At 36.5% G+C, this 72089-nt stretch overlaps 1 protein-coding gene across 5 annotated transcripts; it reads right to left on the minus strand.

The window, feature by feature from the left end:
- Positions 1 to 22412: 22412 nt before the first annotated feature.
- Positions 22413 to 47906, minus strand: LOC136235741 (uncharacterized). 5 transcript variants are annotated; one of them, XM_066025716.1, is made up of 27 exons: positions 47472 to 47906; positions 46678 to 46837; positions 46279 to 46362; positions 45796 to 45898; positions 45477 to 45639; positions 38184 to 38358; positions 37441 to 37569; positions 36729 to 37325; positions 36030 to 36656; positions 34378 to 34446; positions 32100 to 32213; positions 31746 to 31991; positions 30909 to 30956; positions 30641 to 30784; positions 29885 to 30058; positions 29724 to 29786; positions 28941 to 29051; positions 28743 to 28826; positions 28604 to 28651; positions 27864 to 27938; positions 27497 to 27592; positions 26416 to 26496; positions 26270 to 26341; positions 25695 to 25739; positions 25496 to 25579; positions 25293 to 25396; positions 22413 to 22840 (listed from the first exon to the last, which is right to left on the minus strand). In XM_066025716.1, exons 1-27 carry the CDS (start codon positions 47666 to 47668, stop codon positions 22762 to 22764), a joined length of 3972 nt encoding a protein of 1323 aa, XP_065881788.1. In that variant the 5' UTR covers positions 47669 to 47906; the 3' UTR covers positions 22413 to 22761. The 5 variants fall into 5 exon arrangements, with proteins under 5 accessions (XP_065881788.1, XP_065881787.1, XP_065881785.1 ...); XM_066025715.1 differs by having other exon boundaries at positions 29885 to 30049; positions 46279 to 46371; XM_066025713.1 differs by having other exon boundaries at positions 46279 to 46371.
- Positions 47907 to 72089: the final 24183 nt, after the last annotated feature.

Raw genomic sequence — 72089 nt, forward strand, 5'->3', positions numbered from 1 at the left:
TCATCTGTTATAGTCTTTATTCCCTGTATTCTTTACTTTTGACATATGATCAACACTATCAATACTTGTTTACCAAGAATCAAATCAATATAATGCAAATTGTTCTATGTTCATCATCTTGTTTACCACGATTGTAGCAGATGTAGAGGGCATGAAGAAACTATTTGTCATGCTATGAGGGACTGTGAGAGAAGTAAAGGTATTTGGAGTAAAATTCTCCCCAGTAATATGATTGATATGTTCTTCTCTTATTCTAATCTGGATTGGTTTGAGGATGGGGTCAGTGGGAAATTGCTTTCTAATCTTGACCATGGAGAAATCTTCTTTTCAATTGTCTGTCACCAAATCTGGGATTGGAGGAATAAGGAGATTTTTGAATCTGTTTCTATTAATATCCCTGACTTGGTGGACTTTTTTGCTAAAAAGGTCTACCAGGTTATTAATAGTTTTTTGGAAGATTCTTTTGATCGTTATGTTCAGAGGAAGTCTCTTCACTTTCTTTGCTGGAGAAGACCTCAAGAAGGGGTGATAAAGCTCAACACGGATGGATCTTGTCTTACTAATGGTAATATTGCTGCTGGTGGAGTCTTGAGAGATGATGGGGGTGCTTGGATTTCTGGGTTCTCGCATAATCTTGGCATAGGGTCCTCCTTCTTAGCCGAGTTGTGGGGTATTTATTCTGGTCTTGCACTGGCCAGCAGTATGGGGATTGTTAATCTGAGTGTTGAATCTGATAATCAGGAAGCTATCAGGTTAATTTCCAGCAATTTAGCTATTGGGATGAAAGGCAAAAATATTATTGAAGGGGTCAAGAGGCTCTGCCATTCCTTTGCTTCTATCACTTTCTGTCATATCTTTAGAGAGCAGAACAGGGTGGCGGATCGTCTAGCGGCTGCAGGTCATGAAGGAAGTTGGGGAGTCACTAATTATCCTGTTCCTCCGGCCTTTCTCTCCTCAATCCTTCTGGATGATGTGGTGGGAGTTAGCTTTTCCAGGCTAATCCCGGGTTAGATTTTGTTTTGTTTGTTTTTTATTTTTCTTAATTCCTACCAAAAAAGAAGAGATTCAGTTCATAAAAGGATAATTGTATTACATCGTTTACTTATTCTGTTTTTAATTCTTAATTCTAATTCACTGCGATGGGTCGAGAAATTAGAATTATCTATCTAAACACTCCTAAGTTATTTGATCTTAGATCGATAGATTGGATTAAATATATTCTATCTGATACAACTGCATGAAGATTGAGAAGTATTAACAGGTTTATAATTAATAAAATCTTTTGTGTATCCCGAGCTATGCACGACATCAAACCATAGAAATCTAGTTTAGATTTTATATTACTTATAACAAAACTATTTTACAACCTATTCATTTTCTATAATCAAAATAAAACGAATTAATAAATTAATAATTATTTAACAAGTCAATTGAGTTCTCTGTAAGGGTGGCAACGGTGCGGGGCGGGGACGGTATTGTATTTCCCATACCCTCCCCAATTGTTACGGTGACGGTTTCGGGGAATCCCCATTAAATGATTCGGGGATGTTTTTCATACCCATCCCCTCCCCATACGGATCCCCACGGGTAACGGGGATTCCCCATACCCAATAAAAATATTAATTATATAAAAAATTAATTACAAAATTTTAAAAAAAATTATACCAACAATTGCTGGTAAAATGTACCAACAATTGCTGGTACATTAACCAACAATTGCTGGTTAAATGTACCCAGCTCTAATATACCTAAATTAAGAGTGTGAAAACTGATGAATTGGGCATATATAGGTAAGCTAATTAACAGGACAAAACAATGGAGAAATGAAAAAATGATATCTATATACCTGCACAGGCTTAGCTCTAACATTTTCACACACTTTACATTGAACAGCAAAATCGTCCCATTAAACATCAAAACTAACATTTTCACAAACTTTACATTCAACAGCAAAAGAACTCAATCAATCAAAGCATAAACTTTGGATTTTTCACTCCAAAACTAACATTTTTCACAACCTTTACAAGTTAATAGAACTTATAATGTGCTTTACCTAAATATCGGCTCTGCTTTTGAACGGACGGAGCAAAGGCACGCAGCAGCGTCGCTGTTCCAGACGAAGTGGGGTGAGAAATTGCAGGCGCAGGATGCAGGATGCAGGTTCTAGGTGGAATGAACGGATTGAGCAGCGGAGAAGCAGGCTGCAGATGGAAAAGTCGTGAATCGCTGGTGAAGAGTAGATGTAGCGTAGGAGGCGGCTGTTTTTGTAAAAAGAAACGAGATAAGGAGAGTTGATGCTGTAGGGCAAGTTTTTAGGTTATAATTTACTTTAGAAAGTTCAATATTACCCCTATTGTTCTTTTTTCATAACAGCCCCTCTACTAATTAATTTTGATACTTTCATTTATATAAAAATAATATTTAGAAATTAAAATTAATAATTTTATTCGGAGATCCCCGCGGGGATTTTTCGGGGATCCCCACGGGAATTTATACGGTAACGGGACGGGGATCCCCACGGGGCGGATATAGCAATTCCCATCCCCATCCCCGTTTAGCTTTCGGATAAAAAAAAATCCCCGTCCCCATCCCCATCCCCAATTTTTACGGTTATTCCCCATCACCGTCGGTTCGGATACCCGCGGTTTTCGGATAATCCCCTCCCCGTTGCCACCCCTAGTTCTCTGAGGGAAAGATATCTTTTATTACTACAAGTGAAACTGTGCACTTGCGGAATTCGCCTAACAAGTTTTTGGCGCCGTTGTCGGGGAATGCCAAATTGACTTACTTAAACTATTATTTTATTTTATTCTGAATTTTGATTTATAGACTCATATAATATTCTTTCCATTTTACAGGTACTAAAAGTTCAGTGTTTATGCGTCAAACACGAAGTGCTAAGTAGACACCTGAGCCTTATCAACCTGAGATTGAAAAGAATCTAAAGAAAAAGAAAAGAGCAAGGAAAAATAAAAACATGAACAAGGAAAAGATGGCAGTACGGCAAAGATTATTGGACTATGCCAACCGGGACTCAATGGAGTAGCCGATGGAGTAGTACATCCACCAATTATTGTTGAACAATTTGAGATTAAACCATCTTTACTTCAGACTTTACAAAACAGTGTCTAATACTATGGACTACCCAAGGAAAACCCAAACACCCATCTGACAAGTTTTTTGGAAATCTGAACGTTGAGGCGGCCATGGAGGCCATGGCAACAACTACCGAAGCAACGATCTATCCAAGGAGCTGACAACGAGAAGTCCTTATACGTTTCCAGATTTGATGAGAAGAGCTAGAGGTTTTGTGAAATGGGATAGTCATCATTTGAATCGACTGCTGAAGGAGAGGTTGAGTTCTGTACATCAGCCGAATGAGGGAAAAAGCGACAGGGGTAAGGAGGAACATAAAAAATTCAAGGAGAATGTAGACCGCAATTATGTACCTTTAAATGCCCCTAGGAACGAGGTTTTGTATTGGGTGGAATCTAACAGACAACATATTAAGTATCCTCCAAAACTAAAATCTTCAGGCCGAAGTCACAATGGCCTACATTGTGAATTTCACAAGAGTGGGGGGCATGATACTGAAGATTGTAGGCAACTAGCCGTTGAGTTAAACAAAATGGCTGAGGCTGGTAAGTTGGATAGATTTTTAAAGAATGCCATCAAAGTTAAAGAGCCTAAGGACAAGCAACAAGGAGAGCGAGCCCTGAAAGGAGTCATCAATGTTATAGCCGGAGGACTTGGGAAAGATCGTTCGACTAAATGAAGGAGGGTGGAGAATAGCAAAGAAAGAATCTCCAATTCTGGAGCAAAGAAAGAATCTCCAATTCTAGAGCTGATTTTTCCTTGGTGATTGAGATCAATGTAGAGAAGTATAAGTTTTCTCGAGTATTTATCGATACTGGAAGTTCGGCAAACATCATCACTAGGAAGTCTTATGAGGCACTAAACCTTGATCAAGATCGGTTAATTCCTACTTTATGACCATTAGTAGGAATTTCTAGTCATACTGTACCTTTGCTAGGCAGTGCTCATTTATAAGTATCTGTTGGTGATGGCCCAATAAAATGGAATCTCAAAGCTGAATTCTTAGTAATTGATTCGGTGCTTCCATACAATGTTATCATAGGGCGTCCGCTCTTGTCTGAATCTGCTAGGGCTCTGTCTATTCATCATCTGGCCTGGAAAATTCCAACTAAAGAAAGTATGGCAGTGGCGTAGGGTAACCAGGTGGTAGCCCATGAGACTTATTTGGCTTCAGTAACAATGAAGCCAACACAGGATCCTGTGGAAGAAGAGCATGAGCGAGGCAAACTAGTAGGTGAGTTGGAGATAGTATGGTTGGCCGAAGGAAAGTCTGTGCAAATTTCTTTGGCAATCCCATAGCAACTGAAGGCAGACAATTTCTACTTTGAAGATGAACAACCAGGCTTTTGCATGGTCTCCAGTTCATATAATCGGGGTATCACCTAATCTTATGATGCATTCATTGAATATTCAAAAAGGTGTTGCTCCTATCAAGCAAAAGTTGAGAAACCATGGCTTGGATAAACAGCAGACTATCAGGGCCGAGGTAAAAAAAAAAGTTATTGGATTGCCAGCACATTGAGGAGGTGGTCTATGCAAAGTGGATTGCCAATGTTGTCCTAGTAAAGAAGGCCAATGGCAAGTGGAGGATATGTGTAGATTTCACAGATGTAACCAGTCATGTCCGAAGGATTCTTATCCTTTGCCTTGCATAGATTAATTGATTGATTCTACTATAGGGTATGCCATTTACTCGTTGTTGGATGCAGCGGCAGGATATCACTAAATCCCTATGAATCCTGATGATATAGCTAATGTCTGACGGATGAAGGAACGTACAGATATAAGGTGATGCCTTTCAGTTTGAAGATTGCAGGGGCTACTTACCAGAGGCTGGTAAACAAAATTTTTGACGATGTCATAGGGGATAAGGTGGAAGTGTATGTTGATGATATGATCATGAAGAGTCGTTCGGTGGAGGAGAATGCTACAGACTTAGCCACAATTTTCGCTACTTTACAAGAGCATAACCTCAAGCTAAACCCATAGAAATGTACCTTTGGAGTCTCTTCGGGAAAGTTTTTAGGATTTATGATTTCTCAACGGGGGATCGAAACTAATCCTAACAAGATTCAAGCAATTATTGATATGGAGCCTCCTAAAAAATCAATGACGTGCAGAAATTGAATGGAAAGAGCAATGCTTTAGGAAGATTTATTTCTTGTTCAGCCAAACGTTGCATAGCATTTACAAAAGTCTGAAGAGTGCAAACAATTTTGACCGGACGGCTCAGTGTCAAACGTCCTTCGAATAGTTAAAGCAGTTCTTAGCCTCCCCCCATTTTTAAGTAGGCATGTGCCTGGTGAAACCTTATACTTATATATAAGTGTGGCTGAAGATTCAATTGGGGGTGGTTTTAGTTCGGGAAGAAGAAACATAACAATTTCATGTCTACTATGCTAGTCGTTTTTTGAGAGGTGCGGAAATTCGTTACCCGAAGTTGGAAAAGCTAGCATATGGTGTGGTCATTGCTGCACAAAAGCTACGACATTATTTCCAAAGTCATGCCATCGTGGTAAGAACTGATATGCCACTTAGGAAGATTATACAGAGTCTATTCACTTATCCAAATGAACTAATTTTGGCTTCATTTTACTCTAGACATATATATGCATATCATACTAAAATTTTATAAAATTTTCAGGTATATATTATGTATTACAAAATTTCTCTTCAAGTCCTATTTTAGTAATGATTTGTCTGCACTAGTTTCACTATATTATTCATAACTCGAAAGCTATAACTCGAAACAATCTGATTATTTTTCCTACTTAAACTAGACAAACATGAGTATAACATATATTTATGAGTTCTGTATAATATATAATAGAATTTATAATTTGACCATGTGTCAAAATGTATGCAACACAACACACATGAACTTATTTCCTAGTTATATCCTTACATACAAAGTCAATACTAACCAAACTTTCAAGAAAACTAGTTAAGACATAAATAAACATTTCTTATTTGTATCACATCTCTAAATTAAGTCTTTAAAGTCTTTAAAAATATGCAACAAAGACAGATTCATGTGTGGATTTCAGCTTAGAGCTAGTCTAATAGATTATACTTTATCTCTTAAAATACTTAACCAAATTGCATGCAACAAATATTGGGATTTAGCTAAGACAAACTCAAAACTTTCTCTTCTTCAACTCCATCAAAATAGCTTCGAAAGGCACGAAATAGTATATTTTGGAACATCTTGCGCCCCCCCCCCCCCAGTATCTCCATCTTGACGAGATGGACCTGTATATATATTTTTTTTAAGAGAAATCATTTTATTTTGTTTTGATATTTAGTTTCTTTGTTTCTTTGTATTATTTTTTTCTTTAATAATTCTTTTTATTTTATTATTATTATTATTAATTTATATATATATATATATTAAAAAAAATATAAATATATATATATATATATGACAATAAATTTTAGAAAATTAAGTGTACGCGGTTGTACTAAATCTTCGCTTCCGTCATTCTGATCACTGTCCTATCTTATTCAGACTGGTTAGAGCTCCTCATCCTAAAGGGGTGAGACCTTTTCGGTATTTGGTGGCATGGGAGTCTCACCCTGAGTTCAAAAAATTTGTTCAGGACAATTGGAAGCCTTATTCTAATGTGTTACAAGCGGTGGATGGTTTTAGAAGTAACGTGGTGGGCTGGAATAAGAACGTTTTTTGCCACATTATCATAAGGAAACATAAAATTCTGAGTAGGATTGCCGGGATTCATCGTGCCTTGGAGATCAGGTATGGACATAGTTTGAATTGTCTACTCAGGTCTCTTCAGAATGAGTTGGAAGCTGTGTTGCGGCAGGAAGAGTTGCTTTGGTTTCAAAAATCAAGGAAAGCTTGGATTAAAGACGGAGATCAAAATACTAGGTATTTCCATCTCTCTACGATTATCAGAAGGCAAAGAAATCGGATTGAAGCTATCAAAAATCCTAATGGAGAGTGGGTTTATGAGGATGAGGAGATTCGTCATTTGGCCCTGAATTTCTATAAAGAGTTATTTCAGGAGGATCAAGTGGATTTGGATAGAGCTCAGACTAGGGCTACTTTTCCTACGGTTAGTGAAGAGAAGATTCTTGAAGCCTTTCACCCGATTGATTATAAAGAGATTAGCCAGGCTATCTTTAGTATCGGGGCTACCAAAGTTCCAGGTATTGATGGGCTCCCGGCTGGTTTTTATCATAAACATTGGGGAACGGTTAAGGATGGGATCTGCAGTTTTGTCGAGGGGGTTTTTAGAGGTTCTGAGGATATTAGGCTGGTTAATAAAACTCTACTGGTTCTGATTCCTAAGGTGGAGAAGCCTTCTTCTTTCTTACAAATGAGGCCGATTAGTCTGTGCAATGTTCTCTATAAGGCTGTTACCAAAATTGTGGCTAATAGACTCTGTTGTATTCTCCCTGATATTATCAGCCAGAATCAAGGTAGTTTTGTGCCTAGTAGACAGATGATGGATAATGTCATTATTGCAAGGAAATGGTTCATTCGATGAAAGTTAAAAAGGGTAAGCGCGGCATTGTGGCTTTAAAACTTGATTTGGAGAAAGCCTATGATCGGCTTAACTGGAGTTTTCTTCTTGAGAGTCTGAAGAGAGCTGGGATTCCGGAGAATTAGAGGAGGTTAATTGAGGTTTATATTACTTCTCCGGTGTTTCAAGTTATGATAAATGGGGATATGTCCAAGGAATTTACTCCTACCCGGGATATTCGTCAGGGTGACCCTATGAGCCCTTTCTTGTTCATTATTGCTATGGAGAGTTTGATTCACCTTATACAGGAGGCTGTGGTAACTGGGAGTTTCATCCTGATTCCATTAACAAGTTTTGCCCCCCGATGACACATTTATTTTTTGCGGATGATGTGATGATGTTTGTCGATGGAAGTGAGGAGCAAATTGGGGTGATTATGGATATCCTCAATTGCTTTTGCTCTGCCTCTGGACAAAAACTTAATATCCAAAAATCACGGATGTTGTGTTCTAATAATATGGATCAGGGTGTCTGTAAACGGCTGAGTGAGTTGTCGGGCATTCCTCTTACCAAATCTTTGGGCAACTACCTAGGGATTCCTCTCCATAGTGATAGAGTATCTAAGGCATCTTTCATGGATGTTTTTGACAAAATTAATTGTAAGAGTACTAAATGGAAGGCAAAATCACTTTCTCTTGCAGGTCGACTTACTTTGCTTCAGTCAGTGAACTGTGCAGTGCCCAATCATATTATGCAAGCTTGTCGTCTTCCTGAACCAGTTCTCAACGGTTTAGATAAAATCAATCGGCGCTTCCTGTGAGGGGACACAGTGGAGGGAAGGAAAATTCATTTTGTTCCTTGGAAGGAGGTTTGCCAACCTAAAGGTATGGGTGGCCTTGGGATTAGACATGCTAGGGATAATAACAAAGTGTTGTAAATAAAACTCCTTTGGAGGATGTGGCAATCTTCGTTTGCTCTGTGGGTTCGGCTCTTGTGTAGGAAATATAGGAATGATAGGATTTTTGGGGGGCAAAAAGAAAAAGTTCAGGTCTGTTCCTTTTTATGGAAAGGGGTTAATGCAGTTTTTCTGAATTTTGTACTGGTATTGGTTGGTCGGTTGGAAATGGTAGATCGATTAGTTTTTGGAATGATGCTTGGCTTGGGAAGTGGCCTTTATTAGAGATTTGTACTTTTCCTCCGCCTCTTGAGGTCTGAAATTGGAGAATTATGGATGTTGTGATTGAGGAGGGAGAGTGGGATTGGTCTAAATTTGATCGTTTTTTCAGTCTCGAAACGCTCCTGAGAATCTGGGGAGTTAAAGTTAGCAGTATGGAGGAAGATGGCGATACTCGTTGTTGGTCGTTTACTAATAATGGTGCTTATTCTTATAAATCTACTTTTGAGGCCTTTAATCACAATTTGGATGTTCCTCCTTCAAACCTTTGGAAAGGTATTTGGTCCTTGAAGGTTGCTTATCGTATTAGGAGTTTTCTTTGGCTTTGTGCTAAGAATAGGCTTCTAACAAATGTTGAAAGGAAAAGACGACATTTGGTGGACTCTGATGCTTGTAGTAGATGTAAAGCTCATACGGAAACCAGTTGCCATATTCTTAGAGATTATACTGGAAGTAAGGTCGTGTGGAGGAAAGTTCTGCCTGAGCAGTGTCTTTCTGCTTCCTATTCAAAACAAGACTGGTTTAGGGAGGAGGGTGTTGAAGGTAAGTTGTTGGCTGAGCTCGAATATGGAGTAATTCTGTTTGCTATGGTCTGCCACCAAATTTGGCATTGGAGGAATATTGAGGTATTTGGAGAAGGAGCGGTTGTCATTCCTAATTTGCTGGCTTTCTTCTTCCGAAAAGTTAATTCAATAATTGAGAGTTTCAAGGTTGATAGTTTAGCAGGTTCTATCCAAAAGACGATTGTTCATTTAATAGGTTGGGATAGATAAGGTGAAGGGATGGTAAAATTGAACACTAATGGGTCGCGTAAAGAAGACGGAAGAATTGTTGTCGGTGGTGTATTGAGAGATGCAGGAGGTGCTTGGTTGTCAGGTTTTGCTCAGAATCTAGGTTTGGGCTCCTCTTTTATTGTAGAGCTCTGGGCTATCTTTTCTGGACTTAGGGTGGCAGAGGATCTAGGGATTAGGAGGCTGCTAGTGGAGTCAGACAATCTCGAAGTAGTCAAGATGATTTCTGATAAAAAGGGCTCTGTGTTTAGGGAGCCGGAATTTAGTTAAAGCAATTAGAAGGATTTGCTCCTCTTTCGATTCTATCAACTTTTGCCATGTTTTCAGGGAGCAGAATCGGGTGGCAGATCGGCTTGCTGCTGAGGGTCATAAGAGGGCTTTGGGCGTCTCTATTTTCTCTTCTCCTCCTGATTTCCTGTTATCTTTGCTTTCTAGAGATATTGTGGGAGTTAGCTTTCCTAAGCTAATCCCGGGTTAATTTGTTGTGGTGTTTGTTTTGTCTTTCTTTTCCCTACCAAAAAAAATATATACACAAAAATACTAGGCAAATTAAAACGAATTAAAGGATAGAAATATCGGGTTGCCTCTTAACAAGTGCTAAATTTAAAGTCGTTTAGCTCGACTTATCTTCCCTTTTTATGTGAATGTATGAAGTCGTATGAGAAATCCAAATTCTTTGATAAAAATCCTGTAAATGCACATTGGATTGTAAGATTGGGGATAATTTAACAAAATCCACGACATATATTTGAAAAAATTATGTACAAGTTTCGATTTCTCCCTTTTTGACTCGTGTGGCAAGTCGTATAACACATAAAATTCTTGAGTCGGGGTTATCTCGAAGTTCTATATCGTAGATTTTTTTACCAAAATTTTCAACTCTTCACTTTTGGTCGGACGATCACTATTCTCCACTAATATCAGTTCCAACGATTTATTGAGAAAATTATCACGTTGAGGCTCATCTAAGATAAATACTTTAATACGATCATCTGAATCAAACTCTCTAATTGATTTATCTGCAGTTAAATCAAGTAGTAGATTGTGTTTAATGCAAACATCTCTTATTAAAGTATAGGAACTATCATATTGATTTTCTTTTCAAGAAATAAAATCAATCATTAGTTCCTCAAGAGTTTTTTCTTCAGTGCCAGTATGTTGTGGTGAATTTGGACCATCATATTGATATTCGAACCATGAATTTTCAGGTTCGTCCTCCCGATTTAAGTAGAATGAGCTGAAAACTTTTTCTGTTGACGAATGTATTCCCCATGAAAAATCATTCATCGCCATCTCCCTGCAAAAGAATCATTAAAAATAAAAGGGTGAAGAAAAATATCAAAATATTTACAGAAAAACGTTTAAATTAATAGAAGTTCGACTAGATTAATATTACAACTCAACCATCCCCAGCAACGGTGCCAAAAACTTGATGCGCGTTTTACGTATACGTGCATGTGAAGGCAAGTGTACCTTAGTCGTGTATCAAGTAATAAAGTGAATGTAAAGTTTCGTTCCCACGAGGATGGTGATTATAAGTACTAATCTTTTTGCTTACTATCTATTATTTAAACAATCCAAATGTAGAGTTTGTTGGACAACCAAGTTAAGACTTAATTAAAAAGTGAGATGAAAATTATACAAAATTAGATGAGAGAATACTTATAATGAAAGAAACTAAGGTTTCTAGCTTCACTTAACCTCTTTGCTTGGTAATAACACTTAACCCCTTTTAAGTTATTTTATCCTTTTTAAGATGACGATTTTTCTCATTAACTAATAGATTCTTAAGATTGGCTCTAAAGTCTCGATTAATTACTTTCCCTTGGTCCAGTTTAAGTAATTAATCTAAAGAAGCATTAAGTTTTATTAATCTAAACCTTTTTAACCTACTTTACCTTGGTCCGGCTAAAGTGATTACTTAAGATTCAAGAAAAACCACTCAAGTAATTAGTTCTAAACTTTCGATTAATTACTTTCTCTAGGTCCGGCTCAAGTAATTAATCCAAAGAAGCATTAAGTTTTCTTAATTCCAAACCTTCGATTTATTACTTTCCCTTGGTCTGACTCAAGTAATAAATCTAAGATTTGTAATAAGATTCATGAAAAACCTTGAAAAACCAATAAGCCACACTAAATGGTCATTAGGTCCAACTTATGAATTTCGATTAATCAATTTAATCACGGTCAATATAAACGATTAATTATATTCAAGTAGGAAGTTGGCCAATCTCCTACAAGCATTAAGAATCATAAGTTAGTTCTCAAAAAGGATAAAGATAACTTAAATAGGTTAAACATAATTACCACATAATTAAGGTTAAGATCCGCTTTTAGCCTTAGAAAGATAGATAATGGAGTTCACAGTAATAAAAGAGATTGAAGTTTAGAAGAAACCGTAATGACGATTGCCGAATGAACTTCTTCGGTAACTTTAAACTTACTTTTATTGGATGAACTCTTGCACAAACAACAACTTGAGCATAATAACAAAACTTACAAAAGAAAATACAAATGATTCTTAAAGAGAAGAATCAACAAACTAACATAGAGGGGGGAAGAATTAAGCCTAAGCTTGGTGTGTCTTCAAATGGCACCCAATGTCTCCTTTTATAGTAAAATGGCATAGATAATTCCAAAGACCAAGTCTCCTTATAGTCTCCCACTCCCTAATCTTCTGAATTCAGCCTTTAAGAAAGGATGGTGGAAGACTTTGACAGTTTAGGAGTTGAAATGTGTAAAGGTGGGAAAGAAATCATAGGCTCCAACATGTTCATCAACTTTGGATAATTTTATGGGCCTGATAAACTTAGAATTTGGAGATGATTATTGTTAGTCACTTTTTCATCTTTCTCTTAGCTTTCCAACTCATTTTTAATCGCCTCAATCCGAGTCTGTATGAGGGAGATACGTTGAAAATACCAAAATGTGTCAAATCTGTCCTAGTGTGAACAATTGGACTTTTATCTTACAGCACCCATCCGTGACGAGGTGCACACTGGGTGTTAAAACTCCTTTCTTCTGGTCCCTTTTACTCTTGAGTTGTCGCCTTAAGCCCCGACTTGATTATTTGTGCCGAAAACCTTACGAAAATGCCTAGAAAACACACAAAGTGGCTTAGATACATAAAATGAAGAAAATATACAAAAACCATTATTAAAATTTATTAAAATGGTACAAAATAACTAGTAATTAAATACTATAAATTACGACGATAACAATCACCAAAGCATCAGCATGGGGGCCATTTATAGAACTCGCCTCCGCGAAGGGTGGGTTGAGGGTTGTTCTATTTGTGGTGGATGTTTTAGCCTTCTCAGTTGGCAGTTGATATCCAGGCCCACCTGCAATAACGTTAATAAATCCCTTTGATTTTGTCTTGGGCTCTGCCTTTTCTTTGTCATCACCTTGATTCTTATGCTGGACGAACCTGTCAAGCGATCCTTTTTCAATTAACCTCTCAATTTCTTTTTCCAACGCAAAACATGCTTCAGTTTCATGGCCTTGTCTTCTATGGAACCGACAATATGCTCTTGCATTTTTGCCTACTGGTACATGCTCCCCTCCTTTTAGTTCGGGATATGTAATATCTTGTTTAAATTTTCTCTTCTCCAGCCATAAGAGGATTTCGTGCTTGGGAGTGTTCAAAGGCATGTATATGGTCCTACTTAGGACTGTTATCGAGTCGAGACGAGCTTTGACCTGCTCAAGCTCAGGTCGCTATAAAATTAACGAGCTCGAGCCCGAGCCGAGCTTTGGCTTGCTCAACAAGCTCGAGCCGAGCTTCAAGCTTGTTTCGAGCCCAAAATCCTCTTTGGACTTGGTTCATTAAGAAAATTATTTAACCATGAATTGTTTGAGAGTAAATCGTTAATTATATTTGTGAAGCTTGCTTCACAAATAACTCTTTAATTTTGTACATAAACAAGCTCACAAGCAAAGTTCGTGAATAAATAAACAAGATGCTTACAAATAGTTTGTCTATTATTCATCTAATAGCAAATGAAATAATATTAAGTTTAGATATTTGTGAACTAACACAAAACTATACAGTTTTCTACAAAACTAAAATTTGTTCATAAATGTTCTAATCGAGCCTGCTCGCGAGCTTCCGAGCCGAGCTTTGGCCTGCTCAAGCTCGGCTCATTTACGAATGATAGGCGGCCGGAGCCTATGCTAGAATTCTAAGGATGTGTTATGCTATGTGGTCTCTCTGGCTAGCCTCGACTCCATTCGTTCCTTTTACTTAGGGGCAAGTGTACCCCGTCATATCAAGTAATAAATCTGGTTAAGTCCAGGTATCGAATCCGTGGGATTTATATCTACAAGTATTAAACTACTTGGTTCTATTCGTTATCTAGGCAGTGAATACTTTAGCTTTGGGTTGGGTGACAATTACAACTACTCCTAAGCTACAGGGAGACAGATTTGTATAATTCGAACTCTAAGGAAGTGATACGGGTGACGATAAGTTACAATATATAATAAACAATATTTCAGAACAGATACGAGTAACGAGTTACTCTTGCAAAGATGACTACGTGTAGACTGACCAACCCCGTGAAGTGCTTAGATTATGTGGTTCCTCCTAAAGGCGAGTATAATTCGAGAGATCAGAAATTAGGGTCCGTAAGTTCCGTGGCTTGTCAATTCCTACAGTTTTCGGGTTGTCAATCCCGGTAGGGCAGCTCCTATATGGTTCCTAATAGGTTTCAGAGTTCGTAATCAACCTACACAATAATCAGTTATAAGTATCAAAGCAAGTAATAAATATCAACACGTATAGAGAAACTGAAATTGCAAATTATATATTATAAATATGGAATGCGTAAATGTGGAATACAACCAACCTTGTACATATGAAGAGTGCAAGCTAATTAGCAAGTAGAAAGGGAAAAAGAATCGGCCCTTGGAACTAGCTAACCGGACTCAAAGTCGTCTCGTAGGACTTGGAGGTGGAACTCTCGAGCTTGGTGGATGAGGATGGAACGGAACTTCAACGGAGTAACGGAATGAATGTACAAGCTCTCAAGGTGGTAGAGTTTTAGTATACAAAATTTGAATGCCTAAATGAGTGCCAAGCACTCCTATTTATACACATCAAGCTCGGGGTCATAATCGTAATTACAAAAGTCTTTGGGATAATTCACATTTTCGAGTTGACTTTTCAGGCCACGCTCTGTATAGATCAGGGCACGCTCTGCGTGCAAGAGGTCTTCCTCATTCGTTGCAGATTTCATACCTTCGAAGACTAGATCCCCAAAGTGTTGACCGGGTCACGCCCCGCGTGTATGGAGTCCTGGAACTTATCAACTGATTTATCCTGCTTCACGCTCCGCGTAGTCAAGGTCACGCTCCGCGTGACTGAAGTTCTGGAACTTATCAATGGTTTCACACTACCTCAAGCTCCGCATAGACCAAGGTACGCTTCGCGTGGACTGAGTTGACCTCGGACGAAGATAAGGTTGATTGCTGTAATTCAGTGGGAACCATGTGATGATGTGGCACGCTCTGCGTAAGGCAAAGCACGCTTTGCGTGGACTGAAGTAGATTCGACCATTTTCCTTTGTCCTTCATGTCTCGTGTGTTTATCCCGAACCTGCAAAACATGACTACGAACACCGAGATTACTTGATGCTTTATTTCTCTAAAATTGATCAAAAAGTAATAAAAATTATCAAAAGTACAATTTTTACTATTATTTTATTATTTATTCAAAACACACTTATTTTTGTAATTAAACTTAATTATTAACTCAAAATAAATCGTAAATTACGCTAAAAAGATAGGGACAAAACGTCCCTATCAACGAACCGAGCTAGTAAATCGTGCTCAAGAGCAGCTCGTTTACAAATAGAGTTGAGTTGAGCCGAGCTTTTATCGAGCCGACCACCCTCATGAGCGACTCGTCTCATTTACAGCCATAGTCCTTCTTCTTTGATTCCTCCAACTTCTTTGGTCCGCCCCTTTATTGTCTTTCCTCCTGGGTTCGCCTCGCTCTTTTATTTTCTGGTGAATCTGTAGTTCTATTGATGTCATCTATCTCCATGAACTTTTTGCATCTCTCTATTAACTCTACGAGGCTCCGTGGCTTGTGCATAACTAGTTTTTCATGTAGCCATTTGCACCTAGTATTTTTTATTATTGCTTCAACTGCCGTATTGACATCAACATCAATGATTTTGATGCATAGTTTGTTAAATTTGTCTATGTATGCCCTCAGAGATTCACCTTCTTTGTGCTTGAGGTCATACAATGTTCGGCTGGACACAACGGGCCAGAATGCTGCCTGTGAATTTGGCACAAAATTCTCGACTCAACTGCTCCCTACTATCAATAGTTCATGCTGCAAGAGATTGGAACCAACCGTATGCTGACCCCCTCAAAGTGGTAGAGAACATTCTATAAAGGATTCCCTCATTAGCTCTATATATGTCCATTAGTTCTTTGTATTGTCTCGTATGCACCTCTGGGTTATCCTCCCTTTATACTGTGGTAGTTTAGGCGTCTTGAACCACCCATCCATCTGATAGCCTAGGATACGAACCGTGAAAGGCGAGTGCCTATTGACTTGATGGGCATATCATTCTGTGTTCTGATTCTGTCTTCGCGATTCTTTGTGGAACTGTGCTTCTACAGCTGTATTGAACCACCGTGGTGAGAGTGATCTCTCATTCCATCTCCTATTGTTATCACAGCGGGTGTCGGGTGAGTTTCTTGAATGGGAACGAAACCTTTCTCGGTGATGTTCAACGATCGTTCTGGACGTGGCGAGGACCGTCTTGGATTGCTATTATTTGTAGTACCAGGTGCGCCCCCTGTCACTGGACCTCCTACCATATCTGAGCTTGGGAGGCTATTTGTTGTATGAAGTTGTTCTTCCTGCCCGTGGGGTCGGTCCCACCATTCATATTTCCTCCAACAGATTGGTTTTGGAATATTCTTCTGGCTCGATCAAGAGATTCATTCCCCTGCAATATGCTTCGAGCTCTTTCGACAGACTCGTTCCCAAATTCTCGTCGAACAGATTCCACCATTTGTTCAAGAAAAGACTCTGGTGACCATTCATGCATCGGTTGGATCACGCCATCCTTCGCTAGGGAAATATTCCCCGTATAAGTTATGTTGTTGGTATTGTTGTTTCCAGCAGAATGCTCCCAGTAGATGGTGCTCCGGGGGTTCCCCCAGTGGCTGTTGGTATAGAATTTCCTCCGAAAGGAGGATTGAGCCCTTCTGAAGACATTTTATGTTCGTCGTGTTAATTCTATTAATCTTAGAATTCCACGCTCACCGCACCAATTAATATCTCGTTGATTTTCCTTCACCAGATTATGTCCCTGTGAGGCGCCGTTGAGATCGACTAGGGACGCTCCGATGCCAAAGTCCGTAATATTCTTGAGATAATAAATAGTAATCACAAATTAGGGTTAGAATAATGTGTACCTGAAACACCTTGTAGTGGGGGTATTTATACAGGATTCTGTAACAATCGTAACAATCCCCATTTATTGCCTTTGAATGTAGTTTAATGTTACATTCTTTATGCTCGGCTGTTTTTAGCTTATATGGAACTATTAGTATCATTAATGAGGAAGGTTCCCCTTGATAACGGCTTGAAGACCCTCCAAGCGGAGCCGCCCAGATAGGCATGTTTATGCCTATCTGGCGGATATGGATCTCCTTAATAAGGCGGGTCCTTATGGCTGGGCCTTCACGGTGTACGCCCTGGCTCTGACACTGCGGATCTCTTTTGTTTAGCGAAACACTTTTACTAGTATGATCCTTCCTCCTATGGGTTTTTACAGTTACGCCCCAAGGGCTTTGTCCAGATGTTATCAGGCTTCATCCATCGGAGCGTTCATGACACTGATGATGTCATCTTTTTATAATTTACCAACCGTTTTCATCAGACTAATAATTATTACCTAGATGCCTTGATTATCATAAGAATAAGAGAGGTCTTTAGACGCTTCGCGTTTCTTAATCCTCTATAAATTGAAGAAAAAGCCAAATTCTTCACTTCCTCTACTTCATGCTTTTGTGATTCTGCCATTGTTTAAACTTGTAAGTTCTTGTGTCCTTTCTCTTTTTCTTTAAATTCCTTCATTTTCTGCATTTAAGTGGCTCCTTAGTCATCTAAAAATATCCCCAACAAGGTTCATGCTAACAAACAACATGCCAATGCCGATGCTGATGATGTAGAGAAATTGCAAAGCCTTGCAAAGTTATGTTGGGGATTCATCATGGAAAATAAACGAAGCACAATGGAATGTTGCCGTTTAAAATTTTCTAGAATCTGTTTGGCCGTGTTAGATTACCACAGATCAAATCTTTAAAAACTTTTTCTAACAAAGATTAGAAACTTATGGGTTTAATCTCTTCTAGAGATGGCTGAAGAAATCCACAAGTAGTTTGAATTCTCCATAGTCACGTGCACTAGCGCTATAGGGATGAACCCAGTGCTAACCAAGCAAGAACGATTGACGAAAAGTGAGCAAGGGGGCTGCTCTAGTGATGGCCGGAAATCATAAAGGGGGGCTAGAGTTAATTGTGTTCTTTTCATTGAGCCTTAATATACTTTCCTAACTAGGTTTTAGTAATTTTAGTTATTGCAAATTGACCCCTAATTAACTCAATTTCATAAATAAATCCCAAGAGAATTTATTTAATTCAATCAATTGGCCAATTAGAATAACTAATAATTATAATTAAGGCCCCAAAGAACTTCTTTCTTTTAAAAAAAAATTACGCACAATGCGCTTACATTAAAAAGAAGAAAGAAAAATCATCACCCCACCCGAATGTGACCCCACCCGAATGTGATTCGAACCCATGACCCTCCTGTTCATAGGTAAGCTCTCAACCACTAGGCTAAGAGCTTCATTAATAAATTGACAAATTAATTACATTAGGGAATTTATTAATTAACTATAATCAATTTCTATTACTAACTTGATTAACTTGTTATTTAACAAATAATCAATTAGTCCATGTAGTTAATTAATTAACAATTAATTAACCCATTCTTTTCTGATTAAATACATAACATGTATTTATTGCTTAAGTTTCACTTTAATGCTTTAACCACTTAAAATGTTCAATCATGTTAAAATTCACTTATTTTGATAAGTCAAAATATTTAAGGGTAAATTTTAAAAAAAAAAAACCTTGTGGTTACGCTGAGATAAAGGAATGTGGATTTTTTGTTGTCAAAATGAGGATTGTACTCGTGGCCATTTGCAAAATCAAGGACTTTTGGATAAGTGTTTAGGTTGACTGGTGAGGAATTAAGTTCAGGTTCTATAGTTAGTATGGTGTTCGGTTTTATAGGCGGTATTTGGCTTCGGTTTTAAGGTTCAATACTAGTAAGGATTTGAGCAGGGAGAGGTTCGGCATTAGGGATGTTTGGGTTGTGTTTTGGTATTGAGGGAAGCAATAGTTGAGGTGGGAATTAGAATTAAGAGATGGAGAAATAGAAAAAAGGAGTGCAGTGCAGGAGATGTACTTGGATGGTAGGTGATGCATACTTACTGCCACTTTAAGAAGTTGTAGGGAAATTGTCATTTGAAGTTAATGTTGTCGGGAAGATATTCTCTCGAAAGTCGACAAATTTGCATGTATAAGTGTTGAGGTCAAGACAAAGATCACCCAAGTGGTTGGGGATGGTCCTAAGTACACACAGAATTTGGAGCGAAATGTGTACTTGTCTGTGTTATAAGGCTTAGGTAAGGATAGATTCCACATCCAAATATGTGAAGGGATTTATAGTTTGGGGTTGTGTTGTGGAGTTTGAAAAATGGAGATGTATTTTTCAATGTTTTAGTGTGAAGCATGTTATGAGTCATAGCATAATTCTACAATTTAATAAATGTATCAACTACATGTCGGATCTTGTGTTCAATAATTCTGTTCTAAGCATGAGTGTGTACACATGCCAATTTGTATAATGCCATGACTTCTCAAAAATGGTTGTAATTTTTTATATTGTCCTCCAAAATCAGAATAAAAGTTCTTGACATTTGCATTGTGTTGATTTTTAATCCATTGCATCAAATTCACTAAAAAGCAACATCATTCTTATTTTTTAAGCAAAATAACCAACCAAAATGCGAGAATTCATCCATTATCAATAAAAAAAAAAAAAATATGTCCCAAATGAGATAAAACAAAGGTAGAGCCTCTAACAACTGAATGCAAAGTTTCAAAAATAAAAGTACTTGAACGTTTAATTGAAGGTAACGGGGATCTAGTAGATTCCCCCAGAGGACAATAAGAACACATGTTAATTAGCAAGGTGGAAGAAAGTTTATGTTGTTTGATGATAGTGCTGACAGTGTGATTTTGACAGTGACTAAGACGAGCATGCCACCTTTCAAATGACACATTTTCCCCCAACAAAAGATCACTTCAAGGTGGCTGGAAGCATATACAAGTCATCTCTACTCAAGTAGCGCAACAGGATTTCCTCAGTAGCCTGATCCTTGACAAGAAAATGATTAGGTCAAAATTCAAAATAACAGTTATTAATTTTAGTGAATTTCTGAACTAATAAAAGGTATTTTGTTAGTTTTGAAATAAGTAGTGCATCACTAATTTTCAGATTTTGAATTTTAGCATTACCATAGTGAGAGATAGTCAAACCTTGTCTATTGCCGAATTGAACATTGTCATGTCCCTAATAAAGCTACAATTGTTATAGTTGGTTTGGATATGTTGTCATATGATGAGTGGCTCCAATATCAAGGACCAGGATTGGTGTGGTCCGGTAAATGGATCATATGGTTATTGCCATGCAAGATGAGCCTAAGAAAGGGGTCCGTGACTTCTTATCTGAGGATAAGGACCCCTAGTTGGTTGCTTACACATGCCAGTCCAGTGAGTCACACTACCACAGTGAAAGCATTGGCCACGCTTTTTCTGTGATTTCTGTGTTGTGTCATTTGTTTTATCACTGGCATTAGCCATATGAGTGATTATAGTCAATGTCTCAAGTGTACTTGCAATTAGAGTCTCATAGGCTACCATATGAGCACGAAGGTCATAGTAGTCAATGTTAGCACCCTTTTGTGTAATCAATGTCTAAATGGTATTATGGTAGTCCTCCCCAAGGTTTTTATCAATAGAGGTGGTAACAAATGTATCGAGAATGGATTACCCAATGCTGCTAGATCATCTATGATAGTTTTTATTTTTTGCATGTAAACAGCAACAGACAAGTCATGTTTTTCGGATCATATAGGCCAAGGCTTAATTGAAACTAATGATTACCTGAAACCAAGCCATATGTTCTTTCAAGTGCAATCTAGATGTCACGAGAGAATTTAAAGCAGGTAATGACTGGAAAAACCACTTCAGTTATCAAACTCAAAAGGAGAGCACGTACTGTATTTTCAGTATCACTCCAATTTGTGAAAGTATGATTGAGAATAAAGTCAACAGCAGTAGCAACATATGAAACTCGAGATAGATATTTTGGTGGAAGAATATATAGGCGTTGTGACTGTATAATTTCTTCCATACTTGTTTTCCAAGAGCGAAAGTTGTGTGGAGTGAGTTTGATATTGAAGGTGATGTTGGTGGGTGTAGTGAGGGGTAGTGATATTATTAATGGAGGGTTATTTTGAAAAAATGAGGTTGGTGTAATTTATATTGAATGGTGAATGAGGAGTGGAATTTGAGAGAGGTGTGGTTTGTGATATTTGGGCTACGGTTGAGAGTAGGCAGGAATTTGAGGATTGGTAATATGTGTATACTGAACCTGGGGGTGGAAGTATGGCTGAGACACACCCTAGCCGACCGTGTGAATATGGTTGTGAGATGGAGCTGATGTTGCCTGAGGTGGAAAGTTGAAGATTGGGGTTGCTTGATGTTCAGGATAGGAGTTCCCATTCTGGTTCGAGAAGATGTATGGACTGGTGACAAAAGACGGTGGTGGGTGTTGGGAGGTAAAAAGGGATTCAAACTACCATGGTTGAGATGACAATTACGGGTTAGAGGAGGCAGCAGTCTCTATCAGCATGGTGAACTCTGTTTCACCGTGTTCGGAGGATTCTACCATTGCCGAGTAGTTGAGATGAAGGTTGCGGGTTAGAGGATGCAACAGTCTTTATCAGCCTAGTGAACTCTATTTCACCATGTTCAGATTCTGCCATTGCTGGACCGGTCACTGGAAGGGAGGCTGGGACCACGACAGAGACGGTGGAGATAAAATTGATGTTGCAAACGACGAAAGGGAAACAGAGATTGGTTCAACGGAAGTAGGGTATGAAATCAATTGAATTAAAAGTTTAAACCCACTTGGCACTTAATTAACATTGGCAACCAAGTTTACACTTAACGTTAGCAAATTTGGTAAACTTGAAAAATAATTCATTAAACTCTCTTCTCAGTCACAAAACTTGTCATCTACACTTCACATATGCATCATTTTATCACTCATTAATAATGTATCACAAACACATAAATAGATGTGGAAAAAAATAAAATTTCAAATTTTAAAAATTATATTGTAGTTTATAAGAGTTTGACAAAAAAAAAATTCCAAATATTTTATCGAATTTAAAAATATTAATTTCCAATTCTATTACAAAATTAAAAAAAATGAAATATTTCTTTTAGAACTAACCGATATATAACTAGTACAAAATAAAGAACAAAATATATACATTTACTAATGTCTTCAATTCACAAGCTTGTCAACATTATGGTCAAATTAATCTTAATTGCCCATGTTAGAGATAAACTTACATCATTTTAGACGTTAGGAATAAAATAACTATCAACGTAGGGGTATTTTATTTTTGCACCTTATCCTAATCTTATTAAACTAACACTAAGTTGTATGTTGTAATCGACACTGCCAACCACTTGGTGTAAAGCTTATATTGAAAGATCAAAATTTGGAATTAATTACACTTCAAGAATTTAGAAAAAAAAAATGTAATGTAGTGTAGGGATTACAATTAATTATGGTACACATGGAGAAAAGCTGGGGCCTGGGGCTGGGGATTCTTCGGGGAGATATTCATCTGTCAGTATCAACTTCCTTCAACTGATGTCAATCCAATGCTTGTGTCATTTAAGAAAACATCCATTAATCTCTCTGTGCAAAACTTGGACTGGACACATCATCCATCCATCCATCCATCCAGGTCTTGGCAACCATCTATACAATTGGTCCATTCATGAGTTGATTTTTCAGGTCTTGAATTGATGATCAACTTGTTTGTAAAGATGCAACATGGGATTGCTGTGTTTGTGATTCATTCCCAACACCAAGTACTGCTAGTGTTGATCTGAAAAACATGCATTGCAATATAACAAAATTAAGACTACTGCCTTTTTGATACCAAACATAACAGAACGGTAGGAAATAAATACCCAACACATTATCAGAATAAGTTACTTGTAATACTCTTCCAAAAAAAAACTTACTTGTAATACTAAGGATAGGAAATACATATCCAACAGATTACTAAAACATCATAAGAATAAGTTACTTGTAACACTAAGGATACATATACTAATTCCAATAATTACTGATGCACACAAATAAAGGCATACTCAGTACCCTACTAGTTATAGCTCGTAAATACATCAGTTTATAAATAAAAAACCATTCCAGAGCTTAGGTCCTAATAATTAGTGCCATCACGGTTATCTGTTTCACCATTTACTGCCTGCCAGCATGAATCATCAATCTCAAAAGGGAAATACCTATGGCTTTACACTACTCGCCAGCGCCATAAGCCAAAGAAAGACGAAGCTAGTATGACGAATCAGCAATAGTTAAAGACTACAACAAAAGTTCTTGTGATGCTTCAGCGTTTTGCTTTTTATTTATGATCAATAATGCAATGTTCTTACCACACCTAGCAAAGGTAGGTGGGGACTTTGGGTTTGACCATCAATTCCTCCCTTAAATTTCTCTTAAAAAAATGCAATGTTCTTTATAGCCTACAAATAGGAACGTGAAAGCATATCATGAAGAAACATCAGCTACACAAATTGTGTCATATTTTGCTGAATTAAGTGAAAGTCAAGTAGCCTAGCTCTACCATTTTTAATCTCTTAAATTGCTTCTTGCCTCATAAGTTTGAAATTGCCTTCATCAATCCCTGAAAACCTGGTTAACCTAGTCCTGGAATTCCCTCTTATGCACTTTACACAATTAGCACTACAACTATCACTAATGTTAAGGCTTTAACTTTATTATGGCTTCATTTAATCCATGACAAATATGCTGGGAGATGATCATACTTGGCTAATGCACAGCAGACTATCTCCCAGCGGAGCATAATCTACAGCTGAACTGCCAACAACATCATTCCATCTATGTTCCGAACAAACTCTCAACTCAATGCATCCGATTAAAGGCCTCTGTAGAATAAATAAAACAAGCGCTTGCCATGTATCACCTAATGCTTGATAAGTGTTCTAGCTTATTCCAGTCCCATAACATAACTATAGCGAATTTTATATGCATCCACAGTTTAGATAAAAAAAAAATACATGTCTATTTTTTTTTTTCAAAAGCCAATTGCATGTGAACTTTAAAAACCTAAGCTGAAAAGGTGCAGGTAGGCCTGGCCACGATTTAGAACCGCTGGTTTCAATTCGTAAAGTTTGGAACTTGAACCAGACCATCAAATGTTTGTTCACGAACCTCCTATTACATTTTTTTACAGTACAGAACCTTAATTTAAAATTAATAGTTTTCTAATAAGATTATTTGTTTTCTCAGAGACTTTCTTTGTTGTTCAATTTTTTTATTACAAGTAAAATGGAAGCCATCTTTTTATAACATTAGATTTTTTGGGTTACTTTAAATTATAGAGTAATCTATTGTTATTTAAAAATTCCATTTACATAAAAATATTGTTAGGATCATAAATTCATAATTGAATTCACTTCTAGTTTAAAATAATCAATCAAATTTCATCTTAAAGTTAACTTTCAACTACTTATACTTTAAAGGGATAAGAGCCCAATTTGACCCAAACGTTTTTGGAGAAGTGCAGATTTTGCCCTAAGGTACAAAATGAATACAAATTTAACCCTGACGTTTCCAAGCAAGAACAATTTTAGCTCTACGTTACCGAAATTTCGAAAATGTTGGTTTGACTATTATTTAGTTGTCACATCGGGCCTTCCAAACGAGTTTTATCGATAAAATGAAGCAGTTTGTACATTTTGCTTGGTTATTTATAACTATATGAGTAACAATGTAAACATTTTAGACACTGGGATCAAAAAAAAAAAATTTGTGCTTAACTTCTATCTTAGACATAATTGTGTTTGGAAGGACTTTAAATAACATCTTTCATGCTAAAATAAACTTTTAGACTTTATGCTTTAAATATTTTTATTTATCTATTTTATTCTTTTAATAAACAATTCCGTTTCTGGTTCATAAAAACATATAAACCTGGAACTGAATTAAAACCAGCCAACGGCCACCCTGCAGGACGATCTATTATGCTTAGCAAAAAGATTGGGTAACTAGCTATTTTTGACAGCTAAAACAAAATTCTCATGGCAGATAGAGATAGTAAAGAAAGCAATTTGACATAATTCATACAATGGTTACTACTTCGTAGGAACTGCTTGGAGACAGAATACAACTCCAGAAGCAAGCAATAAAAAGAACAGCATAAATACATAAATATAGCAGATGTTTCTGGAACAAAAAGAGCTGGTAGATCAGCAACCTGAAAACTGTTTCTACCAGCTCCCTGAGAACTGTACCTAGTTAGTGAAGCTCTGATAGTTGGTTGGCTTGCATAAGTAGCTAAGGGGCCTCTGAGGTTAGCATGCTTGTTCATAGCACTTTCAAGTAGTGTAGGTGGTAACTGCAACCAATAACACAAACAGAAACATGTAATCTATAAATAAAGTCCAGAATGAATTCACAGCGGGGAAGTCTTCTAGGAACACAAACCATATTGTACCTGTAATAATACATGGAAAGAATGTGGTCTTGTTTGAGACACGCATTTTAAGAACCCAACCCACAACTTTGGCATTTTCCACACCTGAGTATCAACCAGAAACAAAAAGACAAGTGGTCTCATAAACAAGAAGACAAGAATAATATTCAATTTCTTAATAATTTTCAAAATAGAAATGTTCAATTTTAGGATTTAATACCTGTCTACTAACAAGTTTGGAAAGTATCTCCATAACAAAATCCACCTGGAGACAAAAAAAAATAAATAAATAAATAAACTATGAGTGTCACATTTATTCTTTGATGATTCTACCTAGTCTATGCAATTATGATTCTAATATATATAGACAAGAAATCGCAAAAAACTGCAAACATTGAGCTGCTACAGAGAGGGAGGTTCAGATTGTCCTAGTAAATGCAGTTACTTCACTTTTAATTAAAGGGAAGTATTAACGACTACCTGAAACTGAAACTTACAACTAAAAAGGAAGGGATTCTACAGATTGAGAAGGGACAGACCTTTAGAAACTTAAATATTTACTGTTAGTATAAAAAAAGCTGTATCCTTAATAATCGTTTTGGTCATTAGATGGTAGTTTATATACATACATACATATATATATATATATATATATGTATAAAATGACAGAAATGGTTTTATACAAGTACAACACAAAAAAAGGTTACAAGACATGGTATTATATGCTGAATATATAAGCTAAAATATGAATATAATGTAAAAAAAATAAAATGGGATTGAAGCCCTTCAAGTTACCAGGGTTGGAAATGCATCAATGGCTTGAATTACTGTTCTCATAAAAAGTAAAGGCAAAGGAGTTTGATCAACCTGACAATGCAAAACAGTTGAAATAAGTAATTGAACTAACTATTATCTCAAACAAAGGATCAACAATTTCATACCATCTGGTTTAAGGCCTTTGCCAAAACCTGCTGTGTGAATACTGTGCGTTGCTCAAAACAAGCTGAGCAGACATCTGTTATCTGAATACAAGGAACTAAATATTAAAACAATATCATATGTACAAAACCCAAAGACACCTATCAAAAATACCTACAACAGGAAAGAGTTGAAATACTGTTCTGTCAAGTTATCAGATAAAGGCTGGAAAAATCCACACCAGAACATTCCATATCTAATGCAAACAGGCAGAAAGATCCACAGATAACACTATCCCACATCTAATGAGTTGAAATCAGAATGTATGTCTCCTAAACTTGTAATAGGTGACTTTTTTATAATTGCTCCCACCACTCTCTTCCCCTCAAAGAAATAAAAGATGGAACTATTAAGCTAGTAAAAAATGCATGAAGTGGACTAGAAATCATTAAAATAGGAAATGCATTCTACATGAGATGGAAAAAAGAGAAAACAAATAAATTCCTGGTACAGCAATCGTGACCAGTGATAAGCATTTGCCATAAGGTTGGATAAAATCAAAGAAGGTGCTACAAAATAATAATAAAAAAAAGGTCCCATTCAGCAAAAGGAAGGGGGGGGGGGGGGGGGGGGACTAACAACTTACAATTATAAACATTGCGAATCATGTGAAACCCATTACTAATTATCTAAGCGCCTGAAAAACATTTGACCTTCAGGCATTGCAAAGGAAACAAATACCGAACTCCAACTAATAACCCAACTTAACAAATGAGAATCGAAGAATCCAAGGCATAACTACTCCATCTATCACTGGTGTGAACATAACTTAGTAGAATAAAAACATGCTAACTCTCTAGAAATGTCACTAAACTGTAACAGCCTAACCTGCCTGTCTTGCAACAAACCCATCTCACAACTATCAATAATAGTAACAGTCACATTTACAAACTCATGGCCCATTAAGGCACATTGAGCACAGACCTTAACCATGTCCATAGGATAAAAAAAGATAGTATCACAAAATCTTTGGGTCATCCAGCCTATAGAAAACTGAGGCCTCCTTCATTAGCAACACAATCAAATTTCAAAATAAATGCTTGCCTTTTTTAGGGGAAGGCCATCTTTCTCAGGATTGATATCATGGATGGCAACCAGAACCTCTGCAGGTGTTAAAGCTGGACCTGTATGAGCTGAACCCTGCCATGGACAGTTATTAACCCTTAGAAAAATTTGTTTACTTCACAAGGAAAAAGACATACAGAACAAAGCTTAATTAGATAACTGTAAGTGCAGCTTTAGAAGTAACTGATCAAAAGTCCCTATAGTAAGACTGAAAAGAAACAAAAGTAATAATATGTATGAAATACAATGCCCAGGACGGCCACAACTCAAAAAATTATCATGAACAGAAGGACAAAGATTAGTCCCCCACCATTAGTTTTACAAAAAAAAATGCAGTCAAATATACCTGTAGAATGTGAGCAAGTGCCATCCGGAACTTTTCAATTGGAAGACCAACTAACCGAGGGAAAATAGGTAACACCTGTGGTTATGAAATGATTAAAATGTAACTACAGAATAGCAGCACAACAAACTTTGCACACAGCCATTCTTTAACTCAGATTAATTTTGATGTGCAAAAAACCTACATTACTAAGCTAAGGTTTATATGTATTTCATCATTGCGGATTCCAAGGAGCTCAATTGACAGTATATGAAGATGTTGGGGAGAGAGGGATAGAACATAAAATTTCCATTAAAATTTTAAGCGCCTAAATCACTTCATGATATTAGCTTCTGTAATTCTATTTCACCATGTGATATCCAGGTCAATGTTTTATTCTAAAAGGCATCCAACTGAACCAGAGTGGTAATTTGACATGGAACACTATTGGAGGATTACAAATGGTATTAAAGTTTATGCATACAACTCAAAAGTTAAACTAAATTATCAAAAATGGAATAGTGCCGAGAATGCAGGGTCATTTTGTTCACAATTTCAGATTATGGATCCAGTGAATCTATATATCATTCTCAGGTAAATAAAGGATAAGATAAATGCATATGGTCTGGGTCTTCATTCATATTCAAGGTAATCATTATCTATGTTTTCAACAACTAAAGTTTTTGTCATAAAAATTAACATATGCAATGTAGAAGTGCTCGAATTTATTTGACAGGAAGTAAGAAACGTTCAGTGAAACAGACCTCATTCTTGGAGAGTGAAGATAAAATTGGAATAAGTACAGTAGCATCCTGCAAAAGAAAAATATGCCACATTAAATCTGGAATGAAAATTAACTGAAACTGGAAGATGAAAGAATACAAGCAGAACCACTGATAGCACCTTTAACTTTGTTTCATATAAATGTTTAACAGTGGCAATCAGGTCAGAAGAGGGCGTTGTCTCTTGTGTCAATTTTTGCAGTACCTTGCAAAATAAAATCAATATCAACATCACTCATGAATGCAAAGTTAGAGACTAATAGCAAAAGTATTTCAAGGTTGTAACAGAAATTCATCATAATGCAGATGATGAAACTACCAGCATCAGAAGATTTTCACATCCTTCTGGTGGATCAGATATTATAAAGAGCAATTCAGAATAAGATGATCCTAGAGCCCTTAAAAGAATAGGGATATGACGATGAACAGCCTGCATTCCAAAAGGTAAGTTAAAAGTTAAGAATAAATAAACAGGATTATCACTTACATTTATAATGTCATATGTAGAGGGAGAACAAAAGAGGGGGGAGAGGAAATAAACAGGATTATCACTTACATTTACAATGTCATAAGTAGAGGGAGAACAAAAGAGGGGGGAGGAGAGAGAAGAGGGGGGAGAGGCACACAACACAAAGTTAACAGAATAAGAAAAGAAAAATCCTTAGGAATGTCAAGGGTGTAATGGTAACTGACATACACACACAAAATCCCACTACACATTTCAATCATTAGTTGGTACGCTATACACTTAATTTGCTTGCACTCTAGCATTCTAAATTCAGAAAAGCACACCAAATCAAATCCGACAGTGTACATCAAAATTAGAGTTCAACCTCACTAATACCATACTCATAAAGCAATCTATGGTTGAAATAGTTAAACTGTCATATATTCAGACAAAGTAAAAAAAAGAGAAGCTCAATTAAGTTAACATATATTAGATGTTCTACGAGTATAATGTACAATGAAGTATATTAGAGGGTGCCACACAGGAAAAACATTAACAAGCCTCAAATTTTTTGCACGAGACAACAGACAATACTATCATGTGTTCAACATGATATTCAAAAAAAGAAAATATTGCTAAAAAAGAGATTAAAACCTGCTTTACAGCTTTTGGAGCTCGCCCATAAACATCAAAAACAAGTTGAAGAAGCCTAGGTTTCTGGAAGGAGAGGTCAGTTAGCATATCTCAAAAGTATAAGCTAAAAAATCATAAATATCATTTGAAGTTCTCACACACTATTGCAAAGAGTCGCAAACCTGTGTACATAGAGCGAAAAATAAAGAGATTAATCGTTGAGCTTCAGAGAGTGACATTGTAGAGGCATTTTGGACAACCATTTCTGCACTCCTCATGCTGAGATTTTCAAAGGTTCCGCTATCCGACACTTGTGAGCCACTAATGGAAGTCTCCTGGCTTCCAACCTGAAAGAACTTGCAGGGACAAAAAGCGGATCAATAATCAGAAGATATTGTCAGATCAAACTTTCTCATTGAGCTTCGTAAATGCACATATTTTGAGAAAATTATTTTCTTGGCAGCGAATTGCTTGAAAAATAGCAGAAGCTTAGAAACTACATAAACGCATCACTTCTTGTACTTATGTCAAGCCATCACCAGTGAATCAATGTTTTAAAAAGAAAAGCATATAAAAATGCACAAGTAATTCGTTCACATACTAAACGTGATATTAGTTGGTATGTAATCAGAAAGCAAGGCTTCTGAATCTATTAAGTCAAAGTTAATACAGCAGTTATTTTAAGAAGAAAAGCATATAAAAATGCACAGGTAGTTCGTTCACATACTAAACGTGATATTAGTTGGTATGTAATCACAAAGCAAGGCTTCTGAATCTATTAAGTCAAAGTTAATACAGCAGTTATTTTAAGGCTGAACCCAATGCATAACTTCAATTTATCTCCACAACCAACCACTGACACTGAGAGATCCAATATTTAACATAGATGACAAGAAAAGACATATCTATTAGGATGTGAGATAAATTAATTATCCTACCTCCCCTTCTCTTTGTTCTGCTGACCCAGACTGCGAAAGGTCCGTGTCTGAAGTATGCTGATGAACAGCTGACAGCAACATTTTTGTTGCAAACTGCTCAATACTGTTCGCTATGTAGTTCAGCTGATAAAGTTTGTTTGCCACCTGTCCAGAAAAGAGTAAAATTGACGAATCATTGGCACATGAGATAGTTTAATACATTTTCTTCCAAAAATGTGGAAGAAAATGAATTAATATGAACAGCTTAGTAAGTCATATGATGCCATACCAGCCGTATAGCTTTTGCTCGAATGTCATCTTGTGAATGAACAGCACACTGCCATCAAAATAGAAACAGAAGTAAAAAATTTAAATTAATATGACATGCAGTCCATCCTTAAACAAAAATACATGTCCTTGAGCCTCCAGCCTTTTATGTTGCTTTTATTTATAGTTTCATCTGAAGAAAAAGTAAATAGTTAATGAATTTGTATCACAGTTCTAGGAATTAGAAACAAACGAAAATAGGGTATTTGATAATTGCATTTACTATGTAAAAAATTCAAACAACGGAACTGGGAAAAGAATACAGTCTACACTTCACAATGATGTGCTGGTTCCACAACTTGGAAATTTGACAGACCTTTCCAAGTTTATCCAGTATGGCACAGTGCAACCATAACTCATCCAAAAAAACAAAGAGGACAGACAACTAGGAACAACTTTCCTCTCTCTTTCTTCTTCATGAAGAGGTGTTTAGTGTTCTATATAACGCTCTTGCTTTATCACTCATTTTATATTGCATTTCCATTTCCATTTCTCAATTATAAGCTGTTTTCTTTCCTGTATCTATTTATGAACATAAATACCCCAGTTTGGGGTTCTCTATCCCCCCATTGCTGATCTATTTATGTAATTCAATGCAGATGGGTGGGTACTGGGAAGCATAGGAAAGGAAAATTGATAGGTTTGAAGTACACTCTCTTTCATAATCAGCCTGGTCACCATTGCAAAGCCAAAATCAGATCATACACTCTCAGACACAGGAATAGAAAAAAGACAACTTCACTGTTGTCGCGAATGTTTTTATCAGCCATAAATATTACAATTCAGATGCTAAGGTTACCTTCAAAGCTATATCTAAGCATGCCTGCCGGTTGTTCGGACGACCCAAAATCAAACCCCATACAGCACCAAGTCCTTGAGTTACACGTTCACCATCACGAACCTCCTTCCCATGGGAGTCAAATACCTCACTACCGCAGAGATCATCCAACAATTTCAAGGCCGAATCTGGCAAAAGGGGAACTTCTCCAAGTAATCTACTGAATGATTTGTCAGAAGCTGGAAAAGTGTCTAGCAGAGATTTGGCCTACATTGAAAGATTTGTGTAATATATGTCTTTCTCAACAAAAACAACATAACATTGAATCTCCAAAACAAAAACAACATAACATTGAATCTCCAAAAAGGTACCTACCACTACCAGGAGGAATTTCTCATATACAAAAGACGCATATGAGGAGCTTTCTACTGAATCTAGAATCACGAGAGAATGCAGATGATATAAGATATGCATTACAAGCTCATGGCCCTGATCAAAATGAAGAAGTAAGATCACAAAATGTTAGATGAAAACAAGTAATCAACGAAGTATTGAACTGCTTTAGCCAATTACAATGAAATCCACTAGTAATGACATTTTATAACTCCACAACATCAATGACATGCAAGCACTAACTCAAGGTTTCAAACTTTAAAAGCTAATTAATTAAGTTAAGAACTAGTGAAATAGTACATTGCTTTAGTTGCACCAACCAAAAGACATTAATAATATTAACAACCAAGGAAAGAATTACTTTTCTGAAGATGTAAAAAATTAAACTGAAAGGCCACGTAATCCCATTTTATTAATCTATAATGGTGAATATGACCATAGAAGTTAAATTGTAACAACTCAAAACCAGTGATTCGTAATTCAATTGATGCAAATCAAATGGGATTTGTAAAATCCTTTAGGATCAAATGAAGATCAATGTCCGACATATTTGGTGAAAGATAAGCAAGCATGGTAATTTCCTAAATATAAATCTTAGCTGCAAAATGTTGTAAAATCTTGCTGATCTTTTGAGGTAGGATCATATGCATAGACTAAAAAATAAAATATAGATCACCATGTGGCTTTTAAAAGATTATAAATCGCCGAGATCATTCAATAGGACAAAAAATTCAGAAATTAAGCTCCGGGGAAGGGGCCTAAAAAGTTTTCCTTCAGAAGGAGACAAGCCTCATTAGTCCCTGCAGAACAACAACAATACAACAAAATATAAATTTCAAGCGCCCCTACTTTCCCTCTTTTTTTGGGCATTTATTCCAAGATGATACTTATAGTGCTTCCAATATAAGTCTTAGGAATGAGAACAGAAAATGCTCAAATGTTTTCACAAGAGTGCAGGATCATTCAGGATTTAACATATTGCTGAACTGGAAAAGGAAACAATAACAGATCAACACCACCAGAAATGTATTTCTCAGTATTTCCCTTCATTTTGGAACTGTCAACAACACAAAAGTCCACATGCAATTTACATATATATCGAATAACAAAGATTCACAATTACACCAATGCCAGTATACAGATATCAAGTTCTTCAAAAACCTCACCTAGACCCTATAGAAGCCCCAAGATAAGTTCATTACCCCAAAAAAAAACAGAGAGAGAGAGAGAGATAAGCACCCTTCCAGGTAGGGTTTGTGTTACATAATAATTCAATGTAATAAATGTAAGCCTAAGTCAACTAAAGCATGCTTTAGACTGCTATAGGACTGTTGTAGGCTGTTGTGGTCCTACAATGTCTCCTTGATTGAAGGAGAACCTTGTGTATATATATATATATATATGTGTGTGTGTGTGTGTGTATTTGCTCTTAAATAAAATATATCAATGTAGTATCTTAGTCTATATGGTATCCCATGGATTCCTCTCTATTTCCATGGTCTGTTACAGGTTGCAAATGGGGCGGGGTGGGGATGGGGACTGCTTCCCCGTACCCATCTAGATGGGGAATCCCTATCCCCATTTGCAAAGTGGTGAAAATATAGTCCCCATCCCCGTGGGGATCCCTATTCCCATTTCTCAAATTCTAAATAATATATTCTTCAGTGAATTTTTAAATTTTCCCGTATAATACAGTTAGGAAGATATAATCTATGAAACATTAGTATACTTATTCAAAAAGTATCTCAATCATAATTCACAAGGAATACATCAATCTATCAAATATAAAAATAAATAAAAACGATCCAAATATAAAAATAAAGATCTAAAAATTCATATAAACTACATGGAGATGGGGATCCCTGTGGGGTGGGAGAGAGGTCCCATCCCCGACTCTGGGGAATTATTTTTTCCCATCCCTGCCTCTGGGGAATTTGTTTTCCCCATCCCCACCCCATATGGAGATAATAAATGGGGATTCCCCGTCCCTGTTGGGGACGGATAATTCCCTCCCCGTTTGTAACCCTACTTCCAGGCAATATAATCTTTTATTAAGAATTTTAACAAACCAACACTAAATATTTTAGACATAGTATGACAATTATGTATTGATACCATGCAGCAAATATCACAATTGTTATATCTCAAGCACAGAGAAATTCCAAATAACTAATCCAGAAAAAAGTAAATAAAATGGGGAACAGAAGGTCTTTACAAATAATTGAAACAATGAAACTAAAAGGTTCACAACAGCATATACCTTTTGTAGCCGGTAATCCACAATAATATGTTTTTGTAGCATCACAACTATATCATCATCTGCATCAATCTGAAATAACATAATGTTGAAAATTAGAAAATGCATCATTGCAAGTATCCAAAAACGCCCTCAAATCATGACTAATATTATGAGGTAAATATGTTGAACAAGATACAGAAAATGCACCAGTTGATTGCACGACTGTCAAAATCGTAAATCTTAATCAGAAATATAAGTGAAACACATGGATTAGAAAGACGATTTTATATTAAAGAACATAAAGCAAAATATGGAGTTGATGACACTTGTGCAAAGTATGCCTCCTAGCATCTTTTTTACATTGACAACATATCAGAGAATTCTAATTATCTTCTTCAAACCAAAAATGAAAAAGGTCACAACAAACAAATATAAAAGCAAGCTATTTATTTATTCCACCAACTCGCATTAGCAGAAAAATTGCACCTTCATTCTAGGCAGAGGAAAAATTCAACAGCACCTAGAACTAAATTATGATACTAAAGCAATTGTAAAACAGAATCTGGGTCATAGGCTCAGTAGATAATAAAGCAACCAACGAAGAGAAAAAAGGATGCATGTAAACCTTTTAATCAAAGAATCAGCATAGAAATTTTTACACAGAAATATCAATGCCACACCAAAGCTAACTAATTATCAACATATTTAACTGCAGGGAAACAAAAAGAAAAATGATAGTGAAAAAAAAATAAACAAATTAAATGTTAATCCATCCACTCAATTATAGCCGCATAAAAAAAGGACAATTTAGGTGTTTTATCCAGGCAACTAAACCTACCTATAACAAAATGGAAGAATACACCTGATAAGGAAAGAAGAATTTGAATATATCATCCTCAAGTAGCAAACCTTTCAAAATCATAGTTCTGAAGAAACGAGTCCTAAATATCTTGCCTTGGCTAAGTGACAAATTATGTCTCATTGGAAATTGCATGAACCAAAAAAAGGATCTACTTCATTGCACAGGCTCACAAGTAATATTGAACTTTTACTTGCAAGAGAAACATAGTAGTTGTTACTGGTTATTTGTCCAAACAATAAAAATTACTTCACAATCATCTCATTCATCATCCAATAGCTCATAGACACAAACGATGTAAGAAAGAACAGCCTGACTGAATGTTCTGAGAGATTCTTTTGGAGATTGTTAAAAATGCAGCAAGGGCATGAAGTCAATGCCTTTTGAGTCTTTCAGTAGTTGATAGCTTGAAATGGATATTAGAAGTTCTACATGGGCAAGATAACTGCAGTACTGACTACAAGTGTGTAAAGAAATAATAGGGTTTTAGCATCTATGAACTCCACTCTACTTGATTCATAACACTATATAAAGGGTACCTCAATTACATTTTGTTTTTTATTCTAATGAAGTTCATAAGAAATAAATATTGGATTATTTCAGACCTTGAAGTGGAAGAGTTATGCCACCACAAACCTACCAAATTGAATTTTGATACTAGATTGTACTACAGTAAACAATGACCCCATCTACAACACAAAAACAGGGGGAAACGACAACCAATAGCAAATCCCAACTTTCAGTGAATAAATGGATCACCTAAAAGCACTGAATACTTTCCAAGGAACTGAACTAACAAGCATGTCACTCCTACCTGAGCAACCAATCGAGCAAGTAGTGCCATACGTGTCAAGTTAGAGTCAGTCCCTGCTAGATTCTTGTACGATTCAATAATTCGTTCAACTGCCAAGTACTTCACAGTTTGCTTTTGCTCCTCAGTGAGATCAATATATGGTGGAAGCTGAGGTAAATCCTGACAAGTCTCTTCAGGTATAGATGTGTTTGAAACTGTTGGAGAATGCTGATCGAGTTCCATTGAAGATGGTGTGTCAACATCATATGTCACTTCAAGATCTGACAGCTTTGATGCAATAGAGTTCTCATTAACTATGTGAAGGGGAAAACAGATCTGGTCTGAAGGACCCTTGACTTCTGATATGGAAACCATATCCTGGGATCTAATGGGAACCTCCTCTTTCAAATTTTCTTGATCAGGGTCAGGCACCAATGGAGTTTCTAGAGCCTTGTCATGACTTTCGCTATTTGTCATCATAATTTCAGGAAGATTCTCAACGCATGTCACAGATGGAACTGGAAGAGGCTTAGCCGATGAAAGAGAACCATAAGATTCAGACTCTGTGGCACTAATATCATCAGCAGTAGATGTGGACAGCCCACCAACAGATGAAGCTGTACGTCGTGGATCCAAGCGGCGTGGATCCTGGAAAGAATTACAAATGAATGATTCTAAAAAGATAAATGTAAAAATAGAATACAAGGATATGTACTTTACCCTTCTAGGATCACGTTTAGAATCAGCAGGGAAATTATTGACAGTGTTTATATCAGAAGGCATACTGTTTGCAACTGCTGCAGCACAAGGTACATGTGCATTGGAAACTGGAGAATTAGAGTTTGTTGATGTAGATGGTACTACAGCCTGAGCTGAATTGCTGAGAGAACCCACCTGGCGAGATGCTGGTGAATTCCCAAACCTAGTCAAAGGTGGTGGGTTCTTAGGCAAATGCTTCATATTGGTGATGACAATATCAGCCAGTAGATCAGGATGAATATTTGAAACCAGAATTCCAAGTGATTCAGCACCCCTCTCCCCTTCGGCAAGCAATGCACCAATCATAGCTACCATTTGTTCTGCGGGAGTCAAATCTCTATCCAATAGAGGAGCACTGGGCGTTATACCATTTACTGATTTAGAATCATCCTCGAGGTCATTTATCTGATTTGGCATACTTGACGAGATATTAGGACCATAACGAATTCTTTTGGATGACACCTCATGACCATTAGCTAGCTCTTCATTTTCCAGAGGCGCAGATCTTTTCCTTAATTGGTCCCCAGGAACTGAAAGTTGACAGGATGCTTGATCATCCTATTGAACAGAAGTTAATTTGTTGAGAAATTAAACAACCACAAAGAACATAGCCACCGTATTCTAAGAGTACAGGTAGCTTAGTAATAGGTAGTAATTCAAGCAAAGAAATTACCCTGCTGAACCTGGCTTCGCGTGAAGCACGCTCATTATTCTTAATCATTTTATCAACTTGACGGATAACTTGATCAGCAGCATCCCCAGCATTCATAGCACGCAAAGCTCTAAGCAATCTATCTCTGGACTGAAAAGCAAACCATAACCAGAAACCCAATTGGCAGGGATGAGCTCATATAGACAAAGGAAAAACGATGAAAACATTGAACTCAATAATTAATAGCCTAATACATCACTCCATATTTCTTATACTAAGGCAATCATCTTAACCTAGAAGAAAAACTTTATGTATATTGTAGCCTAAGGCTCTCTGGAGTATTTTTGTTTGGAAGAGAACTGCTCATACACAGAAATTTAAATACATATGCAAGCACAGGAGACGAGTAGTTGACTTCTGACATAGATTTCAGAAGAACTAGGCAGAACATACAACCCTTATCTCAAGTTCACTTGATAATTCTCAGTGGCCCACTGAATTATAAGCCAGAAATTCTGCGTCCAAAATGCAATGTTAAACAGTGAATGTTAATTTACACTATTGTACAGATGAAACTATGCATGGGTAACGAGAACTACAACTACTATTATCAGTGTCCGTTACATGACTTCCACAAGACAGTAATTTGACTATAGTTCAACCATCCAAATTCAGTAGGAAAGAGACTAATATATTAGGGAAGAAGATGTGACCCAAAAATAATAGTCAACTTTTAAAACAAATACAAAATGAGATATCCTCACCTCAAAGATGGTAGGATGCATACACCGCAGGAATCCCAAGAAGGCAGTTCTCAAAGAATACTGGATACTGACAGGATGACATCCTTTCATTGTCTCAAAATTTGGATCAAACTCAAGCAATGCAGAAAGAACATTATCATAGTGGAGAGGCCTCTTCCTTGCTATAGCTGCTAGACTGCCAAATAGTTAAGTACATAATCAGACAAAATTGAAGAATAATAATAACAGTGATGATAATGATGATGATGATGATAGCAACGTACAATATATTACTCAAATCAATTTCAGACAATAACAATGCATTTGACTAACAAAATAAATCACATTAGAAGGTTCAACATAAACTCCATATTCAGATTTGAGCTACTGAGATTCAATAGCAAAAACAAGATTAACAGGAAAATATCTATTTGTTGGAAGAAAATAATTTGAAATCGAACTAGTTATTGGCAAGTCAAAATATGCAATCTACATATAGCTATAGATTTCAGAATCATCACGCAAGTTCCAAGAACATGTTCAAGTGGATCGTTTACATGCTCGACTAAGATACATAGAACACATAATACAAAAAGAAGACATGGGATAGGAACCATCACAAGCCACTCGTATAATACCAAACTTCCACCAGATTCTCAATGCCCATAATTATTACAACAATTTATAGGAATGTCCATTGCATCCCAGAAATATCTAATGAACAACATACTCTGCTACAATCTGAAAGCTATAATTTTTCAATCAAACTCTTTGATCATAACATCTCTAAAACTTATCAAAGCAAGTCCTGTCATGAAACATGACTTTTGATGCACATAAATGTTACACCACTGATATATACAACATTGAAATAAAGTAAAATATTATAATGTACTGTAAGCAGTAGCACACATATATGTTTCGTACGCAGAAATAATGCATGCAATGTTATCCATCCCGCTAACTCTAGAGGTGCTACCAAACACAACATCACCAAAGCAATTATATGTCTTCCCAAAAGGGTCTAAAATTTGGAGATCATCCCAAGAACATGTTGTTCATAAGTAATACTCAATGGAACTTGTACCAAGTATTTGATAAAAGCAATTTCCATCATCTTCTGCATTTTAAACTTCTTAATTGGATACAACAATATTCAGCTCATTGCAATTATTCTTATGCACTAGCCACTGAATTCAAAGTTCATCCAAATACAAAATCTTCAAGAAAACAGAAAAATGTTCTTTAAAAGTTCATTGAATGCTTGATAACCTTTTCTCTTCTTTTTGTAACTATTTTATCTCCTTCAACATCTTTTATCTATAACTCAGAGAAAACAAACCCTGAGCAAAATATAACGGTCAAAAAGCCTTTTAGGACTTTTCAGATTTTGAGGTATACATCACAATTCAATAATATAAATACCATCTTCTGTCAAATAGTTTCAATGCAAAAAAAAAAAAAAAAGACAACTATCGCTAAACCCTGTCGATATTTCAAACTGAAGGGTCAAGTTCAACAATCCATTCTCGTTGATCATTATCTAGCTCTTCATACTATCTTAAAGAAACAATAATATATTAGCTGCAGCGCATCCAGAAGAAGCCCTTCTGATAACTCCATGTAAGAAAGAAATATGCTGGAGCTGGATATAAATAATCCTCGTGATTTCAAAACAACAATTTGATGTTTGAGACTTGTGTACTCCGTAAATTTCTAGCCTCCTAACATGCTATAAAGCACAATTTACATGCAATATACGTAAAATCAGGAAGTGAATGACAGGTCATGGAAACTTGGAACTTGTGATCAAATCAAACAATAAAAAGTCAAAGAAAAGGAACCTGACAAACTGAAAGGGAACATATATGTCAAGCAGCACCTAATATAAGTATCAACAGACTTGAAACTCTAAGAAACTCGATATTGCCAATCCTCAATCACACTTTAAAGTATTAACTATTAACTTCCCTCCAAACAAGATTGCAGTACTCATCCTCCACTCCAAAGAAAATGCAATTATAAAAGAAAAAATTACAAAACAAAAAATGACAGATGTGTCAGGATAACCCTAATCTTCCAATTGTAATTTTAGAAACTATGGTTGATGTCTCGCGACAAGCCTAATCTTCCCATTGTGATTTTAGAAACTGGTAGAAAAGCATTTTGATGGAAAGTTCCATGTAGCACTACTGCTTGGATGAATACAGAACTACCACTAACCAATCCAAGAATCATCAAAGGGGCAAATACAGCACTAGCACGATAGAACAGGTAATTAAATCATAGAAAAAAGGTGAAAGATAATTTGCCAAATTGGATTCAGTTTGAATCCCAAAAAATTATGCTGACATGTTAAGGCCTTGAAGCAAACCCTACAGAATTAGAGTAACCATCAAGTAACCAAATATCTAAGAAGTTCAACATAAGAAGTACGACATAAAAGAAAGCAAACTTATTAAAGGTGAATCGAAATCAACAAGTTATAATGTTTCAGCTCTAAGACGAGAAAAACAACTTCATCAATGTTTTAAGTTTTTAATAATATTAATCATGCATACATCTGAAGGAGTGAAAAGTAATCCCATAGAAAAGAGGATTTCTTCTACTTCACATGTGCATCATATAAATTAATGACACTTCATCCTTTTTTATAACAAAAAATGCTGCAATTTAAAAAATAAATAAAAATAAACATCAGTGATAATCAGTTAATATTCTTCAATTCCAATATACAGCGTTGCTCCACTTCCAGTCCTATGTTTAAGGAAGATGCTTTCAGTCATAATTGATAAGGCTCTCCAAGTGGAGTATATTTTGCAGAAAACATGAAATTATTCAGCCTAAAAATGGAGGTTTAAATGTCAAATAGCTTACATTTGCTCAAACTCAAAGCCTAAATATATTTACTTTCATATATTGAGTGAGAATTTGCTTGTTTTACAAATTTTCTCTTGTAATCAATATACTTCAATGATACATTAGTTCTTCCATCTTTTACAAGACACAGGATTCAAAACCTTCATTAGATGATAATGCAGTAAGATGCATAAACTTTATGCATATTCACCAGTACTCTATACAAAATTGGTAATCAATTAGATACACAGCAATCTCAAAAACCAAAAGCTAATGAACAAGAGAGCACAAATTAACCAATACAATAAATTTGCAGGTGCAGGACCTGAACATGTTTCGATTTACAAAATCTGTACATTAACTTTAATGTCCGCTCTCCAATATTTCATTTGATGGTTTCCCAAACTCCAAAAAGAACATGAAAAAAAAAGATTCATATATGTGAATGATATATATATATATATATATAAAGATGTATATAATATACACACAGGGAGATGAAAACAGAACAGAAACAAAGTTACAAACAGGGCACTATAAGAAAATAATTATATTAGAACAAAATGTACAAAATAAAACAACTTGAAGTGTTTCTTTATATGCTTTGCTAAACAAGACTTCTTTTTTTTTTTTTAAAAAAAAAAAATTGTTATTAAAAAAAAAAACTCAGCCAAATTTTACTAGAATGCGAAGATATATTATAAGTTTTGATTGCACAAAAGAAAATTTGACAATTATATTTAGTCCACAACCACCATTGAAATAACTCCAGAACAAGAGCAGATAATATCAATGCATTTCTCTCTGCACAATAACAGCTTGATGCAGAGCTAAAACACTAGTAAAATTCAAAGCTGCCAACAGAGAATAATAACTTCCGAGTCTAGGCTTTATTGATACAAGCATGATAGAGCGGATTGAAAGATCCATTAATATGGAAAACCAACCCCTGTTTTTGACAATTAACATACCATAGGTATTAAATTTGATTTTTGTAGCTAGTAACCTAACAGAGTAGAGCCAAAATGTACTACGCTGAGATTTTACTGCTCAGTAAAAAAGAGCAAATATAAATACAATAAACTAAGAGTATGCAATGCCATCAAAATAAGTGAGATGAATACTTTGAACCATAAAAAGAATTTCTGATTACTTAAGATATTAAATGTGTATCAAATGTAACAGAACAATAATACATTTTGGATATCATAAGCTGTAGACGCATACAGCAAAAAGCTCCAATTAACAGTATGATAAACGCTCCCCCCCCCCCCCCCGAATTCTAACAGTCTACAAAGTCATAAACTGCATTGCTTGACAAACCAGACTCCCTGAACACCTGGGATGACAATTTTACCATCAGTTAACCATTCTTATCACTGGCCAACTCTGCTGCATAGCATCCAAACAATATGAATAATGTCTAGCCCTGTAACTCCCATTATCTGAACCATCAAGTATCCAAGCCCAAAAATTCCTCAAAAGAGATCTGGTCAGCAGCTGCAATAATACCACAAACAAGCAGTTGAACATGTACTACATAGTTTTCCAAGCTTCAGTTATACCTCTGAAATTTTCAAGATATTACAACTTAAGGCAATATGCAGTTCACTCTCTATATCAATATATAGAAAATCTTATGTTTGTATTTTAAATGGAAGAGACTTAACATATCAGTAACACGTAAATATGTAGTATGTTTATAATCTTTTTTTTTTACATATTTATAGAATCGTTAGAATAGAGGGCGAGCCTTGGCGCAACGGTAAAACGTTGTTGTCGTGTGACCAGAGGTCACGGGTTCGAGTCTTAGGAGCGGCCTCTTGCCAATTAAATTGACAAGGGAAGGCTTGCCCCCAATACACCCTTGTGGTGGGACCCCTCCCCGGACCCTCGCTCAGCGGGGACGCGTAATGCGACCGGGCCGCCCTTTTTATAGAATCGTTAGAATCACATTTAATGTATGTATATTGCATATAAACTTAAAATCATAAACCAACAAGTATGTTTCCTGCTTGGGAGTAGGAGAAGAATAAAAACATTTCGACCAAGATTTCATGAGAGAAAAATAAAAGGAAAACAAAATCCGCACATCGAAATTCCAGGAAAACAAAACAAGGAAAAAACAGGTAGCGGAGGATGAGACAATGGGAAGCAACCTAGACAGCCATTCCACATTCCACTCATATCAGAATGCTTAACAATTTGGAATATGCACCACCAAATAAAGCAATACAGCCTCTTAATATGTCATAGAGAAAGCAAAATGACGTCCAAGAATCAATGACATGAAAAGCCCTGGAACTCTGATTATATGACATAATATACAGAAGAACAAATATAGATACTATCATATAAGTTTCACATATTTATGCACACCTGTTATAATTTCTGCAAGTTTACACGACATTGGTAAGTAGAAAAATGGCCAGATGAGATTTTCTAACATATAGTTGTGCAATGCAATTCCCTCATTACTCCACTTCCATTTAGTCTACAATGATAGTGATTATTGAATGAATGACCCGGTACCAACTACAATGGTCCCAGATTTTATTTTTTTCATTTTTAAAAATGAAGCAACCCTAAATTAAAAATACAGAAGACCAGATAAGATCAAGAATAAAGTTCTTTGATAGAAACATAAACTGGCAGCTTTACTAGAATTAGAATCTAAAACCTTTTTGAACACCTAAAGGTAAGCATCACTGTATAAAAGGAAACAAATAAGATATTCTCCCAAACATAAACAAATAAAGACGCCACTAAATTTTTTAAGCCAGCGGTATAAAGTATTAAAGGCAACCTATACATCAGTTCAGCAGAACAAAGTAAAGCAACCATAAGTCATTACTACTTAAGAGTCCAAAACAATATGTGAAGAAGACAGTTTAGCCCAAACACAGACAGTTTACACAGCAAATATATATATATATATATATATATAGAGAGAGAGAGAGAGAGAGAGAGAGAGAGAGAGAGAGGGAGGGAGGGAGAGAAAAAGAAAATCATTAAGTGTAAAATATTCTCTGTGAAAACACCTACCAATTAATACTTAACCAGTCTTTCAAATTCAAAACAACAAATAGTAAGATATGACAACAATAAAACCTAGTCGTATTGCAGCGATGGTACTTCCTGAATAAAGAACAGGGAACAGATTTATGACAATAAGAAAACAAAAAATCTTCAAAGCCTCAAAAAGAAAAGGCAAAAGCCAACTAATAAGGAAGGCTCCAAATGTTCAACATGGACATATCTGGATTTGATAACAGCTGATCATAAATCATAATATTGAGCTTGCAGAGGGAAACGTAAAACCGGACAAGCAGAAGCACTACCTCCTATCCATAGTTGTTAAAGGCGTGCCTCAGGGCTCAAGGTAGTGAGCCTTGATTGCAGAAAGCAAGGCACAGTTTAAAAGGATCTCGCCTTGTGCGCCTTGACTCAGGCTCCAAAGCCTAGGCGAGGCGCACAAGGCGAGAGCCTTTTAAACTGTGCCTTGCTTTCTGCAATCAAGGCTCACTACCTTGAGCCCTGAGGCACGCCTTTAACAACTATGGATAGGAGGTAGTGCTTCTGCTTGTCCGGTTTTACGTTTCCCTCTGCAAGCTCAATATTATGATTTATGATCAGCTGTTATCAAATCCAGATATGTCCATGTTGAACATTTGGAAAACCTCAGTAACATATACTAGTTTTCACTAGGTTTTTTTTTTTTGTCTTTTTACTGTTCTGTGTAAACCAAATGGTTGATTAATCTCAACCACTAATATAATTTAAATAAACTTAATCTTAACCCTTGATCTAAATAAGAATATCAAGAGGCATAAATATAGAAAGACTATATCTGCGTTATGAACTTCTCATGTCTACAAACAACCATGTAATTCTATTAATATGTTAATATATTTATATTTTAAACTTTTGCACCAAGACTACAAGTTAATGTAGACAACTTGTTCATGCAAAAAATTCAGGCTGAATGAATGCAAACCTTTTTTTCTATTCCTCTAAACTAATGTACCAAGACTACAAGTTAATGTAGACACCCTATTTTTTGGTTTATATTTTTATTTTTATTTTCTGCGCCTTGTGTTCCTCAGGCGCGCGCCTTGCGGTAGGCTCCAGGACCCCTTAGGACCTTAGTGCGCCTTTAACCGCTACGCTCCTATCGAAAGGACTAAAAACTAAACGAAGGTAATACCATGCAATCAATCAAACCATTCCATCAAAACCTTTTTATCCGTTCTAGCGATATAAATCAACAACCAATTTCTCAATCCTTCTCATCGTTTGTCTCCCATTGTTTTCCTAAAAATTTGAGCCCCAACAAAAAAATTGGGAGAGATGGAAAAAGAAAGAATTGTGTATTTCTGGGATGGTATTAGATCAAAGTAGTAATCCATGCTACAAATATAAATGGTTAGTGGCAAGTGGCAAGTGAAACCTCACCAATTGACAACAGCAATTATCAATGAACCAGGAAGACTTCCAGGTGACTGCAAAAATTCTAAAAGAATCCGAATTGTCCGGCCTGCATCTGACATGAGAGGTACTGGATCCAAAACAGGATGGCCACCAGCCAGCCATGAAGCATTAAACATCCGTCTACTTCCTGTGACAGATGGAAATAAATCAGCAGGCAAATAATTTCTCTCTATAGGAAAGTAAAATATACAAATCATGATCCTGGAAGGACGCAGATTAAATGTGAAACAATCAGATCATCACGTAGAAATTCTTTTAAATCTTATAGATCAGAATGCAATACCTTCTGCAGCAAGTTTGTCGGAATCATTGGTGTCAGATGTAAAAATTAATACATACGTTTCCAAAAATTTCAATGACAGCAACTTTGTCCCAACAGAACCCGGCTACATTCAAGATTAAGAGTACACAGGTTAGTAAAACATCCCATTTGATTGATGAGTGAAAAATGTGATTTATTCAGACTATAAAGATCACATAAATTCTAATATCCAAATCCCACCAATTAGTCTAACGAACAGTAATCCCAAAAGCGCGGACCCTCTATGTCGACAAATACTATATTACATGTTCATGACTTGGGAAATTCCTCTTCCTTCCACAAGTAAAACTGGAATTTTCTCAACTATCTATCATGAAAATCATTAATATGTTGAGTGATAACATGCATTAATAGCCCGTTAGGGCTTCCTAGAGAACTTGAAATCAGTTTTGAGATTTCTAATAATAACGCAAATTGAATGAATCTCAGACTTGCTGCATATACCTCCACAGCAATTGCAAAAACAGCATCTTTGAATTTAAGCATCCATATCCATAGTTCCTCAAGCCACCTTTCCACTTTATTGTGCTGAAGAAACTAAAAGTTTCCAAAATGTAATCATAAGAAGATAGACGTTATTATAAATTATTACAGGGCAAACGAGATAACAATAAAGTTTAATCAAAAATATTAAGTTAAGAATAATAAAACAATAAACAAAAATAAATGTTCATGATTCCAACAACAAATGTAGCAAAGGCCAAACTGAAAAAGAAAAACTATGCTGCATAGTATTCTGCCACCTTTATCAATAGCAAACCTGCCATTGTGCGTGTGTGCGTCTGTAATTGATTAAATCACTAGTTTCCATTCTAAAAGAAAGCATAGGATAGAAGAGGAGACCTGCAATGCCATTTCCTCTAGAACACCACAAAATAAATGTGTGCCACAAACAATTGCCTTTCTTGCAATGACCGGATCAGTATCTTTCAAAAATGCCAACAAGACAGGTACAAGTACAGAACCGTTCTCTATTGCTTTTAAACCAATTTCTTCAATCATCCTGCCAGTCAGACAGACCAAAAATAAACAAAATACTTCTTCCATGAAAACAATAAAGCAATATCAGTGAGGTTTAGATATAGAAAGTCACAATAACTCCTTGTAGTAGTAATTCTAGTTTATCAATGGCTTGAACAAAAATATCACAAAGTCAGGCAGAATAGTCAACCAATATCATGGAAAAGCATTTCAGCCCATCAATTCAGAAAAAAAAAGTAACGGGTATTGCTTATTAACCATGTTAAGAATACTATTGGCTCAAGGCGCCCATGAAAACACGATTAAATGCTCATCAGCTCAAAGCACGCGTGCAAACACAGTGTGCTACATTGTTCACTGCTAGTTATGAGCAAGTGAAAGCAGATTGCATATGGTAAACTAACCAAAATCACAAAATCACAAGTTGCAACCAAAAGCAGAGAAATAAAACTATCAAGTAACCTGTTAGAGTATGCAGGACTGAAGCACAATCACAACTACAACATTTTCCCAAATTATCCAAAATAAGGTCCATTCTAAAAACGTCATCTAAAAATACCAAACGAGTAACCAAATTATACTAGGCAAAACAAAGATAACTCAAATTCCCCAGAATAAATACAGTAAAAGAGTAAAAATTGAAGATTTGAACTGACTCTACAAGCATTTTGCGAACAAGAGGCTCCGGCGAGAATTGGAGTTCGGCCAAATAAGGGAAAAGCTCGGCAGCAAAAGACGGCTCGACTGACAAAAGAATGTCCTTTGCCTGCTTTAAGGAAGAGAGCTTGACGACTAAATCGGCATGGTCATTGGCCGCTGTGAGGAGAGAGAGTGCTTGGTCCCTCGACGCCATAGAAGACCTTAAAAATTAATAAAGAGTGCAAATGAGAAGTTTTTGTGTGTATTAGGGTTTTGAGAGGGAGTGGAAAGATGGGGTTTAAACGTAATCAGCAAGAGCATGGAAGCAGCAGCTTATATTTCATTCCACAGGAGTAATGAATTCCATTGTAGAGGAAAGGGGGGGTAGGGCTTTTTCTAATCTTCTCTCTAATGGTTGAAGGAGCCGATTCCCATTTGCAGACCGTTTTAAATGCCCGCTTGCTACTATGCGCCCGGCTGTGTTTTTTGGCCTAAATATGGGTAAATTAGAAGTTTGCCCCTCAATTTTGGCATTACTTAATTTAAAAATTACACATAAAGATTCATAAAATTTATTTTTTATTAATATAAAATCTCTTTTTTCCAAAAAAAAAAAAAGATTAATATAAAATCTCATTAACTGTTATTCGAGATTATTTATTTTTATAAATTAACTTTTATGTTAGTAAATGGCAGAGTTTGCGTAAAATCCACCATAAAATCATGAAGTTTAAAGTGTTAATACTTTTGTTATCGCATATAATAATAAAGATATCAAAATGTAGTGAATCTTTTAGCTTAGTGGCTGAGAGTATATCTATGATCAGAGAGGTTATGGGTTCGAATCATGTCCGGGTGGGGTGGAAATTTTTCTTTCTTCTTAAATGTGAGCGCATTGTACGCAAATTTTTTAAAAAAATAAAGATATCAAAATATATTGTATTATCCATGATGTATCAAAAGAGAACTCGACATTTTTTCAAGTCGTGAAAATTATCTATAATTAGATTTATATTATACTATTAGCGATTTCTCTCTCAATATACAACATAAAACTCTTAGCCTGTTGGTTGAGAGCTTACCTATGATCCTGTAGGGTGGGTTTAGGATTTTCCTTTATTTTATCACATATAGAGATGGCAACGGGTACTCTACCCGCCGGTACCCGGCACTACCCGACCCTAATGGGACTACCCATACCCTGTATAAAAGAGTATGGGATCAAAACCATTACCCGTTAGGGTAATGGGACGGGTACCCGTTACCCGTCATAATTTTTTTATATATTAAAAAATATTATTGTGTTTTAGATGTAAGATGTGAGATTTGAACACCAACCTTTTGTTCTTCGACCATTAAGTGATACCGCTAAGCTATTTTATTTTTATTGATTAAGGTTCAATTTGTTCAATTTTTAGATAGATGATTTATTAAATTTACACTTTATTAAATTTGTAATATATTTTGTTTTATTTATTGATTCTTAAAGGGTAAGGGTACCCGCGGGTACCCGTGAATTAAATGGGACGGGTATGGGATGCAAAACATATACCCGTTAGGATAATGGGAAGGGTACGGGTAATTTAAAAATAAATGGGTAAGGGTTTCGGATTGGCACTACCCGCGGATACCCTACCCGTTGCCATCCTTAATCACATATAGTTAAAAGCGATCGTTATGTGGTTGCGAATGAATAGAAGTGGTGAGAATAAGAGTTATCACTCTATACATAATCAAATAAATGTCTAATTTTCTTATTTTCACTAACCATGGACACAAATTAGTAATATTTGGTTTTTACCATAACTAAATCTCAAAATAACATTTCGGATTTATTGATTTTTGTTAATTTGGAATCGTGCATATAAGATACACGCGATATTATTTATTTCCTAAAATTTATTTTTCAATCCACATATATAGTACGTGAGAATAAAATAATTTTAGCAAAGGATTACTTTAAGCGCGTTATGAAATTATTTGAATAATGTTTTCATTTTGATTCAGATCCTGATTAAATCTGAAATAACATTTTGGATTAATCTTTTTTTATTAGTATAATATATGTGTTGGATATTATTGATATCCACAAGATTTCTCTAACCTGTTGGGGTTTAGTGTCCTATAGACAATTGTTCTAGGATACAAACTTAATGTAAATGAATTGTTCTTTATATCATTTGTTTTAATGAGATATATGTTTTATAACTATATAAAGGCAATCCCTTTTAAACACTAAATAAAGTCTAATAAAAGGAAATCCGTAAGTTTATTTAAAGTGATTATAAAGTGTTCATACAAGCATGAAGTGAGACAAAACTTTATAATAAACTAATAAACTTAAAACCACCCCAAGTCAAATGATATGTTTAGGATTGATATATCACTGTTGAGACTTGTATGTAACAATGTCTTCTGTCCGACAGAAAGCTGATCTCACAAGCTTCATATATACAGATATCTGGACAGTTACATAGATCCGATGAAAAGTTGTTCATTGGGATTGGGGATCCGATTTGAGATAACAGGATGGGTAGATTCATCCTTGTCACATGTTCATCTCATTGGTATTAATAGGTATATCTAATCCTCAGACTCAAATGAATATTAATTGGTATTCTGGATTACGGAATGTGACGCTTTGACTCTGATGTAACACGATCCTTAACAGAGATGACTCTGGGGTGTGAACAGTAGATGTTGGGTATCACAAGAAGTGATTGCGGGATCGTTATATATTAGATTGAGCATTTATCACTCCCGATAAATGGGAGATACATCCATGGATCGCTTGTGAAAGACTCGACTCTAAATCCTTGCAAGGTGATAGCTTAAGAGTAAGAAATACAGATTTCACTTAACCTATCTTTTTGAGTTGACTCGGTCTGTACAAGTAAAACGAACGTCTCACTATATGTGACTTGACATCACCCATAGTCATAAGATTCAGTTCAAGGATGTAGTTGATAAAGGATCGAATTATACTGTAACTAATACGGAAAGGTTAACGACAGAATCAACATGTCTTCTTATAGCTCTGGGGGAATGATTACGGACTTGCTAATCACATACTCTGTACATCATTCCGTTATGCAAAGATTAAATATAATTCTTTGAAAATTAATTTAATAACATTGCATACGGCTAGAAGCAATAAGAACCTAATGGATCACACATAAGACTTTGAACCTAAAAGAGAGATAGATGTTAATTAATTGATAGAAGCCCAATTGAGCCCAATAAGGCCCATGGACATAAGGGGGTCGAAATTCATGTAGTGATATACATGAATAATTAATTTGATTTTGTTAATCCTAATTAGATTAGGAATATGAATTAAATTAATTAAGAGATAATTAAGTTAGGAGTTTTAATTAGATTAATATACTCCTATTATTATCCAATAAGGTTATTATTATTATCCTTAATATATTAGATATATAGTGAGATAATAATTAGGAATTCTATTTCGAATGGAATTCCTATTCAGTAACCCAATTCTATCTAACTAGGGATTAGATACAAGAGATTATAAATACCCCTTCCCTTGAGATTTTCGAAATCCAAGCAAGCCATACCCTACTTGTGATTTTCGAAATTCACCTAGTCCAAGAGAGAGAAAATTCGACACCCCAGTTCGAGGACGAGATTTCTCTACGGCTTCGTTTGATCAATTGATTTTCATCTATTTCTTTTATCCTTGATCTTGTGTTGATTAGTTAGAGGCAATCTACTTTGGTTGCTATTCAACGGTTGATTCCAAATTAATCCTCCCGTGTTTTATTTCGTGTTGGGGAACTCGGAGAAGAGTTGTGCACTTCATTAACAACGGTAGATTGATCATCAAGAGGTAATTATTCTTATTCCTCTTTATATGAAATAACGGTTAACGGATCTTGTGGTTTATGGAAATAGGTTAAATTTTTTATATTTCCGCTGATATACCTTAGCCTAATTTCCAACATAACCTTTATGGGACGGGTAATGAATCTGGATCTAATAATTAAATTAATCAACAGATTTAGGCTTACCTCTTGTAGCGCATATCCGTTGAATAGCAGCAGAATTGATCGTCCTTTTGCTCCGTATCACCGATCTAAGAGATTGCTACACCACACGAATAATCTCTATTTGTTCACTAACTAAGAGCTCACTGAGGAACAGAGGGGCGGCGGCTACAGGGAGTTTTCACAAAGAAACGACCTTGTGATGTCTTTGATGTTTTGCCTCTTTGTGTATAGTGTAAATCTCAGCACTTAGCCCTTTAGGTTTAGCCTCCATAACTTTCTATTTATATCTAGGCTAAACCTGAACCCTAACCCTAACAGATCAGGTTACGGACGGGCCATAAATGGGTGAGTAAATGGGCCAAGGTCCATTTACCTTATTTATTCCTACATCTCCCACTCACACGTAACGGAAACATATTCCATTACTTTGTCTCGTTCGTACTCGCAGATAGTTCGTGTGATCGGTATACAATCGAGAACACAAGCGATGTATCCTCGCTGGAGATATACAACCTCTCGAATTACGTGTGTAATTAAGAAATAATATGATTTATCCTAGACTTCATATCACATCCACTGTAAACATCATGATCTCAACAGTCTTATCTATTTTCACAAGCGTGCACACATGCACAACTATCTGGATTCACGAAACATAAAACTACAAGATGTGAACTTAATAAAGTTTTTTCCTCTTACTACGTTCTTTCCATATAATTCATTTTACTTGCCCAGTTGGTCCCTGTCCGAGCTGAATTAGCACCTGGCTCTTGAGGCATCCTTTCAAAGTAGCCAGAATGAATTACACTTCTTGAACTAGTTAATAGTATGGAGGATAACGTTTCGAGAAAATATTATTTTCACGAAGAGAGTCTCGCACTATGAAAAAAGTGAGATTGTCCTTTTTCCATCTTTTGGTCATGAAGAACACATGGTTTGAAAAACATGTATTATGGTGTTCAAATCCTTCCATTTGAAGGAAGTGCATGTCTGTGCCCAAAACAACATCATACGAAGGTTTTAGTTTCGATGTGTCATACCATCTAACCTTAGTCTCTCTCATTATAGGACTACCTCCAGTTATCTTAGACAGAAAATCTCATTCAAACATTTCTGATTGAAATTTTAGATTATAAATAATCGGGGTGTTCAAACTTGGGTTGGATGGTTACAATTAGATTTTTACCCAACCAATGTAAGGATATTACTTCATGGGTTGGATGAGTTATGTGGGTTATGTGGGTTGAAATAATTCTTTTTTAGATGGTTTGGGTGGGTTATGTTATATGGGTTGGGTGGGTTATAGTGGGTTCAAACTTATTTTGTTTCTTTACTATTTTTTTATCTCAAATAGTGTAGGTTAAATACTAAAAAAGTTAAATTGATATTGTGTGGTTTAAAATATATTTTTGTTCTTTTTACTTTTACCGATCCACAAATCTCAAATAATAAAAAATAATAATAAAATATACGGATAAAGATTAAATTTGACCCAACATTTACATAAAAGTGTAGATTTGATTATAATATACGAAATAATAAATTTTATCTCTAACGATTCTAAGCAATATCAATTTTACTCTTACATTACTGCAAATTTGAAAATCCTGATTTGGCTGTTATTTAAATGTTATGTCGGGCCTTCTAAATTTTAATTATGTCTAAGATTGGGGTGTACAAAAATTAACGAACCCGTCAAATATAACCAATCCAACCCAACCCAATCCATATATTTGCAAGCTAATGGTTTATCTATGGGCTGGATTGAAAACCAATCCATGTAAGGAATTTATTAATTGGATTGGATTGGGTTGGGTTGAATATTTATTCAAATATTTGCATGTAATTTTTTATTCTCTTATTTTCCATTTAAAAACAAGTTTATTACAAAACATTATTATAATTTATATATTAAATTAATAGTGTTAAATAACAAATTGTAATTTAAAGTATGTGCAAACGGAAACTTTATTTATTTTAAAAACATAAAAAATGAGAAAAACTAAAAAGTTAGAAAAAAGTGAAACAAAATGTCAAAGTCGGAAAAAACGAAAAAATGGAAAAACAAGAAAAATAGAAAAATAGTAAAACGAAAAAAACAAGAAAAATGGTAAAACGAAAAAAAACATGAAAACATGCAAAATTGAAAATTAGAATCAACTCATATGTAATTGAAATTGAAAATTAAAAACAAAATATCTGTGTTTTTTAATAATATATGAAATTGATCAAACCAATCAACGTTATAAATAAAATTGGCCATAACTATCAATTTTATGGATAAAATTGGCTATAACTATCAATTTTATAGAATTTCAAATTTCTGGAATTTCAAAAACTTTAGAATTTCAAAAATTCCAGATTTCTAGAATTTTAAAAATTCTGGAATTTCAGAAATTATAAAATTTTAGAAATTCTGGAATTCTAATTTCAGAAATTATAAAATTTTAGAAATTCAGAAATTATAAAACTATCTTGAGCTGATCCATGTTATGGCTGCAAACAGCACTCGTTTCCTTCCTGGAAATGAAACAACTCAGATACTACCTGAGGGTTTATCTATCACTAGGCCTCCACTTTTCTTCGGGTCAAACTATACCTTTTGGAAGAACAGGATGAAAAATTTCATTCAGGCAACAAACATGAGTGCATGGCTAGCAATAGTTCAAGGCCCGTTTATTCCCTATGAAACTGTTGACAACGTAAGAGTTGTCAAGGATGAGGCAAAGTGGACTGAGGATGACCTCAAGAAACTGTAAAACCACACCTCGGCTATAAATATGCTTCATTGTGCTCTAGATGCTGCAGAGTACAATAAGATTTCAGGTTGTGAATCAACACAAAAAATCTGGAAGAAGCTCGAGGTCGCCCATGAAGGAACCAACAAGGTCAAAGAATCAAAGGTGAACCAACACATGAGGCTGTATGAGCTGTTCGAGATGAACGATGGTGAAGGCATCTCTGAGATGAACTCAAGATTCACCAACATTATAAACGAGCTCACGAGACTTGGAAAGAACTTCTCTGAAGAGGAGCAAGTCAAGAAGATACTGAGGAGTCTACCAAAGAGCTGGCAAGCTAAGAATACTGCCATTGAGGAAGCTCAAGACCTAACCACCTACAAGTATGATGAGCTCATTGGATCTCTACTAACTCATGAGATCTCAATGAAGAACTTCAAGGTCAAGGAAAAATCAGAAGACAAGAAGCAAAAGTCTTTTATCATGAAGGAATACTCCACTAATAACAGCTCGTCAGATGATGAGGAAATTGCCATGTTCACCAGGAAAATGAAGAGGTTGTTCCAGAAGAATGATAAAAATGGAAAGAAGCCATTCCGGAAGTATGACAAGTACAAAGCCGAGTCCAACAACAATAAAGTCAGAAAGGAGAGCTCAAAGCCGATCGCATGTTTTGAATGTCATCAACCTGGCCATATCAAGTCAAACTACCCTACTCTCAAGAAAGATAAAAAGAATGGCAATAAGGCAATGGTGGCTACCTAGAGTGACAGTGACGAGTCATCATCTTCTGAAGCCGGTGCCACTAAGTCAGCAAACATCTGCTTCATGGCTAATAAGCTTGCTGAACCCTATGCTTCTGAGAAGGGTGAACCCTCATATGCATCAGACAACGATGAATAAGCCGCTGAGGTAATATCTCTTCACGTGCTTAGGAGTGAAATGATAAATGCACTAAGGGATCTTTACTCACTGGTTAAAAGGTGTAACAAAAAAGTAAAAGCACTCAGTATGAGGCATGATAAGATCGAAGAGGTCAAACTCAGTGACCTTCGACATCTCCTCCAGGACAATACCAGGCAAGATGATAATCTCAAAATCATGCATAGGTTTTTCACTAAGGTCCAATCAGATTCTAAGAAACTGAAAAGGACATCACATCTATTTAGAACCAATTCAGGGTTCTGAATAAAAGAAACTCCCATCAGAACGCTCAGTACCAAGGTACTAGTCAGCGAAGATGAAATCCCTAGCAAAATGTCCAGTGTGACTTTTGTGGGAAGAAAGGCCACACAACAAAAGTGTGTCGCCACCAAGTAAAGTACAATGTATTACCTGCTGAGCCTAACAAAAGAGCACCCAAAAAAGATTTGGGTACCTAAAAGTAACTAGTTATATTGCAGGTAGGCCTAAGGTGTGCTGAGAAGTCAAAATTGTGGTACATTGACAGCGCATGCTCAAGGCATATGACAGGTGATGAAACTCACACTTGTGCACAAGCGTGGAGGAAGTGTAAGTTTTGGAAACAGCCAAAAAGGTAAAATAGTTGGGTCAAGAACCATTGGTGGAAACCCTACTATTAAGTCTGTCTCCCTAGTCATAGTGTTGGTCCCGTGTGATTAGTTCCAAGGGAGGGTTAGGAACTAATATAACTTTTTCTAATTTAATTATGCTAACTTAATATAATTTCTTGAGTTTATTAACTCAGCTTTGGTCAGCACGGCTGATTGTAGCGTAAGACAGCTTTAGTTAGATATTGACTAGAGCTGTTTTACATGTGAGTTGAGAATTGACACTTTTGTGGTCAGCTTCCAACTCAGCACTCTTATTTACTCAGTATTAGTTTAAACGATTTATATGCCGAGTAAATATAACAAGCAACACATACAGATATAAATATATATTGAGAGAGAGTTAGAGATTACTCAGCACGACTTATCCTAGTTCGGCCTCTCCGCCTACATCCAGTCCCCAGAATCCCTCCGGGCTTTTTAAATCCAATACTGAGCTCTTTAAAGGTAGAGCACAAACCGTTTACAAGGCAGTTGAATATGCAAGAGTACCTTCCTCTATTCGTCTACTTAACTCCTACTAAGTGCTATAACCGAACACTTAGATTTCTCTACCACTGAGTATTTAAAACCAAACACTCAGCATAACACTCTCAATTTACAATTGATACAAGTTTGTTCTTTCCAGATGAAGAACACCTTGGATGATTACAAAAATCAATCTAGCTTTTACACAAGTATAGAAAATTGGTGTAAGATCTCTTTTTGTTTTTGCGTGCTTTGTATGTATGCTATTTTGCTCTTATTGTATTCGGCTTATGATCCAAGAATGATCATGTCCTTTTATAGTTGAGGTCTGAAGCGGAAATGATTTGAATCTTGGATTTGCCCGTTGATCCAAACGGCTCCTTTTTGAGACACGTTCTGGTCAGCTTCAGTTTTGCAGGCCAATCCTGTCGTCTGAATTTCCACAGTCGTTAGGCTTGTCTTCTTCTTGCAGGTTTCGTCTTCTTGTGCCAGTTTGTCTTTTAGCTAACGAACAGTTGACCCATGCATCTTGAAATTGGCTTTTGCGTAATTCTAAGGTTCTGGATTGGTGCAGACAGTTGTCGAATCTTGTCTTTTAGCAAACGGATCATTCATGTTGTCCTGAAGATCACTCAGCTTGACTTTGATAACCGTTGTCTGCGATTGTTTGCTAATACAAATACTGAGTTCTCTTTTACTCAGCTTCCATGGTCAGCTTCGTTCTGCAAGACATAGTTCTGAAGAAGACTTTTCTACTTTTGATACTGAGTTTCGTTCCACTCAGCTTCGTTGATTAGCTTGATCTTTAAGCTTCTGTTCTGAAGATAACTTGTCTTCTTTCACGCTGAGTTCCACTCTACTCAGCTTGTGTTGTGATCTTATGCTGACTTCATCCTGTCTCACTTTTTATTTCTATTTGTATTTATATTTATACTCAACATTGAACAAACATATTAGTACAATTAAATAAAAGCACTTAAATTTAATTGTCCCTTAATCATTGATTAACTTAAATAATTTTGTCAAATCAAAATCATGTGGAAAGGTGTTTCAACACATAGGACTTGAGTATAATCTACTGAGTGTAGCTCAGATGTGTGACAGCGATAGGAAAGTTATATCGATGCCTCTGGATGTCAAATAATCGAGAGCAAGACCAATGAGTTAATTTTAACTGCTCCTCAAATAGATAATGTCTTTATGCTGAATTTGGAAAAGAAGTTTTCAAAAGAAATATGCTTAGTCTCAAAGGAAGAAAATTCCTGGCTATGGCACAAGAGACTTGGTCATGTAAGCATGGACGTCCTGGCCAAATTAGCAAGAAAGCAATTAGTTAAGGGACTGCCCAAACTTAAGTTTGAAAAGGATCAATTATGCAACGCTTGTCAGTATGGAAAACAAACTAGAAAATCTTTTCAAAGTAAAAACATTGTGTCAACTAAGCGTCCGTTGGAGTTACTACACTTGGATCTCTTCAAGCCAGTCTAGCCGTTAAGCTTGGCTGGTAGAAGATTTTCATTAGTCATTGTTGATGACTTCTCTCATTATACATGGGTCATCTTGCTCGGTAGCAATGATGAGACATTTGAGATGTTTTCAACATTGTGTAGAAAAATTGAAAACGATAAGGACCTAAAAATCGCTCATATCCAAAGTGATAATAGTGGAGAATTCAAAAACCAACTGTTTGATGAATTCTGTGAAGCCAGTGGCATTGACCATAATTTTTCTGCTCATAGGACTCCTCAACAGAATGAGGTAGTTGAAAGGAAGAACATAACTCTAGTTGAAATGGCCAAGACAATGCTGAGTGAAAATAGGCTTCCAAAGTACTTTTGGAGAGAAGCTGTTAACACAGCATGCTATATACTCAATAGGGCTCTAGTCAGACCTATACCGAGGAAAACCCCATATGAACTTTGGAAAGGACGAAAACCTAACATCAGTTATTTTCGTGATTTTAGTTGTAGATCCTTTATTTTAAATACTAAAGATAACCTTGCAAAGTTTGATTTAAAGGTTGATGAAGCCATCTTTTTAGGCTACTCAACAAACAGCAAAGCATATAGAATTTTCAATAAACGAACTCAGGTTTTAGAAGAGTCTGTTCATATTGAATTTCATGAAACTAACCCTGCAGAGAAGGTCAATCAGATAGCTGAAGATGATCCCAGTCCAGCACCTGCTGAGCTGAGTGTCACCACTGAGTCATTCCCTCACGGACTGACTAAAGGTAAAAACGAAACGGAAATCATTTTCACTGACCAATCTACAACTGCAGACCTTGTTGAAACATAAAACGCTGAGGACATTACACTGCCGAGAGAAATCAGAATCCCTAGAGGACATTCTAAAAGCAACATTCTCGATGCTGCTGAGAATCACCTCATGACAAGAAATCAACTCAGGAGGTACCTCAGCAACGTAGCTTTCATCTCAGTTCTGGAACCAAAGAATTTTTCAGAAGTTGCGAACGATGAATTCTAGATGGCTGGAATGTAAGAGGAGCTTGAACAATTCAAAAGGAATGAAGTTTGGGATCTAGTGCTGCATCCTCAAAGCTAGAAGACAATAGGAACGAGACGGGTCTTTCACAACAAACTCGATGAGCAAGGAAATGTTGTCAGAAACAAACCAAGACTCGTTGCTTAAGTATACAGCCAGCAGGAAGGTATTAACTATGGTGAGACATTTGCCCCAATGGCATGGTTAGAGGCTATTAGAATACTGTGTGCTTATGCAAGCTTCATGAATTTTAAACTATTTCAAATGGATGTCAAAAGTGCATTTTTAAATGGAGTTATAAATGAGGAGGTATATGTTAATCAACCTCTAGGGTTTGAGGATCCAAAGTTCCCAAACCATGTTTATAAGCTCAAAAAGGCTCTGTATGGTTTAAAACAAGCACCACGTGCTTGGTATGAACGTTTAACAAGCTTTCTAATGACTAGAAATTACGTCAAGGGAAAAGCTGATACAACCTTATTTATAAAGAAAAAGGGTAAGGATACCCTACCGACACAAATTTACGTTGATGACATTATATTTGGTGCTATTAATGAGTCTCTTTGCAAGGAATTTAGTAAATAGATGCAGACTGAGTTTGAAATGTCTATGATGGGAGAACTCAACTTCTTCCTTGGACTTCAAATCAAGCAAGGCAAGAATGGTATCTTTATCAACCAAACTAAATATGCAAAGGAAATATTGAAGAAGTATGAGATGGAAAATTGTAAGTCAATATCCACCCCTATGGGCACTGACACTATCCACTCTACCGAGCATGTGCCTGACTCAAGCGTTAAGCATACTCAACAAACTCAACATAATGCTGAGAAACATACCAAGTCTTCTCAGCCCAAGACAAAAAAGGCCAAGAAAGGCAAAGCACCTAAAGAGCGAAAGTTCTGCACAACATATAAGTCACTGGAGGATCCAAAAGTCCATATCTCTCGGTACTTCTCCCTTGACTTCGTCAAATCAGCTCAACCTTTTTGCAAGTGGATAGCTGACCTTAGATGGGGAACCATGTTTGGACTGCCTGGAACCACCTACCCACCTACCCATCACTATAGCAGCCACATCGAATCTCGTACTTTTCTGTCTCGTCGTATTGACGTGTTGTCCTAGGTTCCTCCTAGGGTTCGTATCTCCTTAGCCACTTTGAGGTCGTTCGTCTCTGCGCTTTTTGCTCGAATTGAAAATCCCGTCTACAACACGTTTGTACTGCAGTCTTTCTAAAAAAATTTCCCGTCCATGGATACCATCATTGATCAGGCTGCACTTATTACGCTGGATGAAGAGCAGGAGTCGGGACTGATAATACAACCGGAGGATGTCCAACCAATCATTCGGCCACCATCCTGGAGTTTAATCGGCAGTTTTCTCTCCGATAAGCCAATTAAAGTGCCAATAATGAAAAACGTCCTGGCAGATTTATGGAGACCTGCTCGTGGTCTATGTATTACCGAACTCAATCCAAATAGGTTCAAGTTTGAATTCTTTCATCCTCTAGAGCGGGACAGAGTCATCAAGGGAGGACCTTGGACTTTCGATCAGAACTTGTTACTGGTAGGGGTTGCACAAGAAGGTCAGGATCCCAACCTGATTAAACTGGATAAAGCTGATATATGGGTGCAGGCACATGACCTCCCACCAGGTTTTATGTCTGAGAAGGTAGCATTAAGCATTGGCAACTTTCTGGGGATCTTCATCGAAGTGGATCAGAATAACTTCAATAGTATTGATAGAACCTATATGCGGATCAGAGTCAGCATTAATGTATTTCAGTCCCTTAAATGCAATATGAAGCTCAGCAAGGCTGGAGGGGAGTTTTTCTGGATAAATTTCAAGTACGAACGTCTACCTACGTTCTGTTTTTATTGTGGAAGGATAGGTCATGCTGAGAGGCATTGCAGCAAATTGTTGCACATAGATAACCCTGAGGCAGCAGTCCGTTATTATGGGGCGTGGCTTTAGGCCGCTACTAGACACTCCCAAACAATTCCACAATCGAAGTACCTTCTATCAGGACCGTGCACACCGGGGATTCCTGTAGGTAGTAATTCAAGTAACGATCAGCGACAGCCGGTACAGGATGGTCCGTCAAAGGAAGCTCCAAACAAAGAGCTGAAGTTTTTAGAAGTTATCTCTACAATTTCAAAGGAACTAGGGGATGAAATTGTTGTCGGAGATGCCAAAAGGAGAAGACAGGATCAAATTCAAAAGGAACCAGAGGTGCAAACAGGTACGAAAATCACCGCAGCACTACTGTTCGACTTAGCCTACAACCAACCCATTAAGCCCAAGAAAGGAAAGGGGACTACGGTTGAAGAAGATCCCACTGATGAAAATGAAGAAGGGGATAATATGGTTGAAGGGGATAATATGGTTGAAGCAGCACAGGATGCGCTGACCAGGAAAGGGAAGAAAGTGATGGGTGACAAAGAACCCGCTGACCGCACTAGGCAGGACAAAAAGAGGAAAGTTGACCAATCCTCCTCCAAATATATTAACACAGCTCCGAGGAAGCTTCGGATAATCTCTAGTGCGAAGAAAGCTACTGCTGAGAAAGCTCAAGGGGAACCTAAGTTAGCGGAGAAACAGAAAAGGCAAGTTGAGCCTGAGGAAGAAAGTGAGGAGACACCTGATCAGCCCCTGAAGAGGAAGAAAACTTCTGGGTTGAAGTCGATTGAAGCTGACCAACTTGACTTTGTGATTACTAAGGGATCACACTTCGTGCGGAGTCAAGAAATTGATCTGGAAAAAGTTCCTTCTGGTCAGGAGGAAGAACTGGGTGATACTGAGGGACAACCTCAAGCTGACGTGATGGGTCATGCTGAGCAAAGTAAACCAGTTGATGCTGAGCAAGCTGAGAACCCGACTAAGTCACCAGTGAAGGAAAAGGTTGTGGAAGGCCTTGATACTGACCTTAACTCCTCCTCTGAGTCTATTGAGTCTATTCCTGCTGATCCTACTCCACCAACCAAAACTCCCAAGGACAGTACGGACAAGCGTTTCAAACACAAAGCTCAAAAGCCCAACCTCATCGATTTGTTGGATGACTCCCCACTCAGAGATCCAATCATAGATTTGACCGGACTTCAGTTCCAGTTCTTCACCAACGTCGTTGAACCAACTCCGGACCAAATCAAGGAAAAACAAGCCTCTGTTTCTCGAGCTGAGGAACAAGCTGACCCAACAGTTCCTAAGGGTCCAATTTCTACCGACACTTCAGCTCAACCTTCCACTGAGCAATTGCTCGAAGTCCATACTGCTCAACCACACGAGCTAGCAAAAGAAACTCGTGCTCAAGACAGTTCTGAGTTGCCTCAACCTCCAAAATCTACTCAACTTCAGACTGACACTGAGCAAGTCAATAACTCTGTTGATCCACCTCTTTTTACTCCTACAAAGCAGAATGAAAATCAGTCAGCCCCTGCTGCTGACCTGGATAAAAGTGCAGCTGCTGACCAAGCTGGCACCTCCACTTCCCAGCACCAAACACCTCCTCCATCCGGTGCTGACAAGATTCCAGCCCCTGAGCAAAACATTGATGAATCATATGCTTACCTAAATGCCTCTGAGTCTGGCAGGAAAATTATTGACTTAGCTCAAGCTCTCCTTCAGGATATTCATCAAACTCACGCCGATGCTGCTAGGTCTTTCCATGTTGAGCCAACACAAATCTCCTCTGTCACTCAGCTTCTGACCGAAATCAAGGGTCTCAAAGACTTGATGAGTGTCATGACATCTTTTGCATCTCAACAGCCCAAGCAAGAGTCAATAGTGAAGCTGGCTAAACTCCAGCTGATGATGGTGAACCATATGAACTCCATCCAATGTCAACTCAATACCTTATCAGCTGCGAACTCAACATATGCAACCTTTGTTGAGGTCAATCAACACTTCTCCCAGCTGACCTCTGAGCTGACCGGAGCTCGTGAACTAATCTCTTCCTCCTCTCAGTGTTCCATCAAACAGATTGGTGAAGCCATTCGCCTACTCAAACTGAGTAAAGAGGAAATGGACACTGACCAAGTGAAGACCAACGAGATTCTGCAGTGCACTCAGTCCACACTTGCACAAGTCCGGCATACCAATGCTCAACGTCAAGCATACGACACTGCCCTGCTCAGGATGTATCATCAATCCTATGCCCGGATGACAGAATTGATAACTTGGATCGGGAAATCTCAAGAGTATATGCTAAGTATGCTCAATGCCAACATTAAAATCCCCGCTTCAAGTATGGACGAGGGTATGTAGGTCTTTCAAGGTATCAGAGAGAGTACGAGTCAACTGCAACTGTATTCATCCAAACTGACTCGTGCTGTTCAACAGGGAATTTTCTATGATCCTTCTCCTCCATCTCATGATGCTGGCAAAACGGGGGAGAAAGAAAGAACTCAGCAGAAAATGGGGGAGATATCTAAGCCAGCTGCCGGAACTCAGCAGAAGCCTGGTTTAACTTCTGCTAACCCGAGCACCCGCACTCGGTAATAATGAACTGCCTAAACCAAACCTAAGTCGAATCAAGTTCAAGCCAATATTAGGAAATAGTGCTAGCAATAGTCTATAGTGCTTGTAACTTATATTTTATGGCATGTTCTTGTTAAAGCTGATTAATATAATTTATAAGCATCTTTTATCCACACTGACTTTATATATGCGATGCTTACTTGTCGTGCTTATATGTTGATCTGTCATACTTAACTAATCATTGAACAACAAATTTAAACTTGTGAACATAAGGAATATACAAGTAAAATATACTCAACATACAACTCTGATACCTATAATTGACACTAAGTAATAACTAAATGTTCCAAGCATTGACCTTCTTCTGAAAGCTGACCTAGGCTCATCTGAATTAGATCTTGGAAGGTCTAGAATTGAACTAAGTCAGTAAAGGCATGTCTTAATTTCACTCAATTAAATCTTAGAAGGTTTAGAGTTAATTTAAGTCAATAGATGCAACCCTTACGGGGGAGTAACTTCAGAAGAATAAAAGGTAAATCAATCATGGGGAACTTCAATGCTGAGTTCCATAATTAAATATTTTTGCCAACATCAAAATGGGGGAGTTTGTTGAAACACCTTTCCACATGATTTTGATTTGACAAAATTATTTAAGTTAATCCCATGATTAAGACAATTAAATTTAAGTGCTTTGATTTAATTGTACTAATGTGTTTGTTCAATGTTGAGTATATTTATAAATGAGAACAGAAATAAAAAGTAAGACAGAATGAAGTCAGCATGAGCCACAGAAGCTGAGTAGAACACAACTCAGCATCATAGAAGAAAAGTCTTCTTCAGAACAAATGCTTGAAGACGAAGCTGACCGAAGAAGCTGAGTAGAACGTAACTCAACCTCGTCAAATATAAAGATCAAAGGCAATGTCAATTAAGTCAAGCTGAGTGTTTGACAAGACAGCACCAATGATCCGTTAACTAAAAGACAAAGCCCGACAAAGGTCTGCACCAATTCAGAAGCCTCGGAATTACGCCAAGAGACCTTTTCGAGACGGATGGATCACCTGGCATTTTGTAAGAAGACAAACCTGGCACTAGAAGATGAAACCTGGCGCAAGAAGATGAAACTGGCAAGCCTGGTAACTGCTAATTTCAGACGACAGGATTGGCCTGCAAATCTGTATGCTAACCAATGAATGACGTAAGAAGACCGTTTGAATTCAACGGATATGTCCGAATTCAAATGATTGAAGCATCAAATTTTACTATAAAAGGACAAGTTCATCACTTGGATCCTTTGCCGATTTACAAAAAGAAAAAGCAAGTACAGACAGAAAAGAAAATCATTACAAGAGTGAAAATCCAAAAGAGAAGCTGTCTGATTAGAAAAAGCAATTTCTTACACCCAAATCCAATCTCTGTGTAAAAGTCTAGAGTGAATTTGTATTCATATAAAGTGTTATTCATCTAGAAATAACAAATTTGTATCAATTGTAAAGATTGAGAGAGTGGTGCTGAGTACTCGGTCTTAGTACTCAGCGGTAGAGAAAATCTGAGTGTTCGGTTATAGCGCTTAGTAGGATTGAGTAGACGAATAGAGGACGGTACTCTTACATACTCAATTGCTTTGTAAACGGTTTATGCTCTACCTTTAAAGAGCTCAGTAGTGGATTGAAAAAGCCCGGAAGGATTCTGGGAACTAGACGTAGGCGGTGAGGCCGAACTAGGATAAGACTGTTGAATAATCTCTAACCCTTCTCTTGATATATATATATGTATGTGTTGCTTGCTTAAATTACTCAGTATATAATTTGTATAAGCCGACGCTGAGTAATCAGAGTGCTGAGTTGGAAGCTGACCTTAAGTGTTATTTCCCAACTCACAAGTGAAACAGTTCTATTTAGCCTCTGACTAAAGCTGTCTTGCATCGCGCTCAGCCTTGCTGACCAAAACTGAGTGAAGTTATTTAAAGAATTAAATTAAGTCAGCATAATTAAGCGAAAAAGTTACATTAGTTCCTAACCCCCCTTGGAACTAATCCTATTACATTACACGGGACCAACAGTCTTGATCGTAACTTTATACGCATTTTTATTTGTTTTGTGTTCGCTTAAGAGGTACCGACCATGCCATGGGTGGACGCAATCGTTACATTAAACTTAAACATGCTCAATTTTTGTTTAAACGTTCCTTCCATACCTCGATTGTGATAAGGGTGGTCGCAATCGTAGCCAAAAGTAAACGGTACTTAATTTTCTTCCCTTTCATACCTCGATTGTGATAAGGTTGGTCTCAATCGTGGCCAAAAGTTAAGAATACGACTAATTGATTTAATTAATACGAGTTATAAAATTGTAAATTGGGAAAAAGAAAAAAATAGCACATTCATCCTATATTGACTTAAAATTCAACATGTATTATGGCTAAAGTTTCCTTAAAAACTTCAATTGGTGTTAATGTAAGACGAAAATCAAACCGAGCTAAAAATTGTTAGTTCAATTTAATGCCTATAAACCTAATTGAAAATTTAAAATAAGATTTATTGTATCATGAATTGCATGATATAAGATAGAGATTGAGAATAAAGAATTTTTACTTAAATACATCCACTCGAGACGATTTTATTTAAAATCGTATCAGAGATTTGTGAAAATTTTGAAAAATATTGCCCGTATAGAAATATTATTTCCAACGATAATGATAACCTAAAAATAATCATATCCTAAAAATATTTTTAAGCATATGAAAAATAATGTTTATAAAATAATATCATTTTTGGAAAATAATGTTGCAAAATGTGTTGCATTGGCATAAAACAATTGTTGCATATTGTATATGTTGCTAAAAATTATTCTTATTCGTTGCATTTATTCGTACTAAAAATAAAACGATATATGTAATATCTTCTCCCACACTTAATTTGGACCATGTCCTCATTGGTGCAAAAATTGATAAAACACGAAAAATGGTATGAAAAGAAATCATACGAATTAAGAAAGAAAAATTATGAAATTAAATCATCCATCCTAAGATAATCAAAATTGTACCAAACATAATATGAAATAGAAGCATTGTACCAAACTTTAATTAAAAACAACAAATCAAGATAAATGAGTTGAGAAAAGATAAGATAAAACCTATTCTTGTGAAGGTGAACCCGGTGGAGATGGTGTGGTCACGACGCCTTGATGACGGAAAAATGATAACAACCGGCGTCAGGTTGACGTGTGCTCTCTCCTCAAAGAATGGATATTTGCATCCACCACATTTAATCGTGAACTCATCCCTTGATTATGCTCCATAATATCATCTAACTGCAAATTCATTTGCCGGTTGTGTGCATTCATTTGGTTTAAAATACATTGCAAATTAATCATGAGCATCAACATTGTGCTCTTCTTCAACAAGCTCTTGTGTTTGTGTTGGGGCTTCAACATGCCCTTCCTTTGCACCTTCGTCATCCTCCGCATCTTCATGCATATCATCATCCCCAACAAAATTTGCCTGTTCATTACCATCCTCTTTAATACCATTACCATGTGAACTTGAAGTACCAACATTGAACTTTGCAAAACTAGCCAACATTGGCTAACCACTAAATAAATGTGTAAAAGTGCGGCATAATCCAACATCGAAAAATAATTAGGAGTAAGTGATTGAAAACTACTCCATGATACTCGTAGCATCCAAAACAAGACCCGTAATCAAAGTACGCATATTGTCAAAAAGTAGTCCATTGGTAATCTACCATGAAACCCAAAAAGAAAATAGGATAAAAATTTAGTGAAATAGAAATCACTATTATCCTTTATGAGCTTGCCAGAAGTGTGCTTGGAATTAAATTCATTTAATCCAACTTCATAAATTTAACTTAAATCCCTAAATTTAATCCTCTCATTCTTTTTAGTATAGGAAAGAGTAACAAAAAAAGTTAATAATTGTTGTTTCACTATGCGCTATGTCCATAAAAGTGCTTGTACCGCTGCCCGTCCTCATCTGAAATAATGTTGAATGGATTCATACTCAACATGCAAACAATTATTAGAGGTAGAGGAAACCTTGTGAGTAACCTTCTTATGTCTAGGCATGGTGTTGAAATGTCAGATTTATGAGAGAAAAATAGAAAAATTGTGAGATAGATAGAAAAATAGAGGTTTAGGTTATCGAGTTTGTGTTTGGGAAAGATGTATGTTTGGATAGGTAAAAATTTGGAAAAAAGTAAAGGTGATATGGTGTGGAATTGATTTTGGAAGAAGAAAATGTGTTTGAAATAGAGTTTGTGTAATGTTTGTGTAAGTGATAGGTTTCTATAGGTATGAATTTAGGTGTGTAGGAGTTAGTGTAGGAATAGGAAAAGCCAAGTTTTGTGCAAAATTCGGAATCCAACCCTTGCTACAGGTCTCGTGTCGCGACCGAGGGTCACGAATCTCGGCCGCGACATGACCATTTCAGGGAGATTCATTTCTCCTAAAACTTGTTGTCTTCGCTGAACTTGTAGGGATTCCATAATCCCTACCGAGATTCACGTCCTGGTGGCTGGAATACGCGAATAAAAACTCCGTTTTGACATAATTTCTGTGCAAATATGTCCGATAAATGAATATATGTATACCTGAAACTTAAAAACACAAAATAAAACATTAAATGCAAGGAAAAACCAAAGGTTTATCCTTATCAAATTGGGTTAATGAATCATTAATTGCCTTTAATTAGAGTTTAATGTATAATCAATGTGCATTAATTTATGTAAGTTAAATGAATAAGCATTGAATGGGAATTAATCTTCTAAGAGGTAATAAATAAATGTACATTAATGGAAGTTCAATTAGTCACCAATTCATGTTAAAACTTAAACATTAAAACTTATGCAGATTAATTAAATTTCATACAGATTCATATGAAAAGATATATGTGCTAGTACATGTTAATAATTAGCAATGTTAACATAAATGAATAAAAAACAACCAAAGAATTAAACTTGATAATTTATTATCTTGTTCAATAGTTATTAATGATTATAACTTCTTATCATTTAATATATATATATATATATACAGATTCATTGATAATAGTTATAAATATAAACAGACATAAACCAGAACAAAAGATGAAATTATGAAATGAAATTAAAATGTTATTGCATGAACATATATTTACATAAATTGACAAGAAGATATATACAAGGAAAATAAAAAACAAACCTATACACAAACTAGTTATAAACAATTTAAAACAAAACAACATAAAATCAAAGGACATCCCGGAGAATTGGGATACGCCTTGCTCTAGCCCGGCCGATCTTGGCTTGCACGAAGATCTGTCGTTCCTCAGGAAACAGAAATCGTGGGCCGACTTTTTCTTCCCGAACCCAACCTTTCGTTCCATTGAACGTGATGTGGCAACTAACCCCTCCATAAAAATCTTTGGAGGATATAACAGTGTTGCCTTGGAATATGTCTCCCAACACATACATTCCTTTATCATGATTATACATAAGGAATGGTGCTCCATAGCTGTAGACAACGAGTCGGAGGACCTATGACGAAAACCCATAACAAGACGGTTGAAGCGGTTGGTTCCAATAATTTAAAGTAAAAATAATAATAAAAATCACGAGAGGATTTGTAGGGGTTGCGGTCGTCGAGTGGATGGCTCGCGGGTGCTCAGCGGCGTTGGGCGAGCGCCTAGCGGCAGCCGGCGCGCGCCCGACGGCAGTTGGACGCGCGCGCCCAACATCCGTTGGGCGGACGCCCAACGACGTTGGGCGAACGCCTAACGACATTGGGCGAACGCCCAACCAACGTTGGACGAACGCCCAACGTCTGTTGGGCGGACGCCCAACATCTGTTGGGCGCACGCCCAACAGAAGTTGGGCGTTCGCCCAACACTGGTTGGGCGTAGGCCCAAAATTTTTGGGCGTAGCCCGACGCCCTTCGGGCTACGTCTAATTTTTTTTTGGGATCTGTGCCTATAAAAGGCACGGATCCCCATGCATTTAAGGGGGACGGAGGGAGAGCTTTCTCACTCTAAGGAAATTTTTAGAGAGAGAAAGTGATTTTCCTAAAAAAATCCAAATTTTCCAAAGTTAAATATTTTACCAAAAACACAAAAAACACCGGAAAATCATGGTTCGTGGAATCAACCGACTTCATCTGTCAATACCGATCTTGAGGTATTATCCGAGGACTAGACTCGTTTTATTTTATTTAATTTATTTCCTTTATTTATTTATTTTTATGTTATAATTTTATTTACTTAGTCAGTTATTTATTTATCACGTTTTATTTAATCTTCCGTATTTATTTAATTTTTGTCCCGTATTAAATAAACGTTCGGTTTTGTTTTGAAATAAAAAACTTCGTTTTAACATCCCAATATGAACCGTGATCCGATTCAAAGGTAGTTCGGGATTAAGAAACGTTGTAATTATAAGTTTTGAAAATATTTCTAAATAACGTTTTAGAATAAAACATCGTTTTAGGAGTCTCCGTTATAGACTATGATCCAATTTGGGTAGTTCGGAGGTCCAAAACGATAGAATAGGTTTAATCTAAATGATTTTAATAAATCTGTAAAGTATAAGGAGTGCTGCTGTAATTCTCCAGTTTTCTGTCACTACAAGCAATTTAGTGACGGATTTTCCATCACTAAAGCTGCTGGAACTAAAAAAAAATGCATTTTCACCCTCTTTTATTTCTTTATTAACCTTTACTCTTGTATGTATATCTATATGGTTATGTAAAATATTTATTAACGTCATTTTGGGGTTATGTAATTATGGTTTATATATTATATACTTATCTATTTTATATTTTGAAATTCATTAATTTTAGCCTATAAAATTATATATATATATATATATATGTATATGTATAGTTTTCCTTTTTTGGAGACTTTTGGAATAATTAGTTGATAGATGTTTTCTTGGTTTATTAAATATTAGTTTGATATCTATTATGTGAAAATAGTTTTGGGTTAAAGGTTGTTTTCTACATTTATGAACTTTGTTCATTTTTTACATGTTTTTAATTGGAATAAAAATATAATATACCTAGTAGTATTTTCATCACTATTTTTACTTATTAATGTGCATTATTTTCTTTATTTTGTTTTAGTGGGTATTATTACTCATTTTTTTGTACATACGTATATTTGTGTATATTTACTCTACTTTCATACTTATATATATATACTCTTTCAAATGTATTTGAGTTGGGTGAATTTGAGATTTAATTTATTAATTGTTGTCATTATGTTCAAAGGAAGGATAATTGAGTGAAAAATGGGAAAATAAACCACAAAAAGAGATTTTAATTTGCTTATTTAAACTTAAGTTTTCTAGAAGTTCCTAATGTAAACAAAAGGCTTTCCTATTACTTTAAACCATTTCCTAAAACATCACGTTTTAAAACCTTAATTCGTTCCAACGACGGCTTAAGCGAACATTGTAAATTGTTTCATTGTAAATAATGAAGTTTTGAATTGTTTTCCTAACTAAATGGTTTTGTACAAAATAATTTGACTTGTATGCTTAATCACGTTTTTAGATTAAAACTGTTTGTTCAAACGTTTTCAAACGCTCGAGTCGTTCCAACGGCGATTCGAGTGAACATCATTAACGGGGTTTTGAAACGTACCTAAATCGTTCCAACGACGATTAAGGTACGAATCATGTAAATAAACTCGTTTTTTGGGAATGAGATTAGCGTAGATGTAATATACGATATAAAGCATAAATCACACTGTGAATAAATCAATTCTTTCTTCTCCCCCTCTCTCTCCTATATACTTTAAATTTATGCAAAATGGGTGATTCTTTACTAAAATGGCTTTTAATGACATGCTCAAAACGGTTTTCAAAACGAGAAAGAAAAGGTTTCAAATGAATTTTAAACTTAAAGAAATATGCGATTAGTCCGTTATCGCCTAACACGCTGAGTAGGAGGCCGGTGGTTCATAACCGGGCGATGTCGGGGTGCCTAGTAGCCTTTCTCCGGAAAGGAGCTAGCCTTCTCGGCTTGTACCTAAGTTTCCCGAACCCTCACCGGTCTCCCGCAAGGGATCGGTGTTCATTTTCCCATTCGTGGGTGGCGACTCTTCCATACTCCAGGCTCCGGTCCTGCCGAGTAGCTTGATTCCACGATTGGTTGCTTTCGGCGCCAATCACCGCTTACGTCGCCATGAGGTGTCCACCCCCCGGTCCGCCCGGGCGAGACCGTCGGCACCTTGTCTAACAAGTGGCGACTCTGCTGGGAAAGTGAGAAATTTGATTCCGGAAGGCGTGTATTAAGCCCTTAACGGGGACGGATCGTATTATTTCTTTTCGTATGCATTCATACGCATTATTGCAAACCTTTTGGGTAATTTCCGCGAAACCTCTAGTGAGAGTCCATTCGTCGCTCGAAAGAGGCTAGTGTAAGTTCCCCCTTACAGTAAGGCGCCAAAGGGTCCCCATCCATTCGTTAGGGGTGAATTTGTGCGGTCCTGTGAGGTCCCGCGATCAGCCGTGTCAGCATATAGTAGCCTTAGAAGTTGCCATAGGATTACCCGTTACTATTTTGATGTGATAAATGAATCAGTTCGTGTTTTCAAATTGCCATGATACGTGTCTAATCCTAAAATACGTAAAGAAAATGAAACGATACGTTAATATATACTCTTAAACTGATATACAAACTACCCCAAAACATCGAAATGATTCGAACTAAAGACGACTTAGTCATCTCGTACGAATGAACTTGTGCGACCCGCCTGGTCCCTTTCCATATCCCGAAGAAGGCACATGTTCAGGAAATGCATTATGACGTAAGCACGTATTAGTACGAATCGGTTTGGTATTAAGGATAGTTGTATCTCGATTCAAAAGA

Source organism: Euphorbia lathyris, chromosome 7 (genome assembly GCF_963576675.1).
Source record: "Euphorbia lathyris chromosome 7, ddEupLath1.1, whole genome shotgun sequence".
Taxonomy (NCBI): domain Eukaryota; kingdom Viridiplantae; phylum Streptophyta; class Magnoliopsida; order Malpighiales; family Euphorbiaceae; genus Euphorbia; species Euphorbia lathyris.

What these genes read in the sequence shown, in the direction of transcription:
- LOC136235741 (XM_066025713.1), bottom strand. Translation starts at nt 47,668, where the DNA reads ATGGCGTCGAGGGACCAAGCACTCTCTCTCCTCACAGCGGCCAATGAC. An exon ending in GCGAAGCCAGGTTCAGCAGG is followed by an intron (nt 37,326 to 37,440) that starts GTAATTTCTTTG and finishes TCTGTTCAATAG; the next exon opens with GATGATCAAGCATCCTGTCA. An exon ending in ATGGCCTTCCCCTAAAAAAG is followed by an intron (nt 26,497 to 27,496) that starts GCAAGCATTTAT and finishes CCTTGTATTCAG; the next exon opens with ATAACAGATGTCTGCTCAGC.